The following is a 72,089-nucleotide window of genomic DNA, read 5'->3' as shown; positions in this document are numbered from 1 at the left end:
TGCTATGTTAAAGAATGCACAAACCCTGCTTAAAGTCTTTACAGCAGAAATGTAGAAACAATCTACCAGTGTGGTTTAATAATTCCCACTTCACTGTACCTTCACCCCTACTGGTATTATCTCTGAAAAAAATGAGTTTGATAACTTGATAGATTTAAAAAACTCATTATATTAATTTGAATTTCTTTCCTTTTTTTCTTTTTTAGTGAGATTCATTTGTGCATGTATTCACTAAAATTTCTACAAAACATCATGTTGGCAGGACTGGCTTCAGTGGAGTGTGACCTGTACAGTTGCGTGAGACTCCAAAGCTCAGAAAGGTTTGTGCTTGGTTTAATGCTCTGCTGTCACCATCTTGGAATTTTATCTTTGAACTTATGTTTTGTAAGTGAAGTTTGATGGGACAATGGAATGAATATATGTATGAGCAGAGCAGAAGAAATACATACAATAGGTGTGTCCACTCTTCCTCATCACTCCATTTGCCCATAGTTTGTGATGTTCCATGAGTACAGCATTCTGGAGGACCCAGGATGCATACAAGTTCAGGGAGACTCAAAGTGAGTACAAGGTAAGCATGATCCATCTATAATTGAGTAAGTGGGGGGAGGTGACAGCTCCAAGCGGCCATGCTTTATGTTTGTGCCAGAACTTGCTTCCAATGCAGAAAGAAGGTAATATTTTTCTAAGAAACATGAACAACCAAGAAACCCTATCATATCCTTTTTCACTCATGTTACTTTCTTGTATTAGCCAACCACTTACACTGAAAATAATGACATAGAAGGAAAGAAAAAGATAAGACAACCTAAAGTTCCTCTTCCCTTTAGTCCTTTCTTGCTCATGATAAGGAAGAGAATATTGTGACCAAAAGCAGGAGAGTAAACAGAACCCTGGAATGAAACTGTGAATGCATAGTGTTGTTCGTCCGGTGTCCATAAGAACTGTTTCTGATTCTCCTGCCTGATGGGAATGAAAAAGAACATATCTGTGAGCTCAGTTGGGGCATACCAACTGATATCACATCTGGTGCATTATCTGCAGTTGAGGCTTCTACTTAATTGTCACACAGTATGATCCAGACTGGTATTTGCAGGGGACAGACTAGTGAATTAAATGGGAACAAAATGGGACCATCACCCCTGCATCCCTTAAGTCTTTGAGGGTGATGCTAATATCTACTATTCTATTGAGGGTGCAATATATTTTTTATTTACTGTCTTAGTTGAGAACAGGGAGTGGCAATTTCAGGGGTTTCTGCTTCACCTTCACTAGTATAGTGGTTTTATTCATTAGGCTCAAAAGAGCCTACATTAGGGTAATGTCAGTGTCTGAGATGGCTAGTCCAATAATACATTTGGAAACTGGGAAAATACCACTGGATGTGTCTGTGGACTCAGTGGACTCACCGTAGATGACGTTAGTCCAGAAATCCATTTATTGCTCGATTTCCATATACCCCTACTCTAATAGGGAGGCCGTAATGGAGCTTTGAGCCCTCACATATTAGTGTCTGGGTTTGGTATTTATGGATGTGGGAATATGGGAAGTATTCTCTCCTCCTCAATTTTCTAGAAGTTTGTGTAAAATTGATATCATTTCTTCCTTAATTGTTTGATAGAATTTGCCAGTGAAACAACTGGTGAATGAATGAATTTAATTTCTTTAATTGATATGGGGTTATTCAGATAATGTGAAAGAGCTGAATGTCCCCTTTCTCCAGTGTACAGCCAACCAAGTAAATGGCCATAGGTTTGTTTGGCAGAAAGTCTGGGGGAATCACTGCTTTTTATATTGGCTATGATGTTGCAGGGCCTTCCTCAAGGGGAACCAGCTTTCTTTCAGGTGGATTTGTTCTGGGTCAAAGAGCTGGCTTAGGTCTGGAAATGGGGCAAGGGATTGTGAATTTTCTTGGAGGCCTGATCTCAGCCTTCTCCTCATCCTTTCTTGATCTCTGTTGATTATATTATGCAATACGCTTGTTGGATATTTAACTATCTTGCCTTTAGGGTTACATAAGAAGTGAGTATGAGCGATATCCATAGGTCCCTTTGAGTCAGGCTTTCTTGGCTACCATTCCAACTTGTTCCGCATTTTGAATAATTACTTCTTCCTTGTCAATGATGGTTAAATGCTACCTTTTGGCTTTTCCTACTTTGGATTCCCTACTGTTGCTGAGGAGCCCAGTTCTGCAACAGTTTCTCTCACGATTAGTACTGGTCTCCAGAGAAACACCACACTTGAACTTCTGACTTTTCAGTGATGCTGGTGACCCCTCACCTGAGCATTCCTTATTGCCTTGGCAAGGGGAATGTTCCCTGGCTGTTTCTAGAAATATAGTCAGCTGGTGGATTTTATGATCTTATATGATAGTTTTATTCTATCCACTACTCTGAGCCTGTTAATTTCTTCCTCCACAGCCTGTCACAGAAATTCTGGCATACGTTTAAAGTGGGCCATCACCTTTTTCAAGATTTTAAGAGCCATCCCACAAGTGTATATAAGCCAACTCAAGAATCCCTTCCCATGGTATTAAACTGAGAAACAGGAAGAGAGTTGCACTATTTAAAAAAATTCTCCCTCAACCAACTTTATATTCTTCATCCCCAGTAGATCTGCTCCTGGTACCAATTGTCTTGGGTAAGGTTTATAGAAGCATGAGATTTTTGTGAAAGTTATTTATAGAGGGAGTGTTCTCTAGAGGAACCTGTAAGGGGATGAAGGAAGCGTAATAGAGCAGAAGTCAAGCAAATATATGTTGCAAGAGAAAGCTAGCCTTGGCCTCTTACCACGAGGAGCTCTGGAGTGTGAATGTTGCTACAGAAGTTGTCCTTCCCAAAGGCAAGGGGGGCTTTTTTACACCCTTACATCAGGTAGCCATCCTGACTCACGGGGTAAGGTGTAACCTCTTAGTTGCAGCAGGTGGGCTCCTTAGTTGTGGCATGTGAACTCTTAGTTGCAGCATGCATGTGGGATCTAGTTCCCTGACAAGGGATTGAACCCGGGCCCCCTGCATTGGGAGCCCAGAGTCTTAACCACCGCGCCACCAGGGAAGTCCGCTTCATAGGCTTCTGATACCCACCTACTATAGTTGGCACATATGATGAACCAACTCTCCATTCCATCTTAAGGTGTTTATAGGCTGCACATGCATGGAGCTACAAAGGGGTTAAACCTTTGGTGCAGAGCTATTCAATTCTTCATGCACCAAGTTGGAGTAAGGCAGACATAATATATGGTTGATGCCTCTTTAACAAAGAGGTGAACTTTGTGTCAGTCAAAATCTATGAGGAGGGAATAATGGCACATGTGCCATAAAGTTGCAATTCTGGAGTTAGAGTATAAGCTCTTAGAGGGTGACACTGTGATTTATTCATCTTTGTACCCTCTGTAGCTAGCACAGGACCCTGAATAAAGCAGATGCATAATAAATATTTGTTGATTGATTGTTTTGGCTATCTAACAATTTATGCAAATGAAGGAGCTAGTGTCAGTGAAAATTGTTGAACACTTAATAAGAATTTTTATTCCTTTGGCTTTCTTCTTTGAGAACATTCTTTGACATTACAGGGTGAAATCAGAGCTGGAGAATGTGCAGCTAAAGGTTGACTCTGCTCTCAAAATATCATCTTTGTAGTAGTAAAATAAAGCACTGATACTGAGGTCAGAAGAGCAAAGCAGAATAAAATGATGGCTGAGTACTACTAAGGGAGAGGGCTGTGAGTGGCTCATTATCATAGGCTGCTTCTAAAAGCTGGCTCATTGATTTAATGATCATACCATACATTGAGCTGCTAAATGTTCACTGCAGTTAAAAAGAGATTTGTCCTCATCAAAGAATGGAGAAATGCAATTCCAGCATAGAATTTGTAGGCCAAACTTGGAGTTGTAAAATTCAAAATGATTCGTTATTTATGTCCTTATGCTTTTGTCCTGGTCTTTCTATAAAATATAAGGCCCATGTATTTTTTTTAGAAATCCCTTTTTGTCGTTATTCAATCTTATCTCCTTGCATGAATTACTCATTAGAATTTAGCTTCTTCCAGAGCCCCAGTAACATATTTTGGTTACTGGAATGTTATTAAGAGTGATATTTTATGGTAGCAATAATCACTATCTATTACTATCTATTAATAGGTCCTGCTTGAGTCAAGGGAATTTTTTTGTTGTTGTTGTTATTGGTATTGGTATTGGAGTGGGAAGTTGAATACCTCCAGGATTTGCGTGTTTAGTCCTTGACCAAATAAATGATATAAAATTGGATTTTAGTGGGTTCAAAGGAGAATGTAATCTCAGTTTATTTCTTGGAGAGCAGGTGTCCAGGGCCAAAGGACATTGCTATAGGATTAAGAATGTTGTTTATGTTACGATGACATTTGCTATGTTTTTAATGCTTTCCCAAAATGATTTCTTCTCAAGTGAAAAATGCTGAGAAGAATTCAAAAGGCTTGAATACTAGAGTGCCTGAGGGAAAACCCAAAACACCACCACAATCTCTCTTTCTCTCTCTCTCTCTCTCTCACACACACACACACACACACAGACACACACAGCATGTGTGTCTGCGTGTGTGTGTGTGTGTATGGACAGGTACATTCCAGGTTAGCTTATGCTATTAATGACTAGCATGGGGCTGGGCTATTTGCCACAATCAAAATTTAAAACTTAGAACTCTTGACACCTCTCATCAATTTGATCTTTCCAGTTTCCTCAAGCTAATGAGGGTGATGGTTTTATTTGACACTAAAATATTTAGGAAATGCCTTAATCTAACAATGTGACAAGATAAATTGGGTTTAAATAGAAAAAGAACATGGTCCTTTAACGGAAGCAAATGTATTTCTAAGACAAACACAGTTCGTCTTGTTCCCCTGTGTATTTCTATATGAGTGCCCTGTAATAATTAATGTTTAAGAGCATAAAATAAGGAAGAAAATTTGAGCTCTAAAGCCTTAAGAAATGTTATGTTTCTGTGAAGTATTTCCTTATGTTACTCATCACTTGATTTGAATGTGAAACTAATTTTAGTCCTCTAAATCAAGGTATTTGCTAGCCTCAGTAGGGTGGATTGAGCATATAAAAATTATTAAGAAAAGCCATAAGCAGTACAATTTGCAACTGTGAAGATCTGTGCAATGCATCTATAATATACCCACATATTGCTATCATCTAATTATCTTTTGGTGGCTAAGACCCAATGTTTGTCCTTGGGAACAAACTTGTAGTATAACCTTTGTCTAGGTCTGTAGACCTAGACCTTGAGTGTTCAGACTTAGCTGAGGGTTCATACTGAGTATGTCAGTTCATACTGAGCTGACAACAATTCAAGATACTTAGGTTTGGGAGATAAGAATGTAAATTCATTTCTTTAGTAGTCTTGAAACAAGAATATCTTCCCAAAGAGTGAGTTACTAATACTAAATAATGATGATTCCTGGCCTATTCCTTCGTTTAGTCAGAAATCTGATACTTTAAACCACATTTAGCCTTTCGAGCATGTATAGTTAGAATGTTTGATAGCAGTTGAATGACTTCGGGAATAAAATAAATTGCTTGTATCAGCATTTTTAATCTTATTTTTTCCTATTTGGAAATCATAATTTCCATTTAAATTTTGAAATAACATTATCATTGCTTTATAAACATTCATTCATTCATTTTTCAAATGGTTATTCAGAGCCTACTTCGTGCTGATTATTATGAGGCATTAAAGAAAGAAGAATAAGTTGTATTACTTCCTTTACAAATCTTATTAACTGACAGAGAAATAAAGATACACATGTATACATATACAAACATATTCATACACAGAAAGCCAAAAGTAATAAGGTACAGTGTGCTATGGTTATGAAAAGGAAGAATTGATTATTTATAGCTGTGACAGATAATTTATTAAAACGTTACCATGTGTTAATATTTGTCCTTCAGTTCCCTAAGATAAGCAGATCTTTTAGTGACCCTTTGCCTTGGTGAAGGCCTTTGTGTAAGGCTGGCTATTTGGCACTGCCTTTCTGACTTTTTTTGTCCTTGAGCATGAGCTCATCAAAGAGACGATGCTAAGTGTCTGTGTCAATAAGAAAAAAAGTAAGTAATTCCTTTGCAATGAAAACAAGCAGTTGGAAGGTAGAGTAGAATAGAATCTGGGGAGCTGGGCTGTACTTAGTGTGAGTCCCTCCGTGGGATGATAGGCTCTCAGAAGGGATGTCTCTGTGTGTGATTTACTTAAAAGGCAGGAACCCAGGGACTGGGGTTCTGACTTTGGTAATTAGATTTCTGGATTGTGCATAGGCACAGAAGCAGAACCGTCTGGTTCAAGGGAACTATGTGGGGTGGCCAATGGGCAATGAAGTGTAAGCCACTGTGAACCTATGACATAAATGGAGGGCTCTCCCTAGTCCCATATCCTTGAAACAGTCTAGCAGGGGAACTCCAGTAATATCTGAGAGGGATGGGGGCTCAGGACCTGATTTGATTTGATTTAAAGGAAATGAAATGTATTATTTCTTTTTCATGTGAGCTTGTGGACTGAATTTTGTATCTTTTACATAAAGATTTACTAGGCTTTACTGTCATTCTCTGCACAGACAAAATCTGCTCCGTGGACTGACTGTAGTCCTTTAGAATGAGGGCGAACATATTTCAAGACAACTTCTGAACACTTGATTGTTATTCAGGGAAGAATGTGGGCTCTTAGGAGTCACTGATTTGGGGTTAACCGGTGTATTGTGATAAGAATGACCTTGAAAATCTTTGGAAAGTTATAAGCCCTTGACAAAAGGAAGGAAAAGAGGGAAAAATACCTTCTAAGACCTTGTTTATAGGATTTGTGTCCCTATTTTTGGCAAAATAATAATTTGAAAGGGAGCATCATAAAAGATAGACTTATAGTCTCTATGTTGACTTTGATTTTTTTAAGGAGGGAAGGCTTACCTGGCAGCCACAGTTGCAGAATCCCATGATAGAAGAACACTTACACAGCAACACACCTACATGTGGTTACCTGAGCCATAAACTAATGCAATGGGACAGGTGGTGGGGAAGGCTGTTTTACTGAAGAAGGCAACATGACCTTTCAGAAGTAGAATTTATAGACATGAAGATGTCACTTAGAAGAAGAAAACTTTGGATCCTGGAGCTCAGCTTAGAGGTATTGCAGCACTGGCAAGTGGTGCTGAGGTCCAGATGGGCAAAACTGGAGGGATGTCTGAGCCCATGATCCAGATAAAGAGACTGGGACTTCCCTGGTGGTCCAGTGGTTGAGAATCCGCCTTCCAATGCAGGGGGCATAGGTTGGATCCCTGGTTGGGGAACTAAGATCCCACGCGCTGCACACGCCACAACTAGAGAGAAGCCCGTGCGCCACAATGAAGAGCCTGCACACCGCAGCTAAGACCCGATGCAGCCAAATAAATAAATAAATATAAAATTAAAAAAAAAAGACTATCATACCTTCAAAGAAAACAATACTTCAGAGATTGTCTTTGAATATTTGTGTACTTTGAAACAGGCTTTGAGTTTGCGAATGTGCCAGGTAGATATTCCGAATACCCATTAGGGTAAGATTAAAACCTTGGCACCTCATTGAACTCTGTGGGGTCCATAGACACAGCTTCTCTCAGGTATAAATCTCAGTCTTGGGTTGGGGGCCCTTCCTCCAAGTGTGTTCCTTCCTTGGGTACTCTCTCTTAGCCCTAGACGTAGTAGCTGCTCCCTATGTTTGTTCCTTTAGATGTCTCTTTTACTCTGCTTAGTTGTTAACCACCTTTCACTAGTTAATAACTTTTTACATGAAATTTTTTCTGTGTTGTTTCTGTCTCCTGATTGGACCCTGACTGATACATTTAGTAAAGTTAGTATTTTGTCATTTAAGAAAAGATTAAAGACTTGGTTAGAGAGAGTTCCAGATCCAGAATCTTCAGACTTGGATGTGTGTATCAAACTGTTTAAAGCAGGATTGGGCAGGTGCAAATTGAAGGGCATATTCTTCTCCAAACTTAACATTACTGGATATTAACTTCTCTTTGAATTTCTTCTGTAAAAGCTGCTAAAGGGGAGCGTGGAGGTATTAGCTCATCTTGGTAGTGTGGAGGAGCGAGACACAAACTGGTTGATTCCAGCAGCCTTACACATGCCCTTCCAGTTGAGACTGATTAAAAACTTACTGAAATATTAAATGTTTTAACAGCCACTTCATAGTGTTTTTTGGAGATATCAGGTCAGAATCCTAGTCATAGTCTTCAGAGAGCCAGATGGCCGGGAGAAAGGAGCAGGGAATATCATCAAAGTTATTTGCCTTTATATCAGCTACTAATATGGTGCCTTTAGACTGAGAGTATGGGTCTTAAAATTGGAGATAAGACTTCAAAAAGAAACTTAGAAGATGGCTACTTAGTCTTGAAGGGTGAATGTTTCTAAGATAGCCTACAAGAGTTTAGGAAAGTGAAAAAACCCCTCTTTTTGTTTTGCTTATAGGGAATATGGGTATTTCGTGGTAGACCATGTCTGAGAATCTATTGCTAGTAACATGGGAGTTAAGGCATGTTTTGGGTTTGAGAGACCAGAGAAGGACCATGACTGAAATCAAGCATCACGAACTAGAAGAGAAGAGAGGGGAAGAAAGAGGATGGAACACTTATCAGGCTGCCCATGGATCCCTGGGTAGGGGAAGGCCTGAGTGCTTACATAGCAGATACCCTCCTGCTCTGTCCTGTAATGTAGGTGCCTGAAAGCTGGGGCCTAGAGCCTGGGGAATGACTAATATGATGACCTAAGTCCTAGTTTACTTAGAACAGTCTGTTTATGCCTGTTGCCCAGCATAATTATATATAGCCCTTTCACTGTCCAAAGTGAGTTTGAATGATAAGTTAATATGGACATTCTTCCAAGTGATAACACAGAGAAAGTTAAAGATGTGGCTGGAGTCTGGGTAGAAGGGCAGCCCTCATGATTTGCCAGAACTGAATCTTCATGCAGTTGCTTTTGTCTAATCCCATGGTAAAATAAGACCATTGAGCCTTATCTGGACTGGGGGATATTCTGTGGTCAGTGTTGGGAAAGCAAGAGGTACCCAAGGAGGGGCAAGAAAATTGACCATTTCACAGACTCATCACCTGGTCCCCTGGAAAACCTGGGGAAGGTATCATCATTTTTCTGTGTGTTGGAACTACTGCTGTGAAAATCCTACTCACATCATAGATAGGGTTCCCGTCTAATTGATAAGTGAAAATATAGCAGGATATTTATATTTTCCTTTTACTTATTACTCAGACCTTCCAGTGCCTAAATTAGGGGGCCAAAAGCAAAAGGTGATTGTAAAACATGTGTTTTCCCAGCTTTGCTTTCTCAAAGCCTGGATTTACTGAGATCATGCCAAGGACCTTTGAGGATCATGCAAACAGAGGGGAGCAATTTACCTGACACTAATAAAAAATCTGGGGGATAAAGAGGGTTCAGAGAAAAGGGGACTCCCAAACTGTTTGGTGGAAGCACCCTAAGGATATTTATCTGATAAACATTATAGAAAACTAATGCATTGTGTGCCTAGAGAGGCTGGGTTTCTATGAATTTCTAGATTTCTGAGGCACAGAAGTTGAGCTATGTAGGAACGATGTAGTCAAGGCATTTAAACAGAAGCCACTGAGGACTGAGGACCACAGGAGCCCCTTTCTACCTTGGTGTGCCCAGTTTCAATGAACAGGGATCCCTGGATGGAGGGCACAGCACGTGAAGTCGGCTTTTTAGGATAAATCATATTTAGATACATAGGGAGGAGAGAACGCAATGCACAAAAACCCAAAGCAGGAAGTCTCATGATGTGAAAGAAAAATGGTCAAATATTTAAATTATTTCACAAGTCCCTCATGATTGACTTATTCTTCAGACTTAACTGCTGATACTCTGCTCAACTACACCCATCCCTCAGCTTGGAATATTCCTTTTGTCCATTCTAATTTCACCTGACTAACATCTATTGAATCTTACAGTCCAGATTATACATAATTTTCACAAAGTTTAATGTCCAGAGGCTTGGTAAAGTACTCTGTTGTTATATACTGTCATTGCACACTTGTGCAATATATTTGTGTTGTGCTTATCACAATTGTATTTAAATTTTTGAGTAATTAATTTTCTTAATATCTGTCTCTTTTGCTAGATTCTAATTTCCACTGGCTCAGAAACTGTGTCATCAGTGAATCCTGAGTACCTAGTACAGGGTCTGGCTCACAGTAGGTGTTCAATAACTATGTCTTGGATGAATGAATGAATTAGGCTGAAACATGAGGTATGCTATAGGAGGTTCTGGGAGATTAGACTCGAGAGATAGGCTGGAATAAAATTTTGGAGTGTTCTGAATACAAGCCAGTGGAGTTTGGCCTTTTTCTAGGCCCTGAAGAACCTTTGAAAGTTTTCAGAGTACAGAGTGTCCTACCCACATTCAAACAATTGGTCGGAAAGTTGCTCTTGGTAAACAGCTTCGAATTGTGCCCAGAATACCCGTGAGCTGTTGATAGCCATATGTTGATAAGGCAGGAAGGTGGAGTGGAGGAAGAAAGGAAGGCATTGACTTTTATGGAATCATGTTTCTTTACCTCAAGCAACAGGTCCAGACCACCAACAAAATAAAAGGAAAAAAATGTCCATAGGGAGTCTCTGTGAAAGAACTATTTTCTCTGAAGTTAGCTCAGTCTAAAACTGACAAATTTTGGCAAAATAGAAGTGACTTAGCAGTTGATTTCCTATAGCAGTGGTTCGGCTTTTAGTAGAGCGTATGGAATAGAAGGTCACTCTGATCTTTCCGAGCAGGTAGCAGTGCTGCATCCTCAGTGCTACACAGCCTAGTCTCAGTTCTTTTGACCTTATCTGCTGGTGGCCGTCAGCATGCTAATATCTTTGTTAACAAGGTCCTAACAGTACTCACCACGCGTGAACTACTAGGATCTAATTATTGCAAGTATCCCATCCAGTGACTTTTTTGACGGTACTTAGTTGGTTCTGTAGCCCCAGATTAAAGCAGGGTAAGGGCCTGATTTTTCTAGTTCCAATAAAAGTCCAACTCTGAGTGTCATATCCTTTTACTCTCATGGTATAAATGACCTCACTTCTTAGGGCTAAAAGAAATTGACAGAGAAATGTGGAGAGCAAAGGAAGGTGAGTTAGGCCCATTTGTCCACAGCTACACATGCCTCAGCCACCCTCACGTCTTCTTGGAAACTGTCTCCAGGCCTTTAAAAGTTGCATAGAATGAAAAACAAAAACAAGAAGGAGTGGTAATAATTTAAATATGAAAAATAATAATAGCTATTACTAAGTGCTTATGCTGCAGCAGATGCTTTAAATACCTTTTATAGATTTCTTATTTGATACTTACAATAATCCTATGAGGTGGGTGCTGTCTCCATTTCACACATGAGGAAACTACAGCTCAGAGAAATGATTAGGCCTTGCTTGGAGCCAGACCTGGGCCTCTTTAGTTCATAACTCTGTGGATGGGCAGGAAGAAGAAAGGGTGGAGTGTGTGGCCCTTGATCCTCAATCATCTTTACGGAAGATTGAGGATACGATTAAGATAATAACTTTCTTTTGAGGTCACCAAATATAAATTAAACACTGAAAAGGAAAACTCAGCAAGAGTTACGAATCTAATGTCAAGTGATACTGAGTATGAGATATGCTGTGGGCTGTAGTGTTTGGATGGATGGACAAGAGGGCACAAGGTGTCTGCTTCCCATGGGGGTGAGTTGAGATCAGAGACAAGAGGAGGAACACATGAGAGAATAAATGTGTCCAGCTGAGATGGAAGGGACAGGCGTTGGGGGCGGGGGGCCGCAGTTGCTAAACAGGGGAGTTGGGTGTTAGGTCATGGGACTTGGAATGTGAAGCTAAAGAATTTGGGATATATAAAGTAGATAACCAGAGTTACTAAGATAATTTAAGCAAGGAAGTAACTGGTGAAAAAAATGTGTTTGGAAAAACAATTGGCAGCACAGGTTCAAGTGGGCAGAGGGACTTAAGGAAACAAACGAGGTAGCTATTACAACCATCCATGAGCAAAAGGGAGAAGATTGGAAAAAGATGCAGGCAGAGGAAATGAAAAGGAAGGGATAGGTAGAAGAGATGTTATGAATCTTTATTTAGCTTGAGAATTCTACCAGTACTATATAATTACTACCTTAAATTAAGAATACTAGGGAACTAAGTAATTTATGGCACAAATAGCACCTTTGAATTACTAGTAAACTTTTCAAATTGTTACTTTCTTTAACATAAATCATTATTTAATTTTTATAAGCTACAGTGTACTAAAAAGTTTCTAGGTACTCTGCAAATCGTACAATTCCACATGATTGCTACTTGGATGGATTGCAAATTGGCCAAGCTTTTTGTTCTGTGTTTTGGGTTCTCTACTCTCAATCAATAAACCTTTGAGAGAGGGAAATTTATCTGGAGGACTCATGTCTTCCACAATATAGAGGCTTATTATGATGTTAAAAAGAATCAAGGTCTAAGTGATCATCTAAAAATAAAACAATTTCATTTTCTGCTTAAATGATGATTTGTTGAGAATTATGCTGCTGTTACTTGAAGCTGGCACAAGCAGCTGTTATCACCATTTGCATCGTTTCTTGTGCAAAACGCTAGGGATCAAATTCTGGTTTAAATCCCAGCCTAGAGAAACACGTTTCGTTTATTAAATGTAAACAGAGGCCAAGTTATAGGGAAGCTGAAAGGAAAACAATAAGCTCAACTGGAACATATGCTGACCCCAGGAAGGATGAAAGGCTGCCTATGTTTCAGCAAATCTGGTCAGGGATGGCTTGGGAAGGGACAGTGGCTGGGTCACTTCAGAGTTCGCTTTTTCTGATTTTTTTTTTAAGCAGTGTGAGTGCCCCTTTCTGTTTCATACACTTCCTTGAAGTCCCTTTGAACTTTCACGTGGCTTATATTCACTTACAAGGGTTCATTTACTCAACAAGAATTTTTGAGGCCCCTGTCTGTAGAGCCCTCTTAGGTGTAGGCATTGGAAGGGTTATGTGAGGAGTAAAAGAAACAGTTCCTGTGTATGGAAAACTCCAAGAAAGCAGGTTTACAAAAAAAAAACTTTAAAAGAGAGAATCAAAAATAACATGGACCATGACATGATGGCAAATAAGGATAAAAGAAACCAAAGGGATACAGAGTGCTTGATGAGGAGTCTGGGAACCTAGATCCTAGTTTCAGCTGTGAACTGGGATGAGCTGCCTACACTAGCTGGGCCTTAAAATTATCACCTAAACACTAGAGAATCTTGAAAGTCCCATGGTTATGTAAAATTAGCAATTTGGGTTAATGGTCAGTGTAGAAATTATTTTATTAACAAAATTTTTTTTCTGAAGTCAGTGAAAATTCATGAGTTAGCATTATTTCAAGAAACTTTGAAGATTTTGTACGGTGCATCTAAACAACCAAGTTTAGTTGTTTTTTTTTCCTGTTGCAACTGAAGTTCAGTAAATGAATGATATTGTTATATGTATTATCTATATATGCTATAAACCCCACAGGACAGTATTATAACTTTGTTTTAAATAGTCCTGTGTATTTTAAATAAGTTTAAAAAATACTCTATTATATTTACCCAAGTATTTATAATTTACAGTGTTCTTCATTCATTCCTAAAGATCCAGTCTTCCTTTTGGTATCATTTCCCTTCAGCTTGATGAATTTCCATTAGCATTTTCTTTAGTGTAGTTCTGGTGGCAATGAATTCCTGTTTTTCATTCACTGAAAAGGTTATTTCACTTCATTCACTTCATTTTCACTTGATAATTTTTTTGGATATAGAATTTCAGGTTGACAGTTCTCCTTCTTCTGTCAGTCATCTTGAATATTTAATATCTATAGAACTCTAATCCCAATCAAAATCCCAGCAAGTCATTTTGTGTATATCAACAACCTGATACTAAAGTTTATATGGAAAGGCAAAAGAACCAGAATACCCAACACATTGAAGGGGAAGAGCAAAGTCAGAGAACTGACCATGCCTGTCTTCACGACATACTGTAAAGCTACAGTAATCAAGATAGGGTGGTACTGGTGAAAGAATAGACAAGTATATCAATGGAACAGAACAGAAAACACAGAAATAGACCCTGACATATAGAATCAACTGATCTCTGACAAAGAGGCAAAGACAGTTCAATGGAGAAAGGGTAGTCTTCTCAACAAATGATGCTAGAACAACTGGACATACACATGCAAAAAAATGAATCTAGACACAGACCTTACCTTTTCCACAGGAATTGACTCAAAATGGATAGTAGACTTAAATGTAAAATGCAAGATTATAAAACTCCTAGAAGATAACATAGGAGAAAATCTAGGTGTCCTTAGGTCTGGCAATGACCTATTTGATAATAGCAAAAGCATGATCCCTGAAGGAAAGAGTTGATAAGCTGGACATCATTAAAATAGGAAAATATTTTGTCTGCAAAGACACTGTTGAGAGAATGGAAAGACAAACCAGAAACTGGAAGAAAATCTTTGCATCTTTGCAAAACATGTATCTGATAAAGGACTGGTATCCAAAATACCGAAAGAGCTCTTAAAACTCAACAAGGAGAACACAAACAACCCACTTTAAAATGGGCAAAAGATCTGAACAGACATCTTACAAAAGAAGATGTACATTTGACAAATATGCATATGAAGAGATGTTCAACATCATATGTTATTCATTTCTGGTGGGAATGCAAATGCCACTTTGGAAGACAGTTTGGTAGATTCTTATAATACTAAACATACTGATAAGATGATCCAGCAATTGTACTCCTTAGCATTTACCCAAATGAGTCGAAAACTTATTTTCACAGAAAAACCTGGATGTTTATAGCAACTTTACTCATAATTATCAAAACTTGGAAGCAACCAAGATGTCTTTCAATAGGTGAATAGGTAAACTGGTACATCAATCAAATGGAATATTAGTAAGCAATAAAAAAAATGAGCTATTAAGCCATAAAAACACATGGAAGAAACGTTAATGCATATTGCTAAGTAAAGGAAGCCAGTCTGAAAAGGTTACATACTGTATGATGTTCTGGAAAAGGCAAAAACTATAGAGACAGTAAAAAAGATCAGTGGTTGCAAGCAGTTTAGACTGAGAGAGGGAGGGATGAATAGGTAGAGCACAGGAGAATGTTAGGGTATTGAAACTATTCTGTATGATACAGTAATGGTAGATACATGTCACTATACATTTATCAAAACCCATAGACTATAAAACACAAAGAATGAACCATAATGTAAGCTATGGACTTAAGTTAATAATGATGTCTCTATATTAGCTCATCAATTGCAACAAAAATCCTACATCAATGCAAGATGTTAATAATAGGGAAAACTCGAGGTGGGGGGTATGTAGAAACTCTGTACTTCCCACTTAGCTTTCTCTAAACCTAAAACTGCTCTAAAAAAAAAAACCCTAAAACTGCTCTGAAAGATAAAGTCTAATGATAATAATAATAAAAAAAAGAAATTGAAATATACCTAACAGGAATTACCAAGACAGAAAGAGAAAGAATATAAATTGCAATATCAGGGGACCTTCTAGACGGCGGAGGAGTAAGACGTGGAGTTCAACTTCCTCCCCACAAATACATAAAAAATACATCTACATGTGGAACAACTCCTACAGACCACCTACTGAATGCTGGCAGAAGACCTCAGACTTCCCAAAAGGCAGGAAAATCCCCACGTACCTGGGTAGGGCAAAAGAAAAAAGAAAAAACAGAGACAAAAGAATAGGGACGGGACCTGCACCTCTGGGAGGGAGCTGTGAAGGAGGAAAGGTTTCCACACACTAGGCAGCCCCTTCGTGGGCGGAGACTGTGGGTGGCAGAGGGGGGAAGCTTCGGAGCCACGGAGGAGAGCGCAGCCACAGGGGTGCGGAGGGCAAAGCGGAGAGATTCCCGCACGGAGGACCGGCGCCGAGCAGCACTCACCAGCCCGAGAGGCTTGTCTGCTCACCCGCCAGGGTGGGTGGGGGCTGGGAGCTGAGGCTCGGCCTTCGGAGGTCAGAACCCAGGGAGAGGACTGGGGTTGGCTGTGTGAACACAGCCTGAAGGAGGCTAGTGTGCCACAGCTAGCCAGGATGGAGTCCAGGAAAAAGTCTGGAGCTGCCTATGAGGCAAGAGACCATTGTTTCGGGGTGCGTGAGGAGAGGGGATTCCTTCCCTGACTGCCTACGGAAGGCAGAGCACCACCTAAACGAACTCCAGAGATGGGCACGAGCTGCAGCTATCAGCTCGGACACCAGAGACAGGCATGAAACCCTACCACTGCTGCTGCAGCCACCAAGAATCCTGTGTGCAAGCACAGGTCACTATCCACATGCGCCCCTCCACCCCCCGCCATGAGCCTGTGCAGCCCACCACTGCCAGGGTCCCGTGATCCAGGGACAACTTCCCTGGGAGAACACACGGTGCACCTCAGGCTGGTGCAAAGTCATGTTGGTCACTGCTGCTGCAGGCTTGCCCAGCATTCCAATTACAACTACTGTACCCCTCCCTCCCCCTGGCATGAATGAGCCAGAGCCCCCTAAACAGCCGCTGCTTTAACCCCATCCTGTCTGGGCAGAAACAGATGCCTGAGGGCAACCTACATGCAGAGGTGGGGCCAAAGGCAAAGCTGAACCCCAAGAGCTGTGTGAACAAAGAAGAGAAAGGGAATTTTCTCTGTGCAGCCTCAGGAGCAGTGGATTAAATCCCCACAGTCAACTTGAGGTACCCTGCATCTGTGAAATACCTGAGTAAACAACAAATCAACCCAAAACTGAGGCGATGGACTTTGGGAGCAACTGTAGACTTGGGATTTGCTGTCTGCGACTGACTTGTTTCTGATTTTTATATTTATCTTAGTATAGTTTTTAGCGCTTGTTATCATTGGTGGATTTGTTTATTGGTTTGGTTGATCTCTCCTTTTTTTATTATTACTTTTTTATTTTAATTATTTTATTTTATTTTTTTCTTCCTTATTATTTTTTTCTTTCTCTTTTTCTCCCTTTTCTTCTGAGCCATGTGGCTGACAGGGTCTTGCTGCTCCAGCCTGATGTCAGGCATGAGCCTCTGAGGGGGGAGAGCCGAGTTCAGGACACTGGACCACCAGAGACCTCTCAGCCCCACGTAATATCAATCAGCGAGACTTCTCCTAGATATCTGCATCTCAATGCTAAGACCCAGCTCCACCCAAAGCCAGCAAGCTCCAGTGCTGGACGCCCCATGCCAAACAACTAGCAAGACAGGAACACAACACCGCCCATTAGCAGAGAGGCTGCCTAAAATCATAAGTTCACAGACACCCCAAACACACCACAGGACGAGGTCTTGCACACCAGAAAGACATGATCCAGCTCCACCCACAGAAACACAGGCACCAGTGCCCTCCACCAAGAAGCCTAAAAACCCACTAAACCAACCTTACCCACTGAGGGCAGACACCAAAAGCAACGGGAATTACGAACCTGCAGGCTGCGAAAAGGAGACCCCAAACACAGTAAGTTAAGCAAAATGAGAAGATGGAGAAATAAGCAGCAGATGAAGGAGCAAGGTAAAAACCCACCAGAGAAAACAAATGAAGAGGAAATAGGCAGTCTACCTGAAAAAGAATTCAGAGTATTGATAGTAAAGATGATCAAAAATCTTGGAAATAGAATGGAGAAAATACAAGAAATAAAAAGGACCTAGAAGAACTAAAGAGCAAACAAACAATGATGAACAACACAATAAATGAAATTAAAAATACTCTAGAAGGAATCAATAGCAGAATAACTGAAGAAGAACGGATATGTGACCTGGAAGATAAGATAGTGGAAATAACTACCACAGAGGAGAATAAAGATAAAAGAATGAAAAGAATTGAGGACAGTCTCAGAGACCTCTGGGACAATATTAGATGTACCAATATTTGAATTATAGGGGTCCCAGAAGAAGAGAAAAAGAAATGGTCTGAGAAAATATTTGAAGAGATTATAGTAGAAAACTTCCCTAACATGGGAAAGGAAATAAGTCCAGGAAGTGCAGAGAGTCCCATAAAGGATTAATATCTCAATGGCTAAAGCAAATTACATGGTTAAGCCCAAAGGCAGTAGAGATGTACACATTCTTCTGTAGCAGGAGCTATAAAGTTACATGGCAAAGTGTTTGGACATAGGGAAGAGTGAAAAATTGGAGTCCAAAATGCAATGTATCATATAAATCAGGAAGGAGATTTATAGGATACCATAAAAATATATAAATGGTTTAATCAAGTTGCGGGTAGGGTTTTCATTACCAAGGCTTTCTTTAAGGAAGCCGTATTTGGTTACCAGGTAAAGAGGTAAAGAAGCTTCCCTGCAGAGGTAACAGCTTGCATAAATGTTCTCTGTTGGAACAGAGAGAAGGTCAGAGTGTCAGAAGCATTGAAGGCATAGGGTAAAATAGCGAGAGATGAGATTGGATAAGTGGGTAGGGCCAGACCATTCGGGTAGTCCTGGTAGTTCTATCATCCTATGAAAAGTGGAATGTCATTGATTGGTATTAAGTAGAGAAGTGACATATGTAATTTGCATTTGGAAAAGATCACTGACTACAGTGCAGAGAATCAATTGTAGGGAGCAAAAGGGAAATATTAAGAGCAGATAGTAGACAGATCCATTATTGTAGGAGAGACCTGTATTTGATTCTACTTTCAAGTAGGGTGGTAGGAGTGAGGACAGAGGGAGATGAACACAACAGTTTAAGGGTAGAATCAACAGGACTTAGCTTCTTATACTGACATCCCTCTTGCTCTCTCTGCTTCAGCTTCACTTACTTTCTTTCAATCCCTGTACTCACCAGGCACCCGTCTACCACAGGGTCTTTGTTATACCATTTGTTATACCTAGTATGCTCATTTCTCCACTCTTTGACTAGTTTAACTCTTAATCATCCTTCAGATTTAAGTTCCAACATCAATTCCTCAGGGAAGAATGATCTAATCTTTCAAAAAATATTATGATGGGTTCTCACAGAATGATATGCCTCTTTTACAGAATACTTGATGTAGTAGAAATTTCACATTTGTTTTATGATTATTTGATTAGGGCTTATATCTCTCCACTAAGCCTTGAACTACATAAAGACAAATGTTGTATTTGGTTTTATTTATCATGATGTTCCCAGTTCTGAGCTCATTGTCTATGTATACAGTAATTACTTAATATATGTGATTTGAATGAATGCTTCTGAATGGAATATTTGGTTACATACTGGTTACATAAATATTTACGTTCATCAGTTATTATAGGTGACAATATTTTTGAAGTTAATTTCAGGCTAGTAACAATCAAGATGAAACCAAAAAAAGCTGAAAATTAAAATCAGGAAGTAATTTTCAGAGAGAGAAGAATGAAATAACTAAGAATTTAAGCAGAAACTGAATATGCTACTCTATAAAAGCCTTGATGCCTGCAGCAAGGGCACCTCTATGACCTGATGAATATGATCAATACCCTCAAAAGACTGAAGATTAAAAGTAAGCCACTGAGTTTCAATAAGAATCATATTAAAATTCATAGTGCTGCTAAGTGACAAGAAGTCTATTAGAGCAGAACCCAGGTAAAATTTATGTTTGCTCTGGGGCATCATCTTGGTGTCATGTTTCCTCTACACAGTCAGTGAACAGAGGCCCCAAAGCCCTTGAAAATGGGTCACTCCTGAGCCTTGAGAGTGCAAGAGAGAGATTAGGCTCTGAAGTAATCATGGAGCAAAAAACAAATTGCAATACTTTGCCATCAACAAAAAGAAATCACAGTAAACTAGTCCGTCCTAGAGGCCATTTAAATTTCCATAGACTTTTGCTTCATCCTAATCACTATACCCTAAACACTTGTGAGTTTTTCTTTATGGTTTATAGTTTCCTATTCCATAAAACTCCAAAAGAAAACATGAAATGGCAGGAAAGAAGAAACAGGCTTGGAAAGTAAATGTTGTTTTTTTGGGGGGGTTTTCTTTTTGTTTTTCCACCCCTCCCCCACCCCCCACTTTCCCCCCTTGGTGTCCATACATTTGTTCTCTACATCTGTGTCTCTATTTCTGCCTTGAAAACTGGTTCAGATTCCACATATATGCATTAATATATGGTATTTGTTATTTGTAATTTAGGATTTTTTAATGACATTTTTTTGTTTATATGTGTGAATTTTGCTGCAAGAAACAAAGAGTAGAAAGATCTCTCATCTAGATGCTGAGTGCTCTGTGCCCACTCTCTTGGATCATCAGTTACTGCTACTACTATTATTGCTATTATTATGATTATTACTATTATTCGGACTTATAGTTGGTACTATTACTGGACTGCAGCCAATATCTTTAGGTCACAGTGAATCTTTCAGAATATTTTCTTGGATAGCACAATTGTAGGCAAATAGCCTAGACTGATGCGTCCTTGTGGTCTGCTCTTCCTTCTGCCTTGACTACATTATTCTTAGACTGGCATGGGGAGTTTGCTTTCTCTCTGAAGGGTAACCATGCAATTCGGAGTCCTGAGAACTTCAAACTAAGCATTTAGACTCACTGCAAGTAAGATCATTTCTTGCAGTTGAGATGGAGAAACTTGTAAAGTTATTCACAGTGACCTTTTCAAACAAGACAATGTTTATGGCAGTTTTCATCCTTGGATATTTTTAAGTTTCCAGACTCTTAACTCTTACCTGTTCTTTTTTCTTTTTTTGATGAATATTTCCAAACGTGTGTAATATGTATTGCCTTAAGATTTTATATTTCATTTGAATTCAAGTTCTAAATTACTTTTGTGGTTGTTTGCAATAAAGTCTTTGTTTTTAGATTTGGAGACCAGAAAAAAAATGATTAAAAAAAACTCAATGTGATTTTTGAGACATATTGAATAAGTATTAAGAAAATGAACATTCTGTCAATGATGAAAACTTACCGAATGTGAAATATGCCATTTCTAAGTTACTGTACCTAGAATGACAAATTAGAGGTGATTTAAGGTATGAAAGTGAAGCCTTTTTGAACTACAACCTTCTGTAGAATATTCTTCTTCATCAGTTGGGCTCAGTCACCTGAATTTCTAGATTCTAGTCCATGCTAAGGCCTTGGGGGTATAAACAAAAATGTAGTTTCGTGAGTCTGCCATGGTAACAGAGACTATATCATTGTTTTATGAACAAGGATTCTGGTTGCTGATAGTAATTTACTTATGAAGCCTAGAAATCAAAGCTACCTGTATTTGTTAAGTTTTTGCTGTGTGCCCAGTGTGTTCTAGAAAGCAGAAGTAATGTGCTCTGCTATGGGGGAGCTTCAAGTCAATGATGAAATAGTTTAAGACAATAGAGAATCAAGAGGCAGCTTCTGTGTTAAAACCTACAAGTGTAATGGGATACAGAAAAGGGGAAGATTACGGCTTTGGAGTTGGAGGAGGTGGAGGTAGAACTTGAGGCAGCTGTGAAAGATGTATAATCCATGAAGGCATTTATGAGATGGAAAAGGGAAATGCTTATACAGAATGAGGAGAGGAGCATCTCAGTTACAGCAAAATATAGCTACGAGTGAGGCACGTGTGAAGGGGATTAAAGTATAGGGGATTAGAAAGTATAGGCATTGAGGAAGGACATTGTGGTGTGTGGCTTAAAGGTTGTACACAACTGCTCCCTTCTTTAATGTCTGTACTTCTTACTTTTTGTTGTAACAGAGACTTTGACTTCCAGGGAAAGGAGTTTGATTTTATACTGAGCAAAGGAATTCATGAGGAAAATGAAATGTGTTTGAGGAGGCATAGCAAGGCCATTACCCAAAGGTGCAGGAGAGAGGAACTAGAATTACTGTGACCAAGTAGGAAGTTACTGCAGCAATTTAGTGTAAAATAGTGAAGACCTAAACCAGGGATTGGTCAATTTTTTCTGTAAAGGATAAGACAGTAAATATTTTACACTTTTTAGACCATATGGTCTCTGTGGCAGCTATTTGACACAGTATGTAAATGAATGAGCATGGCTGCATTCCAACAAAACTTTATTTGGAAAAAAACCAACCGGCAGAGGGCTGTATTCGGCCTGCAGGCTGTAGTTTACTGATTTCTGGTCTAAACCACAGTGGTGACATGAAAATGAAAAGAAAGAAACAATTTGAGATGTTGAAAAAATACTATCACATTTTCATATCTGCTTGAATAAGAGGGGTTAGGAGAGGAAGGAGCAAAATATTTCGAACAATACATCAGTCCTTGAAATAGCAATGTGGGATTTATCAATATGGACATAGTAAATGAATTTGCAAAAGTTACTTGTTGAAGGAGAAGAATGGAAGTTAAGGACTGACTATCAGGATAGCTGGGGATGGAGTAGTGACTGGCCTCTGAGATGGTGTCAATATCCTGTTTCTTGATCTAGATGCTAGTTTCACTGGAGTGTATAATTTGTGAAAATATATGAAGCTGCACAGTTATGCTTTTTGTCTTTTGTTTATTTTTGTTATACTTTAATAAACGTTAAGGGGATTGAAAGAGGAAGTAAAACCAGTGAGAAGACAAAGAAATCATGATCAGAGAAGTAGGAGAAGAACCAGAAGAATAAAATATCATGGAAACCAAGAGAGGGTAGAAGAGAAGGGACCGATTGGTCGGGGCGAAGAAAGAAGCAAGGTTAAGATGAGGATGGAGAAATGGGTTTAAATTTAACTAGGAGGTAAGAGATGACCTCCAAATGGTAGCTTCAGTGGAACATTAGATTGAAAATTAAATTTCAGGTTTTTAAGCAGAAAAGAGGAGGTAAGGAAACAGAGCAGTTTATTTAAAAACTCAAGGACAGTGGTTGTAAAGGAAAAGACAAAAGTAACATGTAGTGAAGGGAATAGTAGAATAAAGTGAGGGTTTTATTTCTGATTTTTTTAATGGGAAGTGTTATGTATGTTTGAGAAAAAGGGTGGTTAAAAGGGTAGTAAAAGATTGAAGATGTGAATAAAAGATGGAGAATATATGGGACTAAATAAGCTAGATCAGAAGGATGTATACGTCTAAAAAACAAAAGGGTAACAATCAGAAAGAAAGGCAAGATAAATTCAGATAAGAAGTTACTCCGAAGAAGGGCATATCTATCCATGGTGGTGAAGCCATCTGCCCAGTTTTCTTTGCGTGCATGTAGGAGAGTTGATTTGTGGGTTGAAGGAAAGAGGAAAATCTGTATAACTTTAGGAGCAAGTTAGTAAAAACTGGTTAGGTATGGTTGTTAAAGAATAAGATGCAATCCCAGGATATTCCCCAAAGCATCTCCTTGAATAATTGGCTGGTGTCTGACAACTGTGACTATGAATGTGGTTAACTAGCACATCAAGTTACAAATTCCTATAAGCAATATCATTATTGTATTATAGGGGAAATCCCACATATTTGAAGATCCATCTTGATACCACAATTTTTCCTTTTAGTACATACTTTATTTTATGTAATTGTTATAATGAAGTTGAAAAAGGAATCTGGCATAGCTAATTTATAAAACAAAAATTCTGATATTAAGATCAAAACTCTAAATGGTTAAAATTTAGAGTTTAAATTTACAAAAGTATGTAATAAATGAACAAATATAGTATGCACACACACAACCTTAAAAATTCAGCGATATTTCTCTATATAATCTTAAAGAGTGTTGTGTTGCACATATATACACAATACCAATAAAATCAGACTCCTAATTTTAAGGACTCTGGATGTTTATTTAAGTGTTTTTATAACTTGTAATTCACTTTGTGAATATGCCAAACTCCATCAAATCCAGTAAAATTAAGGCTGTGAAGTAATAAATAAAAATCAAATCACTTTGTGAAACTGCATTATATGGGTATAATTGGATACACCTAGCTGCCTCATACTGATAATTAATAAACATTTTTTCACATTGAAATATAATTATCAGTCCCCTCTGAACTATGAATGCAAGTTTGATGAAATAGTTGAGCCTTAATGAACAGAGACATTTGCATTTCATTAGCAAGTTGTATAATTCTGCTCATAAACTTTATGAAATATTTTTAATGCTTAATTCATTGCAGATAAAAGTGAAAATATTTTAAAAATCTGTGCTTAGGTCTTTTATTCCTCAGCAATGTGCTTTTACTTATATTCTTTCATTTCAATAAAGTGGATTGAACCAAAGTGAGATTACAAATTTAAAGTTCCATAACTTCATCAATTACTCTCTAAGGTCCCTGAAATGTTTATCAGTCAGTTGAATCAAGGCAGCATTTTAAAACATGCACATATTTAAGTAACTTCTAAGGGTAGTGGACCTTAACTTATTTTGATTGGTATTAACTCTTCTAATAAAGACTGACATTATTTACAACTTCTGGGACTTACAGTTCCATACCAATACTGCTGAATATTGAAAGATAAATGACTACTATTATAGTAATTTAATTTTTTTTTCTGTTGAATTTTTTTCTGTTGTTACTCTAGTTTTTTACTCCAGGGAGATCTCAAACTTCCTCTTTGTTCTCGTGATACTCTCAAAGGAAGAGAAGTATCAAGATACTCTGATTAGATCTTATTTTCTGGGGATAGAAATGCTTTTCCCAAATGTCAGCACGTTTGTAATTAAGTCCCTTTTCTTCCTCTACTCCCAAAGAGAAGTGGGTAATTCCTATTTTTGGATAATCCCTACCCCAAAATAGACTTGGATGGTCAGCGTAGTCAAGCAGAGTTCTAGAAACTGGGACAAGATTTTATTTCTCAGTCCTTTGTCTTTAGAGTGGAAGACATGCTTTCAATGGGTTTTTTCTTGGTTTGGAGTCATAACTACCAACTAGGGGTAGTAATGAAAGGAGCAGATATACAATTTCATCGTGCTTTAAGTGTAATTATGATTGGAAAAAGTGAGTCTTCCTCTAGGTCTGAACTCAATCAGAGCATCTTTCATTGGAATATGAGGCCCAACTTTCTCTCTATATACTCCCATCCTTTCTTGTCTTACTATACTTCTTTCATAGCAATTATTACATCTTAATATAGATATTATATAAACATATAAATATTATGTAAACACATATAACGTAAATATATAAATATTACATAAATATGTATATATATATTTATTTATCCTTTATTTGTCTCCCATAACTAAACATAATCTATGTAAGATCGAGGACTTTGTTCTGTCTTGATCACCCGGAACAGAATGGGCACTCAATAAATATTCATTGAACAAGGACATGTGTGGTGGGTATACCCTAAAGTGACCTCCAGTGAGTTATATTCTTGCATAATTTCCTCTCCTTGAGTGTACACAGAACTTGTGATTTGCTTCTAGCCAATAGAATATGGCAAAGATGAAAATATTTTTCAGATTTGGTTAAGGTCCTAAATCAGTTGACTTTAAGTTAATCAAAAGGAAGATTATCCTGGATGGATCTGACTTAATCAGGTGAAATTCTTAAGAATCTCAGTGCCTTATTTTTTTTTTTATAAATTTATTTTATTTATTATATTTTTGGCTGTGTTGGGTCTTCGTTGCAGTGCGTGGGCTTCTCATCGCAGTGGCTTCTCTTGTTGTGGAGCGTGGGCTCTAGGTGAGCGGGCTTCAGTAGTTGTGGTACATGGGCTCTAGAGTGCAGGCTCAGTAGTTGTGGCGCACAGGCTTAGTTGCTCCATGGCCTGTGGGATCTTCTTAGACCAGGGCTCGAGCCCATGTCCCCTGCATTGGCAGGCAGATTCTTAACCACTGCACCACCAGGGAAGCCCCTCAGTGCCTTATTAATATCACTATTTAATAGCATACTATTTCATTACTTCCAACCAGATATTTATGGATGTAAAACAAAGAAATATGGTTATCAGAGCCACTTTATATATGCGTTTACACTTTTAAGATTTAATTTATGGTTATTGTAAAGTTCTTCAAGAGATGACCGTCTAATTAGTGTAGTAAAACTTTTGAATAAGACTTAAAGACACTTTCAAAGCTGCATGTGAACAAATACAAGAGTATAGTGCAAATTGAGTCGGTGAGGATAGATTGGGCAGTTTAAGGTACAAATAAAAGTTAAAATATGAAAATTTTACCTTCTTTTTGGCATCTTCTTGCCTCTACAGAATTATTTCTACTACCTTTTATCTTTGGTATATACTATGTATAAATATTACATTTTATATAATGTACAATTTCATTCAAACCCTTGACTACAACTGCTGTGTATACAACTTCTAAATTTCTTTTTTTAATCCCAGATCTTTTTCCTGAGCTCTAGTCTTATGTATATAACTATTTACAGGACTCATATCCTTGGGTACCTGGTGATATCAGAGAGCTCTTCCTGTAGCATAAGTCAGCTCACATTCAAATTCTTTAGCACCTACAAGGCTATCCTTCCATTAGCTGTTGTTTCCTAATGTGCCAATCTCATCTCTCATTTCTACCCTGTGCTCCAGCTGCATCTAATTTCTTGCAGTCCTGAATGCAGCAGGCAATTTCATTCTCTATCTTTTGCCCATCTTTGTGCATGGAAATTACCTCCATGTCTTTCACTGCCTAGCTCAAGTTTGGCCTTCTCCTTGATGACTTACAGAAAAGATAACATCCTTTTTGATGTCCAAACTTACATATTTTCTACAAATGTATAAGCTAATAGCTGTCACAGTAGGTTTTATGTCTGTACCCTCCACTTGACTCTAAGTACCTTTAGAGTAGAAACTGTCTGGACATCTCTGTAACCTCAGCACGTACCGTCTTACACATGACACTTACTGATAAGTGCTCATTAAATACGTGATGAATGAATGATTGAATAAGGAAGATGTGCCCTTCTCATTAGTATTTTACTTCCATTACTTTGAAGAATTTATCAATGTTTATTAATTTTTAATCAAAAAATTTTTTTCAACTAAAAAGGAATATATTCCCTCTTTAGTGATCGTTGACTGGTACAGCCATTCTAGAAAAACATCTGGGTATACTTAGTCAAATGAGTAGATGTTTACCGTGGGTTCCAGCAGCCTATTTCCTGGTTACACATCACAGGGACATTCTCACACAGGCCCATGAGAGGACATGTAGTAGAATCTTTATTACAGTCTTATTTGTGGTAATGAGAAGCTGGAGACCAGGTAGTTGTCCATCACTGGGGGAATGGATAAGTAGCATAGTGTAGATGCACATTACAGACTATTATGCAGCACTCAGAAGCAATGGATAGATGTCCAGAAATATGGACATATCTTTAAAAATACAGGGCTGAGTTTAAAAGTAATACTCAGAATGGTATCTACAGAATGATGCTATTATTTAAATCAAAATGCATGCACATAACAATAGAAGACTCAAAATAATTCATACATATAATGTATATACATCAAACATATTATTTTCCTATGAGAGAGAGAGAGAAAATGGGAAGGAAGTGAATGAATGCAGTGGATTAAATAAATCAATAAATTAAAGGAATGGACCAATAACTGTAATACACCATGAAATTAGGTTATGATTAACTCAATATTCTGAACCTGAGGTACTTTCACCCACAAGCACAAAAAGAAACTTAGAAAACAGGAAAGTCCTATAAAGCAGTGGACCCCAGCATTTTTGGCACCAGGGATTGGTTCCTTGGAAGACAATTTTACCATGGAGTGGGGGGTGCAGTGGGGGGGTGCAGGGATGATTCAGGCGGTAATGGGAGCAATGGGGGGGATGGTTCATGAAGTAATGCGAGTGATGGGGAGCGGCAGATGAAGCTTCTCTCGCTCGCTGCTCACCTCCTGCTGTGCGGCCCGGTTCCTCACAGGCTGTGGACCAGTACCGGTCCCTGGTACGGGGGTTGGGGCCCCCTGGTATAAAGGAAATTTTAAATTGTTTTAAAAATATAAGTGACCTTAATAGAATAATCTGGAATATATAACATAATAAAAATTGACCGAAGAGGAAATAGAAGTCAAGAATATCAATAACCTTAGAAAAACTTAAATTGTCGGAGAACTAGCTCTAAAAGGTCTTTTAGAGCTCTATAAGGTCTTTTGTGTAGATAATTCACATACTCGTTAACTTATGCTATAGGACAGAAAAATATAGAAATCTTCCAAAATTGTCTTTACTCATTTTATACAACAATGATACCAAAATCTAACAATGATGGAACAAAAAGAAAAATAAGCACCGTGGTAAAGACTGTGACTCCACTTTTGATGTTTTGCTGCTGACAGCTTTCAGCCCTGCCCCTTTCTTTCCCCTCTTGCCTCACATCTGGGCAAGCTGATAAGAAACCCTAAGCATTCCTTCCCCTGGTGCCAAAGTTCAAGCCCTGTGAACCCTAACCTGTGAGCAGGAACCCTGACCCAGGCCCCACCCCCTAAACACAGTAAAAACCAAAGCACCTGTGCCTTTCTTCTCTCAAGTCATCTTGGACTGGCGCTGGGGCCAGCCTTGCTCTCCCCAAGAGCCTAATAAATCTTTTCATGCTGTCTTGTTGCACGTGTGACATCATCAGTCTCTTGTTATCTGAACCAATTTTAGGCGGGGGATTGATCCTACCCTTTGCAGGGCAACTACAAAACAACTGGCATTGTGAGACCTGGGGGTCTTCTCTTGCTTAAGGCTTGCTAATTGCCTCAACTGCCTACTGGTGAGCATGTGTTTTGAGTTGTGTTGCTGTGTGCCAGGAAGCTGACATTTTGTTGGATTTTGAGTTGTGCTGTGCTTTGATGCATTTGCTGAGTCCTACCAAACGTCTCATAGATTAAACTAATCAAGTTAGAAGTTTCAATAATAAGCATTTAGGGACAGGAGTATAGGGTTTGAGCCCGTCCGTAAAGTGGCCCTGGGTTGTGGGCTTTGACCTGGACTTATCCATGTGTCTCATTTGCAGCATAAGCCATGACTGCCTCTAGGCTCAGGGGAGCAACTCTTACACTGTGATCCCTGGTTGCATGTCTGAACCAGGAGTTAACCTCCTGTGCAATATATGGGCCCAGGTTGGTTGCTGTGTGAGGAAGAGTGGTCACCATGTTGCATGCCCAGGTCCACATTCCTAAATTCAGAGAGCTCACTAGGATGCATAAATGCCTTAAAATGCCTCTGCTGCTGCTGCCCATGCCTCTATTGCTACAAAGATCTTGATCTTTAAGGTTATAGGGTAAAAATTCCCATTGTACCCCACAGTGTGGACCAGAGGATACCATCGCTCTATTGGTTAACTGTAATACAAACTGACAAAAACTGTGGGTTAAATTGAGTACGGAACTTACCAACTTCATGTGGTTAATTCAAACCCAACTTAATCTTAAGGTCCCTAAACCGAAAAAACCAGCATTCACCCTGGGATAGGCCCCTAGCCTCAATGTTACTGATTTGGAACTCTCTGGAGATGGGAGACTTATGAATACTATTAGGATAGAGAGGACTCCCCTCTCCCTTATAGTGTATCCAGTAACCAAAAACCAAAGCAAAACAAGATAAAAGAAAATGATCTCTACATACAGTGGAAGGAAATAGGAACTGTAGCAGGCATCTGTGATTTGACCTACTTGGAAGTTCAAAATTTACTGAAAATTTATGCGTAAAAAGATAGAACACTGGCTATTGTGTTTAGAACCTACAATATAGGTTCTAAGTTAACTTTAACATCTGCTGAGATGTACCAATTGGCAAACATTCATGGTCTAAATTGATACTGTGGTTTGAATTACATTTAGACCTTGGGATTCTACTAAATTTAAACAAGGTACCCCCTATATTTTTAGGGGAGTTACTGAACATAAAATAGGGGCAAACAGGTATGCCTCATCCTAACCATCAGAAATATTCCCTTGTCTAAATTCCTCATGATCGTGGTACCCAGTGTCCGAAAATATCCCACAGTAGGCAAGGATGTTCTGACCCAAAAAGTCATAAAATAAAATTAATTAGATTCTCTCTTGTGACCAACCCCCTCCCAGGTTAAATAGTTAATACAGTTCAATATAGATTTAAACAAGGCCTACAGAAATTAAGACCCACCATATAAGACGTACTGAAGGAAGGGGTCATTGTTCTATTGCCTGATTCTGATAATGCTATTCCTGATAAAAATGAATGGCATTGAACACTGGATCACCTCAAGCATCTCATTTTAGTGGAATGAAAATAGATTATGTAATAAGGAGAAAAAAGTTAGATCTCACGTTCTACACCAAAATAAATTCCAAATGAAGTGAAGAGTTTATTATAAAAGGAAATAATAAAAGTTTTAGAAGGCCATATAGGTAAATATTTAGACAGTCTTGCTTTGAGGAAGAACTTTTTTAGAAAGACACTAAACCAGAAACTAAAATGGGGAAAAATGCTGACTTAGCATACCTAAGTAAAGTTTCTTATAAAATAATAAAATATAAACAGAATTACAGGAAAAAAAAAAAACCCTGAGAACATTTGTGGTATATTTAGTGTATGTGACAAAAAAATAATATCTGTGACTTATAAAGCTTCTTTTCTTTTTTAACATCTTTATTAGAGTGTAATTGCTTTACAATGGTGTGTTAGTTTCTGCTTTATAACAAAGTGAATCAGCTATACATACATGTACATCCCCATATCTCCTCCCTCTTGTGTCTCCCTCTCACCCTCCCTATCCTACCCCTAAAGGTGGACACAAAGCACCGAGCTGATCTACCTGTGCTATGAGGCTGCTTCCCACTAGCTATCTATTTTACATTTGGTAGTGTATATATGTCCATGCCACTCTCTCACTTTGTCCCAGCTTACCCTTCCCCCTCCTGTATCCTCAACTCCATTCTCTATGTCTGTGTCTTTTTTTTTTTTTAAACATCTTTATTGAGTATAATTGCTTTACAATGGTGTGTTAGTTTCTGCTTTATAACAAAGTGAATCAGTTATACATATACATATGTTCCCATATCTCTTCCCTCTTGCATCTCCCTCCCTCCCACCCTCCCCATCCCACCCCTCTAGGTGGTGACAAAGCACCGAGCTGATCTCCCTGTGCTATGCGGCTGCTTCCCACTAGCTATCTATTTTACATTTGGTAGTGTATATATGTCCATGACACTCTCTCACCCTGTCACATCTCACCCCTCCCCCTCCCCATATCCTCAAGTCCATTCTCTAGTAGGTCTGTGTCTTTATTCCCGTCTTGCCACTAGGTTCTTCATGGCCTTTTTTTTTTTTTCCTTAGATTCCATATATATGTGTTAGCATACTGTATTTGTTTTTCTCTTTCTGACTTACTTCACTCTGTATGACAGACTCTAACTGCATCCACCTCATTACAAATACCTCCATTTCATTTCTTTTTATGGCTGAGTAATATTCCATTGTATATATGTGCCACATCTTCTTTATCCATTCATCCGATGATGGACACTTAGGTTGCTTCCATGTCCTGGCTATTGTAAATAGAGCTGCAGTGAACATTTTGGTACATGACTCTTTTTGAACTATGGTTTTCTCAGGGTATATGCCCAGTAGTGGGATTGCTGGGTCATATGGTAGTTCTATTTTTAGTTTTTTAAGGAACCTCCATACTGTTCTCCATAGTGGCTGTATCAATTTACATTCCCACCAACAGTGCAAGAGTGTTCCCTTTCCTCCACACCCTCTCCAGCATTTATTGTTTCTAGATTTTTTGATGATGGCCATTCTGACTGGTGTGAGATGATATCTCATTGTAGTTTTGATTTGCATTTCTCTAATGATTAATGATGTTGAGCATTCTTTCATGTGTCTGCTGGCAATCTGTATATCTTCTTTGGAGAAATGTCTATTTAGGTCTTCTGCCCATTTTTGGATTGGGTTGTTCGTTTTTTTGTTATTGAGCTGCATGAGCTGCTTGTAAATCTTGGAGATTAATCCTTTGTCAGTTGCTTCCTTTGCAAATATTTTCTCCCATTCTGATGGTTGTCTTTTGGTATTGTTTATGGTTCCCTTTGCTGTGCAAAAGCTTTTAAGTTTCATTAGGTCCCATTTGTTTATTTGTGTTTTTATTTCCATTTCTCTAGGAGCTGGGTCAAAAAGAATCTTGCTGTGATTTATGTCATAGAGTGTTCTGCCTATGTTTTCCTCTAAGAGTTTTATAGTGTCTACATTTAGGTCTTTAATCCATTTTGAGTTTTTTTTGTGTGTATGGTGTTAGGAAGTGTTTTAATTTCATTCTTTTACATGTAACTGTCCAGTTTTCCCAGCACCACTTATTGAAGAAAACTGTCTTTTCTCCATTGTATATTCTTACCTCTTTTATCAAAGATAAGGTGACCATATGTACGTGGGTTTATCTCTGGGCTTTCTATCCTGTTCCATTGATCTATATTTCTGTTTTTGTGCCAGTACCAAACTGTCTTGATTACTGTAGCTTTGTAATATAGTCTGAAGTCAGGGAGCCTGATTCCCCCAGCTCCATTTTTCGTTCTCAAGATTGCTTTGGCTATTCGGGGTCTTTTGTGTTTCCATACAAACTGTGAAATTTTTTGTTCTAGTTCTGTGAAAAATGCCATTGTTAGTTTGATAGGGATTGCATTGAATCTGTAGATTGCTTTGGGTAGAAGAGTAATTTTCACAATGTTGATTCTTCCAATCCAAGAACATGGTATATCTCTCCCTGTGATATTGGCCTGTAGTTTTCTTTCTTTGTGACATCTTTGTCTGGTTTTGGTATCAGGGTGATGGTGGCCTCGTAGAATGAGTTTGGGAGTGTTCCTCCCTCTGCAATATTTTGGAAGAGTTTGAGAAGGATAGGTGTTAGCTCTTCTCTAAATGTTTGATAGAATTCACCTGTGAAACCATCTGGTACTGGGCTTTTGTTTGTTGGAAGGTTTTTAATCACAGTTTCAATTTCAGTGCTTGTGATTGGTCTGTTCATATTTTCTATTTCTTCCTGGTTCAGTCTCAGCAGGTTGTGCATTTCTAAGAATCTGTCCATTTCTTCCAGGTTGTCCATTTTATTGGCATAGAGTTGCTTGTAGTAATCTCTCATGATCTTTTGTATTTCTGCAGTGTCATTTGTTACTTCTCCTTTTTCATTTCTAATTCTATTGATTTGAGTCTTCTCCCTTTTTCTCTTGATGAGTCTGGCTAATGGTTTGTCAATTTTGTTTATCTTCTCAAAGAACCAGCTTTTAGTTTCATTGATTTTTGCTATTGTTTCCTTCATTTCTTTTATTTCTGACCTGATCTTTATGATTTCTTTCCTTCTGCTAGCTTTGGGATTTTTTTGTTGTTTCTCTAATTGCTTCGGGTGCAAGGTTAGGTTGTTTATTCGAGATGTTTCCTGTTTCTTGAGGTAGGCTTGTATTGCTATAAACTTCCCTCTTAACACTGCTTTTGCTGCGTCCCATAGGTTTTGGGTCGTCGTGTCTCCATTGTCATTTGTTTCTAGGTATTTTTTGATTTCCCCTTTGATTTCTTCAGTGATCACTTCATTGTTAAGTAGTGTATTGTGTAGCCTCCATGTGTTTGTATTTTTTACAGATCTTTTCCTGTAATTGATATCTAGTCTCACAGCGTTGTGGTCGGAAAAGATACTTGATACAATTTCAATTTTCTTAAATTTACCAAGGCTTGATTTGTGACCCACGATATGATCTATCCTGGAGAATGTTCCATGAGCACTTGAGAAAAATGTGTATTCTGTTGTTTTTGGGTGGAATGTCCTATAAATATCAATTAAGTCCATCTTGTTTAATGTATCATTTAAAGCTTGTGTTTCCTTATTTATTTTCATTTTGGATGATCTGTCCATTGGTGAAAGTGGGGTGTTAAAGTCCCCTACTATGATTGTGTTGCTGTCGATTTCCCCTTTTATGGCTGTTAGTATTTGCCTTATGTATTGAGGTGCTCCTATGTTGGGTGCATAAATATTTACAATTGTTATACCTTCCTCTTGGATCGATCCCTTGATCATTATATAGTGTCCTTCTTTGTCTCTTGTAATAGTCTTTATTTTAAAGTCTATTTTGTCTGATATGAGAATTGCTACTCCAGCTTTCTTTTGATTTCCATTTGCATGGAATATCTTTTTGCATCCCCTCACTTTCAGTCTGTATGTGTCTCTAGGTCTGAAGTGGGTCTCTTGTAGACAGCATATATATGGGTCTTGTTTTTGTATCCATTCAGCCAGTCTGTGTCTTTTGGTGGGAGCATTTAATCCATTTACATTTAAGGTAATTATCGATATATATGTTCCTATTCCCATTTTCTTAAATGTTTTGGGTTTGTTATTGTAGGTGTTTTCCTTCTCTTGTGTTTCTTGCCTAGAGAAGTTCCTTTAGCATTTGTTGTAAAGCTGGTTTGGTGGTGCTGAACCCTCTCAGCTTTTGCTTGTTTGTAAAGGTTTTAATTTCTCCATCACATCTGAATGAGATCCTTGCTGGGTAGAGTAATCTTGGTTGTAGGTTTTTGTCCTTCATCACTTTAAGTATATCCTGCCACTCCCTTCTGGCTTTGTTTGTTTGCTCTTTAGTTCTTCTAGGTCCTTGTTAAATGTTTCTTGTATTTTCTTCATTCTATTTCCAAGATTTTGGATCATCTTTACTATCATTACTCTGAATTCTTTTTCAGGCAGACTGCCTATTTCCTCATGATTTGTTTGGTCTGGTGCGTTTTTACCTTGCTCCTTCGTCTGTTGTGTATTTCTATGTCTTCTCATTTTGCTTAATGTACTGTGTTTGGGGTCTCTGTTTTGCAGGCTGCATGTTTGTAGTTCCCGTTGCTTTTGGTGTCTGCTCCCAGTGGGTCAAGTTGGTTCAGTGGGTTGTGTATGCTTCCTCATGGAGGGGACTGGTGCCTGTGTTCTGGCAGATGAGGCTGGATATTGTGTTTCTGGTGGGCAGGACCACGTCCGGTGGTGTGTTTTGGGGGTGTCTGTGAACTTTGTATCATTTCGGCATCCTCTGTGCTAATGGGTTTGTTTGTGTTCCTGTCTTGCTAGTTGTTTGGCATAGGGTGTCTAGCACTGTAGCTTGCTGGTCGTTGAGTGGAGCTGGGTCTTAACATTGAGATGGACATCTCTGAGAGAGCTTTTGCCATTTGACATTATGTGGGGCCAGGAGGTCTGTGGTGGACCAATGTCCTGTACTCGGCTCTCCCACCTTAGAGACTCAGTACTCCGCTCCCCAGTCAGAGGCTGAGGCCTGACACCTGGCCAGAGCACCAAGACTGGCTCAGAAGAAAAGAGAGAGAGAGAGAGAAAAAGAAAGAGAGAAAGAGAGGGAGGGAGGGAGGGAGGCAGGGAGAGAGGGAGGGAGGAAGGAAGGAAAATAAAGTTACTAAAATAGAAAAAAATTATTAAAAATAAAAAGTAATTTAAAAAACAGAGAGAAAGAAAGAAGAGAGCAATGAAACCAAAAAACAAATCCACCAATGATAAGAGGCACTAAAAACTATACTAAAAAACAACAACGAAAATAACCTAAACGGACAGTCAGAACCCTAGGACAAATGACAAAAGCAAAGCTATACAGACAAAATAGCACAAAGAAGCATACACATACACACTCACAAAAAGAGAAAAATAAAAAAAATAGTATATACATAAAATTAAAAATTAAAAAAGGAAGAGAGCAACCAAATCATTAAACAAATCTACCATTGATAATAAGCTCTAAGTGCTAAACTAAGATAAATATAAAACCAGAAACAAATTAGATGCAGAAAGCAAACCCCAAGTCTATAGTTGCTCCCAAAGTCCACCACCTCAATTTTGGGATGATTCATTATCTCTTCAGGTATTCCACAGATACAGGGTACATCAAGTTGATTGTGGAGATTTAATCCACTGCTCCTGAGGCTGCTGGGAGAAATTTCCCTTTCACTCCTTTGTTCACATAGCTCCTGGGGTTCAGTTTTGGATTTGGCCCTGCCTCTGCATGTAGGTCGCCTGAGGGCATCTGTTACCCACCCAGACAGGACAGGGTTAAAGAAGCAGCTGATTCGATGCCTCTGGTTCACTCAGGCTGGGGGGAAGGAGGGGTATGGAATGCGGGGTGAGCCTGCATCGGCAGAGGCCGGTGTGACGTTGCAACAGCCTGAGGTGTGCTGTGTGTTCTCCCGGGGAAGTTCTCCCTGGATCATTGGACCCTGGCAGTGGTGGGCTGCACAAGCTCCTGGGAGGGAAGGTGTGTATAGTGACCTGTGCTTGCACACAGGCTTCTTGGTGGCTACAGCAGTAGCCTTAGCGTTTCATGCCTGTCTCTGGGGTCCACACTGAGAGCCGCGGCTCACACCCATCTCTGGAGCTTGTTTAGGTGGTGCTCTGAATCCCCTCTCTTTGCACACCCGAAAACAATGGTCTCTTGCCTCATAGGCAGGTCCAGAGTTTTTCCCAGACTCCCTCCCGGCTAGCTGTGGTGCACTAGCCCCCTTCAGGCTGTGTTCCCGCAGCCAACCCCAGTCCTCTCCCTGGGGTCTGAACTCTGAAGCCTGAGCCTTAGCTCCCAGCCACCCCTGCCCTGGCGGATGAGCAGACAAACCTCTCAGGCTAGTGAGTGCTGTCGGCATTGATCCTCTGTGTGGGGTTCTCTCCGCTTTGCCCTCTGCACCCCTGTTGCTGCGCTCTCCTCCACGGCTCTGAAGCTTCCTCCCTGCCCACCCCCTGTCCCCGCCAGTGAAGGGGCTTCCTAGTGTGTGGAAACCTTTCCTCCTTCACAGCTCCCTCCCACTGGTGCAGGTCTCATCCCTATTCTTTTGTCTCTGTTTTTCCTTTTTTCTTTTGCCCTACCCAGGTACTTGGTGAGTTTCTTGCTTTTTGGGAAGTCTGAGGTCTTCTGCCAGAGTTCAGTAGGTGTTCTGTAGGAGTTGTTCCACATATAGATGTAGTTTTGATGTATTTGTGGGGAGGAAGGTGATCTCCACGTCTTACTCCTCTGCCATCTTCAAGGCGCCCCTCACAAAGCTTCTTTACAAAGTATACATAAATAGAAAAATAGACAAATGAAGAACATTTATTAAAGATAGAAATTGAAATAACACTAATAATATGACAGTATCCATTTTTACTAGTATAACTGTAAATTAAAACAACAATGTGATAGTATTTTTATTGTACCAACTTGGTAAATACAGAGAATTAAGAACACACAGCATTGGCTTTGGTGCAGGCAGTTGGGAACTTTGATATGCTGCTGGTAGCAGTATAAATTTATGTACCATTCTTAAAGTGTATGTACTAGTGTAAGTTCTCTAGAGAAACAGAATTAATAGGGTTAATATCTATCTATATATAGAAGGAGGTTTATTATAAAGAATTGGCTCACGAGATTATAGAGGCCCATAAGGCCCAAGATCTGCAGTTGGCAAGCTGGAGACCCAGGAGAACTGATGGTGTAGTTCTAGTCCAAAGTCTGGCAATTTTGAGACTCAGGAAGAGCTGACGTTTCAGTTCAAGTCTGAAGGCAGGAAAATACCAGTTCTAGCTTGATGTTTCATTTCCAGCTTGAAGGCAGTTAGGCAGGAGGAGTTCCCTCTTATTTGGGGCAAGGTCAACTTTTTTGTTCTAGGCAAGCCTTCAACTGTTGGGGCAAGGTCAACTTTTTTCTATGCAAGCCTTCAACTGTTTAGATGCGGCCCACCCACATTAGGAAGGGCAATCTGCTTTATTCAGTCTATAAATTTAACTGTGAAGCTTATTCAAAAACACCAGAATTATGTTTGACCAAATAACAGGGTTCCCTGTGGCCCACTGAAGTTGACACGTAAATTAACACTCCCCCTTATATATATGTACATATATATATCTTTTCTTTGTTTTCTTATTATTAAACAAATATGAACTACCTGTATAATAAAACACAGATAAACTCACATTTTGATGCATTGTTTTTCTGTTCTATACCTATATTCAACAAATTGGTTAAGTATTGTGTTTGTGTACTGCTTTGTTTCTCTTAGTATTTTAATTATATATTGCCATGTCATTTCAACTATTTGAGAGCACAGTTTTAAATGTCTGCATGAAAATTCATTATTTGTATGAATCACACTTCATTTAATCATACTCTATTGTTAAACAATAGAAGTATTTATAATAGTGAAATATTGGAAACACTGTGTTGTATATATATTTTGATTCATAGTTCTGAATATCTCCTTAGGACAGATATCTAAAAGTGGAATTACTTTATCAAATTAAGGTTTAATTTTGATATGTATTATGAAATTGTCTCCTAACCCAGCTGAAAGAACTTTTCACCTGCCTTCTACCAAAAATGCTGCATTCATCACATCATAAGTAAATATGACTTAAATAAACAAAAAACCTTTGTCAATTTGGGTGGCTAAATATAGTATTGTATTAAGTTTTTATAATTTGCATGCCTTTGTTCTAGTTATCTAGTAAATGAGGCTGGGTATTTTTCAAATTTATTAGCCAGTTATTGGCCATTTATTAGCCATGCATATATCCTCTATACATTTATTCTCTTGATTTTTCTGCATGTATAAGGCAGGGGAGGGGAATCTCATTCAGTATAATTTTTTACATTGTAAAAACTTCACATGTTTGTAGCTAATGTTTATTCCCAGTCTGTGGTTTGTGAGTATTTCTTCAGTAATAACTAAAATTTATTTAGAATTTACTGTGTGCCAAGCATTAAATGCCTTAAATACATGATTTCATTAGGTTTCATAATAGCTTTAGTGCCTATATGTTACTATCTCCATTTTATAGATAAGGAATGTAAGGCATAGAAATTGTTTTGTTTGATGCCACAGACCCTGGCATCATTCTGCCTAGACCTAATCCTGGCCCCACAAATTGAGAAGCTGAGGGCTTTCCATTGTCCTGGGATCTCAGAATGGCTGGACAACATGAACCAGCCACATACAGGAGCACCTGGAAACATGATAATAATAATAATAATAATGGCATTTTCCTCCATAGGTTGAAATGCATCACCTTGTGGAATTGACTGTGCCTCAAAGACCTGCATTTCCCATCATTTGGCTATATTTTCTAATGTTTTTACTGAATACACATTTGAAGAAAGCTATGAATAACCACACACCTCAGAGTTAGTCCTATACTAAATGAATCCCCAGGCCCTCCTTGCTCTCACTTGTTCAAGTTTTGAAATTTTAAAGTGGTATTTATAGTTCATGTTGTGACTTTAATGCATGATTTACATTGATGATTTATCCCCATTAGAGAAGGGGATAAATTTGCCTGTGTACTCACCACATAGAATAGCAAATTAACAGATGTTAGCATTTGATCATATTTGCCACGTGTATATATATTTTTGGTAAAGAGTTGAAATCCACTTTATTCTTGCTTCCTAGGTTTATTCTTCTGTCTCTACAAGCAGCCAGTATAAAGAATTCTGTGAGTATCTTTCTGGCTTACTTTTCATATTTATATTATGAAAATAAATGTATATTTTATGCAAATAGCATATATATATAGACATATATCTTTGAAACATAAAACGTTTATATATGATTTTAAAAATTAAGCAATGCCAAAGTAACTACAATGTAGTTTTTTTTTGAGGTTAGTTTCTTTTTCTTTTTTTTTTTAAATTTATTTATTTTTGGCTGCGTTGGGTCTTCGTTGCTGCGCGCAGGCTTCCTCTAGTTGCGGGGAGCACGGGCTACTCTTCATTTTGGTGCATGGGCTTCTCATTGCAGTGGCTTCTCTTGTTGCGGAGCACAGGCTCTAGGGGCGCAGGCTTCAGTAGTTGTGACGTGCAGGCTCAGTAGTTGTAGCTCATGTGCTCTAGAACACAGGCTTAGTAGTTGTGGCATGCGGGCTCAGTAGTTGTGGCTCATGGGCTCTAGAGCGCAGGCTCAGTAGTTGAGGCACACAGGCTTAGTTGCCCCGTGGAATGTGGGATCTTCCCAGACCAGGGCTTGAACCCGTGTCCCCTGCATTGATAGGCGGATTCTTAAGCACTGCACCACCAGGGAAGCCCCACACTGTGTTTTATTAAATGCCAGCCAAATGTGTATTGAGATGTATCTGTGTTTCTAATATGTCTTGTTTATTCATTTCAACAACCGTCTATTACTTATCAAATAAATCTACTCTAACATTTATTTATTACCATAATGAACATCTAGGATTTTTCCACTTTTTTCCATTATTACAAAAAACACTTTATATGTAGTAGTTCTCAAACTTATTGGTCTCAAGATCCCTTTACACTCAGGTAGTACTCAGAGCCCCAAAGAGTTTTGTTTATGTCGGTTTTATCTGCCAGTATTTATTGTATTAAACTCACAAATTGAAAAAATATATCTAGCTATTTAATTCATTTAAAAGTAACAGTAATAAACTGGTTCTATGCTAACAGAAATTATATGTTTTTTATGAAAAGTAGATTATTGCATTTGGAATTTGTAAGCATTTATGTGTGGTCTGGTACAGGGCTTGGCAAACTGCAGCCTGTGGGCCAGATTCTGTTCACTGCTGTTTTTATACATCCTATAAGCTAAGAATATTATTTACATTTTTAAATGGTTTAAAAAATCAAAAGAAAAATAGTGTTTTAAAACATGTTAATGACATGAAATTCAAATTTCAGTGTTCATAAAGAAAGTTTTATTGGAATGCAGACATGCTCATTTATTATGTAATGTCTGTGGCTGCTTTAGTGCTACAAGGGCAGAGTTGAGTGGTTTTTTAAATGAGGGCTAAATATTGAGATTATCCAAATCTTCTATATCCTTGTTTTGTTTGTTTGTTTAGCCTGCTTCATCTCTTAGTTTTGGAGAGAGGTATACTAAAGTATCCCATTGTAATTGTGGATTTAGTTTTTCCAATTCTGTTAGTTTTACTTTCTATATATTGAGGCCAGGTTGTTTTGTGTAAACAAGTACATGCTTGTTGTATTCTAACACTTTGATGTTTCTTTTATCATTGTGAAATTTCATGGTGTCACTTCTTACCTTTGCAACGAATTTTAAAATTCAATTTTATCCAGTATTAATATTAATACAACTTTTGTTTGGTTAGTACTCTCCATTGTATTTATTAATTATTTTATTTTCAATATTTGTATATCTTTTTTTTTGTTTGAATTTATCGTATCCCTTTTAAGGATATGCCTAAATTGTAAAATCCATGCTAATATTCTCTGTCTTTTAATAGATACATTTAAAGCATTTACCTTATTGCAATTACTAAAATATTTGGACTTATTTATTCTAACTTATTTTGTGTTTTCTATCGTATTACTTATTTGCCTATTCTTACCCTTTTCATTTCCCATTGTGGATGAATAGATTTCTCTATTGTATTTTTCCTCCTCTGAGTTTGAAAATTATATATTCTATTCCTATTTTGTTGACAGCTTCTCTTAAAATTTAAATATATGTATATAATAATTAACCACGATGTAAAACTAATCTGTATCTTTATCTGTTTCTTGAACAACATGACAGCTTTGGATTGCTTTAACACTGATCTTCTGTATTCTGGGTTATTGTTGTCTAGTACTTAGTTCTACCTTATTTTTAATTTCCTAATTAGAAGTTATTTATATAATTATTATTATTTTTATCTACTAAATATAATTGAGATTCAAAATATATTTATCACTTTCTTTGCATGCCATTCCTCCTTTTATCTTATGTTTTCCTTCTTGGTTCAATTTTCTTTTTGTGGTACCTACTTTAATATTTCTTTCTGGTAGTGTTGTGAGTAATAAACTCAGTATTTGGCCAAGAAAGTCTATTTTCACCACAACTTTTGAACTGTAGTTTATATAGGCCGAAACCTACATTGATTTTCACTCCTTTTTTCATAAATTTCTTTCTGGAGGTTTATATAATCTTTCTCCTAAATTTTAGTGATTTCTGTTATCCCCATAATTTGTTTTTTAAATGTCTCTAAATTTGTCTTTTGTTGTCTTGCTCAGGACTTGTACCTTTTCAAACTACCTTTCTTCAAGTCTGAAAAATTGTCAGTCATTACCTCCTGTGAATGTTGCCTTTCTCCCATTTTATATTCATTCTTGAATTTCTATTAGACATATATTTGACCTTCTTATTCTAGCATCTATTTCTCACAATTGCTCATTTTATAACTTTCTATTTATTTAGCTCATCCTTAATGATTTATTTATATCTAGATTCCATTTGACTGTTTTTCTCTTCACATATCTGATTTAATGTCAAAACTACCCATCCGTTTTTTGTTTTGTTTTGTTTTAGTTTAGGTAAATAATTTTTTTAAACAGTTTCACAGAGATATAATTCACATACCATAAATTTTATCCTTTTAAATTGTATAATTTGGTGATTTTTAGTATATTCATAGAATTGTGCAGCCATCATCACTGTCTAGTTTTAGAACCTCTCATTACACTAAAAATAAACCTGGTATCCATTTACAGTCACTCTCTGTATCCTCCTCCCTCCCCCAGGGAACCCCCAGATACTTTTATCTCTATGGATTTGCCTATTCTGGGCATTTTGTATAAATGGAATCATGCAATATATAGTCTTTTGTGACTGGCTTCTTTCAGTTAAGATAATGTTTTCAAGGTTCATCCACATTGTAGCCTCTATCAATACTTCATTTCTTTTTATTGTCAAAATACACTCCATTGTGTGAATATGCCACATTTTGTTTATCCAGTTTACCAGGTGATGGACATGGGTTGTTTGCATTTTTTGGCTATCTTAAACACTGCTGCTATAAACATTATTAGACAAGTTTTTATGTGGGATGTATGTTTTCATTTCTCTTGGGTATATACCAAGTGGTAGAACTGCTTAGTTATGGGGTAAATCTATGTTCAGTATTTTGTGGAATTGCCAAACTGTTTCCCATAGTGGCTGCACAATTTTAAATTCATATTAGTAAAGTGTGAGGTTCCCAATTTCTCAACACTCAGTACTTATTGTTGTCTTTTTGCTTATAGCCATCCTAGCGTGTGTGTGTGAAGTGGTATCGCATTTTTTGCATTTCTCCAGTGATTAAAGATATTGAGCATCATTTCTTGTGCTAATTGCCCATCTGTGTATGCTCCTTGGAGCAATGTCTAATCAAATCATTTGACCATTGTTGATTGTATAATTTTTCTTTTTATTGTTAAGTTGTGAGTTCTTTATATAGTCTAGATAAAAAACATCTTAATTAGATACATGATTTGAAAATATTTCTCCAGTTGTGTCGATTATCTTTTCACTTTCTTGATGGTATTCTTTGAAGCACGAAAGTTTTTAATATTAATTAAGTCCAATTTATCTATTTTTTCATTTGTTGCTTATGCTTTTGGTGTCATATCTAAGAAATCATTGCCTAACCCAGAGTTATGAAAATTTTGATGCTGTGTTTTCTTCTAAGATTTTAAGAGTTTTAGCTCTTATACTCAGGTATATGGACCACTTTAAGTTAATTTTCGTATATGATCTGAGGTAGAGGTCCAACTGCATTCTTTTGCATGTGGATACTTTTATTAGTTTACATCTTATTTAAATGTATACAAATGGGGGTATGCTTATATTGATCTAGCATTTATATATACATGAGATGGGAGAGGTAGTTTTCCATGTCAGACTAATTGCTAAGGTAATGCAAAGAAAATTCTGAAAATATTGTCTAATCTTATGAGAGGTTATGTTAAAATCACAGATCTGAGCCACATCCCAGCATTGGTTAGAGCAGTCTCAATTGTCACAAACTCATTGACTAGAATGCTGTTTATTAAGTGAATAAGTGGTTTTATATTTAAAATAAATAATAAAAGACTAATTTCAATGGTCTTTACAAATATTAGTTTTTATAACTTTAACACTTGAATCTTTAACTTTAGAACTCTTTCTTTTAAATCAACTCTTAGCCTGTACAGAATGAGAACTGATATTTGTAAGGATAATCCCTTTATTGTACATGTATTTATTATTTTCTGAGTCTTTTTTCATAGCTTTATTGAGATATAATGGGCATATAGCACTGTATAAGTATAAGGTATACAGTATAGTGATTTGACTTACATATATTATAAAATGATTACCACAATATGTTTAGTTAACATCCATTATTTCATATAAATACAAATATTTTCTGAATCTCAAAGGAAGATTTTTTATTAATTTAATTTAATTTTACATTGGGCAGGATCTTAGAACTTATCAGGCCTGATACCGTCATTTCACAGATCAAGAAGCCAAGGTCAGGAGTGCTTAAATGACTTGTTCAAGGGTATATAACTAGTTAATGAGAGACCCAAGAATTGAACTCAAATGTTCTGACTTCTTTTGAGATCAGTGCTTTTCTCCACTCACAACATGTTGCTCTTCAGAAAATGATTCTTAATAATACAAGCCTGGAGGATACCTGTTGGTTTACAGTTACCCTAGGGAATTCTCACACATCTGTACTTGAAATGGATTACCAAAGGGTACAAAAACTATCATAAAAATGATCAATACTGTATTCCGTAAGTGATTAGAATAAAAAATGAGTACCTAAGAAATTTGATTTTAATTAAATATTCCTATTTAATTAAATTATTTATACTTGAGTATGTTCTTAACATTTTTTCAAAGACCTAGAAGTAAAAAGTTGTGTAGGTGGATATTGGATTCCATGTATCCTAATGTTCCCACATTCCTGGGGACTATGGTGTGAAAAGTTTAGGTTGAGCATCTGTACCTTTCTTCCAGTTAAATAGCACTTTCTTACCACAAAATATAGAATGAAAAGGGTCACTTTCTATTGAGGATTTATGTAGCTTGCAATTAACAAAATCTAAAAGGAGCCATTAGTTAAATTCTGTAGGTGGGAGATAGATGGATAGTGTAGGGAAAGAAGATTTCAGAAAACTAGCCATCTAAAATAGCAATGTGTTTTTATAGCTTTGTTATTCAAAAGTGTTTTTATTTTTGTGTTTTTCCTTTCACTGGCACATAGTGAGAAACTGCTTAGTAATGTTTTGGCAAAAAAGTTTTAATTTTGTAACAGAACTTTTAAAAAGGGATGTCTTCTTACATTACTAGAAAAATTTCCTTCTGCTTAGTTACATTACATGGTGATGGTTTGAAATTCCAAAAAAGAAAGGAAAATATGTTTGTTTGGTCCTGAGAATAATTGTTTTAGTTATTGTTGAACTAAAATAAGAACCATAATAACTTACTTTTGTTTCAGATTTTTTTCCAACGTACTTATTGCACCAGTCTTCATTAAATCCTTAGACAAAGGGAATCAGTGATCTACAGGAAAGGAGTAGGAATAGCAGGCAAAATTTGGTGTCTTTTAAAAGGCTAAATAGTAAGTGAAGTAGATTTTCTGCATTTTATCCTGTTTATTTAGGCAGAGACTGATCTGCCTAAATAAAGGTAAATGCTTTCTGACTTTCTATTCATTCATTCATTCATTCATTCATTTCAGTTATTAAGTACCAACCAAGCACTGCACTACGTGTTGATAGGCTTGGGCTAATAAGCATTGGTGTTATAAAGGTAAATGACAAAATATTTCTGCCTTCAAATTATTCACAGTCTAATGGATAACAAAGAAAAAGTAGATGGACAATTATAGCATAACATATTAAAAATAAATTCAGAGAATATGGGGAACACATAGAGGGTATCATGTCCAGACTGGAGGATTAAAGAACATGGAAGCCCCTGCTGCAGAGTCTAACTTACTGCAGTATCTATCAGTTCCAAGTCATTTTTTAAGACCCTCCAGAGACATTACATAGAAGTAATCGTAAGATCCAAGTGTCACAATGTTCTCATTTCATGATCTTTTTTGCATTCGTGGGTAAGACGCAAAGTGGAATGGCAGTGTCTTGGAGTGATCACCCCTGGGTCTAAATCATGGCTTACCCACTCAATGGCCTTGTGACCTTGAAAAATGGCTTCATTTCCCTGGACCTCCGTTTCCTAATTTGTGAAATGTCAGTAATAATGAGGCAATTTGTAGGTTTAAATGAGACAGCATTTAATGTGTTGATACAATTCCTGGCATTTGACATGGTTTTAAATCCATGAACATTCACTAACATTCATTAGCTTTTAAAACCATTGCCATAACCAAAATTATTAATAGTAAAACTCAAAAACTTTAAACAAATGCCAAATACTTTAGTTCTGTGGAGAAATATTTTAAAGTAGATACAACACCCAGGATGGTAAGGAAATTTCTCAAGTTACAAATAGGCTTTGGTGCAAAAATGTATGTGTAAATCCATTATTTGAATCCATAAGCACATTTTCACACATAAACAATGTTACTAATCAACAGAACCATCATAAAACATTCATTGAATGCATATTTTTGTGTTGATGATTCAGGTTAGAGCACAAAATCCTATTTAACCCACAACGTAAGTGAAAGGCAAGAAATTCCTTCCATTTGCTCCTTCACACATTGCAACTTAATCACTTGATGCAGCTGGGTTAATGGCCAGTTTCACAACTGGTATCCCCTTTTGCAAAGTTTTAACAGACAACAAAATTTATGCAAACATGTCTATACTGTGCATTTTAACTATACATAATATTTTATTAATTTTTACATTGGTTCTTTGTAATGACTTGGTAATTGGCGTGTTGGATTTTCACATTTATGAAATGATCTGAGAGGTCTCATCAAAGCTTTAATAGTTTTATTCATTTCATTCAACAAGAACGCCTATTATGGTCTAGCTCTGTGCTAGGTGTTAGATATAACTAATAAATAAAGGCATTTTCCAGCTCTGCAATTTCTGTATAATAACAAAAGAAAATACACTGCCACAGCATGCATGTGATGGGCAAAACACCAGCCTCTGCTTGGCTGATGTTCACAGTGTGCAAGCTCGCAAGTGGTGTGGTAATAATACCTTATTGCATATAGGAATATATGTGTGTAGTATTATTTACAATGTGTAGATTAATATATAAGTGGCTATTATAGCTTAAATTTGATTTATTATCTATTTTTAATTACTTTTTAACAAAAAGATTATTAGTCCTTCAAACTTTTGGATAACTTCAATTTAAAAAATCCTGAAATTACAATCTATCACTTTAACTATTGGCATTTACATCCCTACATATTATATTTTCATAATGCTATGCAACCGGAAATATATCACAGAGACACAGGGACAAATTAGATGCTGAAGTTGATATAAAGTGAAGCTGTTATTAACTTCTCCTACTTTCATATTTTTGCATTCAACTGAATACACCTAGCATTCCCCCTGAACCAGTCTGTAATAAGTAACATTTTAAAAACTTGAGCTTATAAAAATACGTTTCTACTAAATAGCTTTGTGTGTTTTTTTAAATGTCGGGATTACCTGTAGATTTTTAAAGATTTTTTTTTTCTGAAAGTCTTCTGAAAACCCAAACCAAGGACATAGAACAAAAACAAGTTATTTGCATCGTTGTCATTATCACCATCATCATCATCATTATCAATAACAAGAAATACAACAATAAGGAAAGTATATAGGAGCTCCATACCCATGCCATCCTTTAGGAAAGCAATGAGGTGAAAAAGAATGGAAAACATTTCTGCTAACTAAACGGAAAATTTTTAAAGGAAAAGCAATGTATAAATTCATACCTTTGTGACAGATATTACTTGAGATGATTTATAAGTTATCCAAGGTAAATCTCTCCCAAATCTCTTCTAAATGCTAAGAAGTTAAACAAAATTATTGAATTATTTATTAGTATTTACTGTATGTAATATATTAATTTTAGGTCAAATTTATGATATGGTTTATTTGTTTAGTTAAATATATAGAGAGATATATAGATATATTGAGGCTCTTTGTATGATTTTCATATATATATGTGTACATATATACACATATATATAAAACCATTGTATATTTTATGCCCATTTTATGTGACTGGAAGTACAATTTTACCATAAAAATAAGCCCATAGTAGTATTTTTTTAAAAAATAAATTTATTTATTTATTTATTTTTGGCTGCACTGGATCTTTGTTGCTGCACATGGGCTTTCTCTAGTTGCGGCGAGCGGGGGCTACTCTTCGTTGCGGTGAGCGGGCTTCTCATTGTGGTGGCTTCTCTTGTTGCGGAGCACGGGCTCTAGGCATGCAGGCTTCAGTAGTTGTGGCACGTGGGCTCAGTAGTTGTGGCTCACAGGCTCTAGAGCACAGGCTCAGTAGTTGTGGCGTACAGGCTTAGTTGCTCCGCGGCATGTAGGATCTTCTCGGACCAGGGCTCGAACCTGTGTCTCCTGCGTTGGCAGGCAGATTCTTAACCATTGTGCCACCAGGGAAGCCCCATATTTTTGTTATTTTTATCATTATAAATGTTTGTTATTACTATTATTCATTAGATGGCATATCCTCCTCCTCATTATAACATTATTCTTATGGAAACATATGACCTCCTTCAGGGCAACCTGCCCTATGTTGTAATTTCCAGACAAACACTATATTGAAAATACGGAACCTTTACAAAAAGTATTTGCAATGAAAGTAGGAATTGTTTCTTTTTGAAAGAGTAGTAATTAAAATCAGATTAAAATTAAATAAGAATAATTTTTGAAAACATTGGATACTGACATTTGAGCCAAAATAATTAACCAACCTGTTCCATGGGAGTTGTTGTTGGAAGTAATAGAGAAAACATACGCTGAAGAGATCATTTTGAATCAAAGTCCTGCCTATCCAGCTCTATTTCTTTTTTTTTAAAAATTATTTATTTATTTATTTATTTATTTATGGCTGTGTTGGGTCTTCGTTTCTGTGCGAGGGCTTTCTCCAGTTGCGGCAAGCGGGGGCCACTCTTCATTGCGGTGCGCGGGCCTCTCACTATCGCGGCCTCTCTTGTTGTGGAGCACAGGCTCCAGACATGCAGGCTCAGTAGTTGTGGCCCATGGGCCCAGTTGCTCCACGGCATGTGGGATCCCCCCAGACCAGGGCTCGAACCCATGTTCCCTGCATCGGCAGGCAGACTCTCAACCACTGCGCCACCAGGGAAGCCCCAGCTCTATTTCTTATAATGCAGTGAACATCAGGTTAGATGGTTAAAGTGATAAAACTTTCTCATCAGAAATCAGGTGAGCCTAGAGACCTGTTACAGTTACTTTAAACTACAACTGAGCTCATAGTCCTGCCTAGCAATGAGGCTACCGCTGACTGGCGATGCCCCTGTGAACAAGGCTTGGGGTTACACACCTCAGGTTCCACCATCCACACAGTGCTTGCTGAAGCATTGATTTCCAGCTTGCCCCACTCCTCCACATTTCCTGTGGCACTGTGCTTGTGACTGCTGAAGGTGATGCACGGAGGGGCATATCATTCCTGGATTTGTTGCAGTGACGCTACTGCTAAGGGTAGGGCGTGACCCTGAAGAAGGTGGCTCTGAAATCTTGAGGCAAGTCTCAGAAGTTTCTCTCCAGAGACGTCTCATGCTTACCCTCTATGGAAGTAATAATAAACTTTGCCTTCCTCCTATCAAGTTGCCTTATCTAAACAAACTTATCATATTTACCTTTCCAATCATACACATGCCATTGAAGGCTGAGTACATTTTGCTGGATTTCCCCTTTGCCACTCTTTCTGTAGCTATGGGAAATGCCCCAGCAAAAAGCTGTAATCCATGGGTTGTATGTACGTGTTCAGCCCTGGAGCGTGGTTCATGGGCCATGCACCGCATTTCTTTAGTTAAGAACTGTGAACTACAAACTCAAAACATAGCAATGATAAAACTTTGTTAGGCTCTATCCAAAGGGTAAGTCTAGACCAGTTAGGTGAGTTTCTATGGAGGGTAAATGGATATATGAGAGGTTTACTTTTTTTTCCTGACTGACTATAGGAACTTCCAGGCAAAATAAAGCATCTGGGATATGTTAGTTGGAAAGTTAATCTTAACTCATTTTCCCTCAGCAGCGCTGTGGGAGGCCAGAGGGTGAGGAGGAGAGGGAGAGAAGAAAAGGAGGTGTGGCATCACAAAGAAGTTGCAAAGTTTGTCAGAGCCATATTTCTATGATTTTCATTGCACATGTTCTTCCAAAATTAAGGGCCACTCCTCTTATGCAAAACTGAAAAAAAAAATCAAAAGGGGCATCTAGAAGACTTGCCTTAAACGAAACCCAGCTATGAAGGTATTTTCACAGATGCTACAAGGTCCAGAGAGATAATATAAATGCATGAAGCCGGCCAGGGTGGGAACTATGGTGAACAGAAGAGCAAAGCACAGATCTCCTCTAAAAGTGGCAGCTGCTACCCAGTTCCAGTTGACTGTTGGCAGGTCGACCTGTGGGCCAAGTGTTGACAGATCTGCTGATTTTTTCAAAACAAGTGAGAATATTTTCTCCCTGTGAAATCAACTGATTTTAAAGAGAGAGTAACTACAGTTTTAACACTGTGTAAACAATACAAAACATGTCTATGGGTTGCCAATGCATCTCCTCTGAGTTATCATGAGAAATGTCAATATTGCTGCGTGTCTCAGCAAGGATGCTTTGAGCTGCAAACCCGACAAACAGTGAGGACCTTACTAGTTCCTCTAGCAGTCCCAGGGTTGATTCAGTGGCTCAGTGATGCCTTCTAGAAGTCAGACTGTTTTTGTCTTCTGTTCTTCCATTCTCAGCATTTGGCTTTTTGTCCTTAGACTTGTTGCCTCACAGCTGAAACATGCCCTAGCATTTCCTCTCCACCCATCCACGTCAGAACAGGTGAGAAAGCTTTCCTGCCACATCTGTCTCCCTCTGTCAAAGAGGAAGTGTCCCCCTTCACAGCCCTGCCGAACACCCCAGGAGACTAGCCAGCGCTCATCTCGTAGACCAGCACTGGATCAAATATGAGGGAGGCTGGGAAAGTGAGCAGCTGGCCTTTTCGACCTTAAAGTAGGAGGTGGGCAAGGTGAAAGAGGGCTGGCGATGGCTGCTAGGAGGCCAACCAGGGTAGTGTCTGTTGTATCCTCCAGTATTACAAACTTGTGTTTCTTTGCTTTGTACTCCCATAGCTGAGTTATGACTTATACACTGAATGGTATCAATATATCTGCCCTTCAGAAAGAGAGAATATCACTGCGAAGGAAAAGTCACAACTGCAAAGTTCTAGTTCTCGACGGAAAAGGTCATGGCAGCCTCGCTGATTTCATTTTATTATTATTTAGACTTTCAGTTAATTAGGAGGTGGAGTCATAGGAAAAATGTTTCAAAAGCCTTAGGGCAATCTATTAATTTTATCTTTTAAAACATGAGTGTTCTGAGAATGCTACTTCACTTCTGTGGGTTTTGTTCACCAAAAACTCTGACCCCGGTCTAACCATTAGAAGAACATCAGACAAACCCAAATTAGGGACATTCAGAAAAAAAGAAAAACCTGACCAGTGCTCCTCAAAACTGTCAAGGTCAGCAAGGGCAAGGAAATTATGAGAAACTGTCACAGCCAAGAGAAGTCTTAGGAGGCATAATGACCAAATGCAATGTGGTATCCCTGATGGGATCCCAGAAAAGAAAAGGATCTTGGAGGAAAACTAGTAAAATCTGAATAAATTATCAAGTTTAGTTACTCAATGTTGGTTTCTTAGATTTGAAAAATATACTCTGAGAATATAAGATGTTAACAATAGGACAAACTGAGTAAGGGACTTGGGGAAATTCTCTGTACTTTCTTTGAGGATTTTCTGTAAATTTTGCAGAAAAACAAATCGTGTGGTTTCCCCCCAATTTCCCAACAGAGCTCAGCTGTCAGCCTCCCTGTAATGCAAGCATTTGGCATCAGCTTCATTCTGCAGGAAATCTCCTGATCAATGAGTGCTTGGTTTTATGTCATATTTATTGGTAACTGGTATTTTAGGGCAGCAACTTCTGTTATCTGTCTAGATTATTTCATTTTAAGGAGTTTTACTGATATTTTTCTTTCCTACAACTCACTCTGTTGTGAATTCCCATAAATCCCTTTAGCTGCTCTGTGACTTTCAAGCCCAGATAACACATGCTGAACTTTAACTAGTTCAGATCTTCTTCCTTGGGCCTTAGTCCCATCCCTCTTGCTCTCCTGATTTGCTTATACCCTTGATAGATTTCAATAATAGTTTAGAAAGGCAAATCCTTTCCCATGGTCAGTGTATTTGGAGGTTTATTTGAACAACATGACTTTGGATTCTTGCCTGGAATTCTTAGCTTCCTCTCTCTAGCATCCAAAAAAACAACAGATACTGAAGGAATTAGACCTTGTGAATTTGTAGGGTAAACTAGAGCTCTAATAAACAAGGCAGCATCAACATAGGATGACACGATATTTGGGGGAAAACAAAATCAAGTACCAAATCAGGGAAGAGGATGTAGGAATAGAATTAAATATAGAATCAAAGTATTCTGAAGGACTTCAAGTTTTTAAAATCTCAATTTCTCCTCTGCCTGTTTACATCAGCATTTTCTCTCTTTCAGAAGGAAGACTTCTCATTTTCATTTTGAAGGCATAAGTGAATGTTACTGAAATGTGTAGATAGTCAGAGATCTCAAAGTGTAATGAATAGAAATTACTCCTACAGGTTCCTGAGACCTACATTTTTTTTCAAAGGATAGTTTCCAATCCTCTCCAAATGGAATAGGCATCACTTAAAGAAATCAAATAGAGGCAAAGCTTTCTGATTTTTTAATAACTGTAATCAGATCCAACAAATCCATTTCTTTTCCTGCCATGCACAGAAAACAGTGAATGTGTGTGTAGAAGGCACATTTTCTAAGTTGCCCAAACTGATAAAAATTCCAATTCTTTTACTCTCTTCTTTCTGGATGAATTGGAGTAATGCTACCACATTCACAGAGATCACATTTTCACTGTTCTCATTCCCTTCTATGTAGATACTGCTCCTGTCGAAGTAACAAGATCCTCTGCAAGGGAAAGTAGTCTTTCTCACATGATTGTGCACATTGGGAAACCAGGATATTTCTTACTGTATTGATTCCTTTTTCAGAGCACCTTGGGTTGTAATTCTTTGAGGCTACGGAGAAGCAAAGAACTTTGAAGAAGGTGAATATCTCTTAGGAAAGTGTATGAGTGGTTGATGATAGGAAACACTGCACACAGTTCTCGATAGCTGTCATAGATCTGTCTGCTGACCTGAGACACATGCACAAAACACTTAAATATGTTTTGATTGTCTGTGTACTTCACATGCCATATAGCTGTAGCTTGGAAATTTCTAATCTATTTGACTATGAATACCCTTTTTTTTTTTTTTTTCACTTTTGCCAAACTATATCCATTTTGTTTGTTTTAAAGGCTCCATACTAGGGAAGAGGAGGTCATCTGTTCATTGCCCACTTCCTTTTTTTTTTTTTAACTGGACTATAGTTGATGTACAATGTTGTGTTAGTTTCAGATGTACAGCAAAGTGAATCAGTTATACATATACATATATACACTCTTTTTTGTTTTTTAGATTCTTTTCCCATATAGACCATTGAGTAGAGTTCCCTGTGCTATACAGCAGGCTCTTATAAGTTATCTATTTTATATATAGTAGTGTGTGTATGTCAATCCCAATCTCCCAATTTATCCCTCCCCCCACTTATCCCCTGGTAACCATAAGTTTGTTTTCTATATCTGTGACTCTACTTCTGTTTTGTATATAATATTATTTCATATTAGCAGGGAAGTTTGTGGTCTTATAACCTGCTGGAAGGAACACATAATGATAGAATCTTTGAGAAGGCAATTTAGCAATATATATTGAAATCCTAAAAAGTGTATACTTTTTGACTTAGCGACTTCATATGTAGGGATTTATCCCCCAAAATTTAAGGATGTATATAATACTTAGCTATAGCAAGAATGTTTATAAACAGCATCATTTTTAATACAGAACAACTTAAATCTTCCAAAGTAGGGGAATGTTTAAATTAATTATAGAATAGAACAAAATACCAGTCAATATTTTGAAATGATTTATAAGCTGTATATTCATTCACATAAAAATATAGTCATAATATATTAACTAAAAATGTCAACAAAAATGGTGATGTAGTATGATGCATATGTATATCTATAGTTTCTTTAATCTGAATAAAACAATGAAGTGATATGAAATTTCAATAGTTATTCCTTTAGTGCACTAGTGCTATTAACTGGGTATATTCTTTATCACCCGCAACAGCTTTTGAAAGACAGTGGTTAGTATTTGCTGGTGATGTTATTTATTCAATCCATTGCCTGGACTCGGATTACCTTCATAAGTTGCTTGCAGTAATTCAGTGATCCCTCTAGGGGTCTGAAATTCTCAGACTGTGAACTGCTAATTTATTTTAGAACTTTCTGCATGTTCTTAAACCAAGTATCTTGGTTTAATTAATTCATACATATCTCTTAGCTATAAATTCATTTTCAGCACTAAGTTTCCTCTTATGTAGTTGGGCAGGAACCATTGTTTTGCTCAGCCTGAAGTAGCTGATTCTTATTACTTAGGCACTTTATTTTCCCCCCAGTCATGGCTCTTAAAATGTGAAGAATCCTTCAAAGCCCAGTTCAAACTCTACCTTTTCCATAGTCTTCCCTGATCATACATTTCCTGACTATCTCTTACTTAGATGTTAAGCTTCTTAAAAATAAGGGCTGGACTTCCCTGGCGGTCCAGTGGTTAAGACTCTGCGCTTCCACTGCAGGGGGCAGGGTTCCATCCCTGGTCTGGGAACTAAGATCCCACATGCCCTGCGGCTAAAAAAAAAAAAAAGTTGCTAGAAATAAGGGCTAAGTTATAAACTTCTTTTCATTTCCTACCCCCACATCTATCATATTATCTTATATACATCAATTGTTCAATAATCATTCTTTGAATTAATTATTCAATAGTAACGGGGATATAGGAAACCTGAGTGATCAATTTAAAGCAACCCCTTGAAGAGGAATCTAATGAATAACAACATTAATAGTATCCAAATGTAGTTACTACTATAAAAATAACAATGTTATTTTTACAGGTGCTTTAATTAAAAAAATATTATAAGGATCCCCTATAGATTGAAATCTTATTCTGTGTTTTTGGCATTAATTAAATGGCTATTTAGAATAATTTAGTCTGCAAAGTCCCTGTCTCTATGAGAGTTACATCTGATGTTTTTAAAAAAACTCTGGGAGGGGAATCTATCATGCTTAATAAAACTACATGCTGTTATTACTTGGAGAAGGCCCAATGGCTGACTTTGCAACCTTCATTCCAAAATTCTCTTTATTTCTTGTAGCTTCCAGGCTAAAATTACTCATGTCTGAGACTTACTTTAGAATTCACACACCAAAACTGAAAGTTTAAAAAAGATGAAGGGTGGTGGTGGAATCTTGCTGCTTAGTCAGAAAAATCAGAAAAATGTGTCCTGATACTACTTTGATTTCCTTTTTAAAAAAAAATAACGGATGCCTAATCACATTTAATTAAGAGAATCCTTTTTGTCTCTCTAAAATCCTTTCATCACCTGCTTTACTATCTCACACTTATTCTGTCATTTTTTTTTTTTTAAAGGGAACACTATTTACTTATTTATTTTTGGCTGTGTTGGGTCTTCGCTTCTGTGCAAGGGCTTTCTCCAGTTGCGGCGAGCGGGGGCCACTCTTCATTGCGGTGCACGGGCCTCTCACTGTCGCAGCCTCTCTTGTTGCAGAGCACAAGCTCCAGATGCGCAGGCTCAGTAGTTGCGGCTCACGGGCCCAGTTGCTCCGCGGCATGTGGGATCTTCCCAGACCAGGGCTTGAACCCGTGTCCCCTGCATTGGCAGGCAGATTCTCAACCACTGCGCCACCAGGGAAGCCCCTATTCTGTCATTTTTAATTTTGTGTCCTTGCCATTAATGTGCATTTTCCTTATCCACCAATGTCATCTACCCACTTCCTTCAGGAGAGCACAGCCCAATTCATCTCTCGCTTATAACACCATCTGAACAACTTATTATGAGATTCTTAATTTGGCAGACAGGCTGTATTATTTATTCAGAGCTGATAAGGCAGAAAACACATGGTTGAGTTTCCCGAGGAATTTCACTATTTAACACCTCTACAGGGCTGAATCTTTTAAAGCATAGTTTGTTCCACTTGTTTTCACACTTTTCATTCATTTATGTTTTGGAAAATGATTCAAATAAATGGAAAACAGATAATTTATTTGTAACTTTCAAGCATTCAGTGTATTCTGTAGGTTCAAGTAATATAATCAGTTGCTTATGGGCTCATATCAAAGTTTCTGGCATCTCTTACTCAGAACTAAGAATTGAAATGATAATCCATCCTATTTCTTCCCTTCTATTTTTTTTGTTCCCTGTAGATTATCCAGGAAAGTTTGAACCCTAAACATCACAGAGTCTTCCTCCATAACTCATGACTCTCACTTCTACTCCATTTGTTTGGAAACAAAGATTTTTCTCTTATAATTGCCATGATAAACAAAACACCATTTAATATTATTCCCAGAGTAATTTCCTCTGCAGGGTTTGCCAAATCTTGTGAAACAATGGCAAATAAAGTTTATGTTACCATTTTAAATGTGTGAATTTTAACAGTGTACCCTTAAGTATCACATGGATGTGATCTTGTCACAAAATATGCTTTTTACTTTTTAATATTATTATTATTATTTATTTATTTTTGGCTGTGTTGGGTCTTCGTTTCTGTGCGAGGGCTTTTCTCTAGTTGCAGCAAGTGGGGGCCACTCTTCATCACGGTGTGCGGGCCTCTCACTATCGCGGCCTCTCTTGTTGCGGAGCATGGGCTCCAGACGCGCAGGCTCAGTAGTTGTGGCTCACGGGCCTAGTTGCTCTGCGGCATGTGGGATCTTCCCAGACCAGGGCTCGAACCCGTGTCCCCTGCATTGGCAGGCAGATTCTCAACCACTGCGCCACCAGGGAAGCCCCACAAAATATGCTTTTATCTTAGTACACTAATGACCATTTTGCCACTTCTATGCACTAATCTAATTTTCAGTTACTGTTACAGTTGATCATTCTGTTGGGTAAGCTATAACCTCATCAATATAAATGTTTACATTGGTATATGGCTAATTCATTTAAAACTCTTTTGCTTAAGACAGATTTAATTATGAATTTTCCTATATTAAGTTGCTATAATTATATATATATATCATTTATCATTTTCACAATGTTTAAGTCTCTTCCTCTTTGATGTTAAGCATCTTTGAAAATTTATTTTAGACCATGTGGGAATAACTCATGACATTTGTGCTCTCAGTTAGTAAGTTGAACTCTGGTAAAAATTTAGACACTGGGGGGCTTCTGTGGTGGCGCAGTGGTTAAGCATCTGCCTGCCAATGCAGGGGACATGGGTTCGAGCCCTGGTCCAGGAAGATCCCACATGCCACAGAGCAGCTAAGCCTGTGTACCACAACTACTGAGCCTGTGCTCTAGAGCCCACGAGCCACAACTACTGAAGTCCGTGCACCTAGAGCCCATGCTCCACAACAAGAGAAACCACCACAATGAGAAGCCCGCACACCACAACGAAGACCCAATGCAGCCAAAAATAAATAAATAAATTAAAAAAAATTTAGACACTGGGAAAATCTGACATTCACTAAGAATTTGCTCCTTACTTTTTTTTACATGGGGTTGAGAATGTCACAAATGGCCTTACCCAAGGTAACAATGTTTAATAACAGTCTTTTGGGGGACAATGATAAGGGAAAGCTGAAAACTGCATTCTCCCTTGGTTAGAAAGGAAGAAATGAGAGAAAATGGGTGCTTTGCAATGTTATAACTAAGTGGTTAATGTGCTAACAACAAGCACGTTATTCTGGACGGACTCTGGGGGAGCTCCTGCCAGGGAGTACTTCTGAGAGCTTCTGCTGCCAGTGTCCTTGTCCTCACGTTGAGCCACAGCCGCCCCCTGCCTCTGTGGGAGACCCTCCAACACTAGCAGGTGAACAACAGATATTGAAGGACAGTGCCTGATACTTAGAAGTTTCTCACGGATTGGTTCAAGATGGCGGAGTAGAAGGACGTGCTCTCACTCCCTCTTGCGAGAGCACTGGAATCACAACTAACTGCTAAACAATTATCGACAGGAAGACACTAGAACTCACCAAAAAAGATACCCCACATCCAAAGACAAAGGAGAAGCCACAATGAGATGGTAGGAGGGGCACAATCACAATAAAATCAAATCCAATAACTGCTGGGTGGGTGACCCACAAACTGGAGAACACTTCTACCATAGACGTCCACCCACTGGAGTGAAGGTTCTGAGCCCCACGTCAGGCTTCCGAACCTGGGGGTCTGGCAACAGGAGGAGGAATTCCTAGAGAATCAGACTTTGAAGGCTAGTGGAATTTGATTGCAGGACTTTGACAGGACTGGGGGAAACAGAGACTCCACTCTTGGAGGGCACACACAAAGTAGTGTGTGCATCGGGATCCAGGGGAAGGAGCAGTGACCCCATAGAGAATGAACCAGACATACCTGCTGGTGTTGGGGGGTCTCCTGTAGAGGCGGGGGGTGGCTCTGTCTCACCGTGGGGACAGGGACACAGGCAGCAGAGGTTCTGGGAAGTAATCCTTGGCGTGAGCCCTCCCAGAGTCTGCCATTAGCCCCACCAAAGAGCCGGGGTAGGCTCCAGTGTTGGGTCGCCTCAGGCCAAACAACCAACAGGGAGGGGACCCAGCCCCACCCATCAGCAGACAAGCGGATTAAACTTTTACTTAGCTCTGTCCACCAGAGCAACAGCCAGCTCTACCCACCACCAGTCCTTCCCATCAGGAAACTTGCACAAGCCTCTTAGATAGCCTCATCCACCAGAGGGCAGACAGCAGAAGCAAGAAGAACTACAATCCTGCAGCCTGTGGAACAAAAAATGCATTCATAGAAAGATAGACAAGATGAAAAGGCAGAGGGCTATGTACCAGATGAAGGAACAAGATAAAACCCCAGAAAAACAACTAGATGAAGTGGAGATAGGCAACCTTCCAGAAAAAGATTTCAGAATAATGATAGTGAAGATGATCCGGGACCTCGGAAAAATAATGGAGGCAAAGATTGAGAAGATGCAATAAATGTTTAACAAAGGCCTAGAAGAATTAAAGAACAAACAAACAGAGATGAACAGTACAATAACTGAAATGAAAACTACACTAGAAGGAATCAATAGCAGAATAACTGAGGCAGAAGAACGGATAAGTGACCTGGAAGACAGAAAGCTGGAATTCACTGCTGCGGAACAGAATAAAGAAAAAAGAATGAAAAGAAATGAAGACAGCCTAAGAGATCTCTGGGACAACATTAAACACAACAACATTCGCATTATAGGGGTCCCAGAAGGAGAAGAGAGAGAGAAAGGGCCTGAGAAAATATTTGAAGAGATTATAGTAGAAAACTTCCCTACCATGGGAAAGGAAATAGCCACCCAAGTCCAGGAAGCGCAGCAAGTCCCATACAGGATAAACCCAAGGAGAAACATGCCAAGACACATAGTAATCATATTGGCAAAAATTAAAGACAAAGAAAAATTATTAAAAGCAGCAAGGGAAAAATGACAAATAACATACAAGGGAACTCTCATAAGGTTAACAGCTGAATTCTCAGCAGAAACTCTAAAAGGCAGAAGGGAGTGGCATGATATAATTAAAGTGATGAAAGGGAAAAACCTACAAGCGAGATTACTCTACTGAGCAAGGATCTCATTCAGATTCGATGGAGAAATCAAAAGCCTTACAGACAAACAAAAGCTAAGAGAAATCAGCACCACCAAACCAACTCTACAACAAATGCTAAAGGAATTTCTCTAAGTGGGAAACACAAGAGAAGAAAAGGACCTACAAAAACAAACAACAAACAATTCAGAAAATGGTAATAGGAACATACATGTCAATAATTACCTTAAACGTGAATGGAATAAATGCTCCAACCAAAAGACACAGGCTTGCTGAATGGACACAAAACAAGACCAATATATATGCTGTCTATAAGAGACCCATTTCAGACCTAGGGACACATACAGACTGAAAGTGAGGGGATGGAAAAAGATATTCCATGCAAATCAAAATGAAAGCTGGAGTAGCAATACTCATATCAAATAAAATAGACTTTAAAATACAGAATGTTGCAACAGACAAGGAAGGACACTACATAATGATCAAGGGATCAATGCAAGAAGATATAACAATTATAAATATATATGCACCCAACATAGGAACACCTCACTACATAAGGCAACTGCTAACAGCTATAAAAGAGGAAATAGACAGTGACACAATAATAGTGGGGGACTTTAACACCTCACTTACACCAATTGACAGATCATACAAAATGAAAATAAATAAGGAAACAAGATTTAAATGACACAATAGACCAGGTAGATTTCATTGATATTTATAGGACATTCCATTCAAAAACAGCAGATTACACTTTCTTCTCAAGTGCGCACAGAATATTCTCCAGGATAGATCACATCTTGGGTCACAAATCAAGCCTCAGGAAATTTAAGAAAATTGAAATCATATCAAGCATCTTTTCTGACCACAACGCTATGATATTAGAAACCAATTACAGGGGAAAAAATGTAAAAATCACAAACACATGGAGGCTAAACAGTACGTTACTAAATAACCAAGAGATCAGTGAGGAAATCAAAGAGGAAATCAGAAAATACCTAGAGACAAGTGACAATGAAAACACGATGATCCAAAACATATGGGATGTAGCAAAAGCAGTTCTAAGAGGGAAGTTTATAGCTATACAAGCCTACCTCAAGAAAAAAGAAAAATCTCAAATAAACAATCTAACCTTACACCTAAACGAACTGGAGAAAGAAGAACAAACTAAACCCAAAGTCAGTAGAAGGAAAGAAATCATAAAGATGAGAGCAGAAATAAATGAAATAGAAACAAAGAAAACAATAGCAAACATCAATAAAACTAAAAGCTGGTTCTTTGTGAAGAAAAACAAAATTGATAAACCATTAGCCAGACTCATCAAGAAAAAGAGGGAGAGGACTCAAATCAAGAAAATTAGAAATGAAAAATGAGAAGTTACAAGAGACTCTGCAGAAATACACAGCATCCTGAGAGACTACTTACTATGAGCAACTCTATGCCAATAAAATGGACAACCTGGAAGAAATGGACAAATTCTTAGAAAGGTATAACCTTCCAAGACTGAACCAGGAAGAAATAGAAAATGTGAACAGACCAATCACAAGTAATGAAATTGAAACTGTGATTAAAAATCTTCCAAGAAACAGAAGTCCAGGACCAGATGGCTTCACAGGTGAATTCTGTCAAACATTTAGAGAAGAGCTAACACCCATCCTTCTCAAACTCTTCCAAAAAATTGCAGAGGAAGGAACACTCCCAAACTCATTCTGTGAGGCCACCATCACCCTGATACCAAAACCAGACAAGGATACTACAAAAAAAGAAAATTACAGACCAATATCACTGATGAATATAGATGCAAAAATCCTCAACAAAATACTAGCAAACAGAATCCAACAACACATTAAAAGGATCGTACACTCTGATCAAGTTGGATTTATCCCAAGGATGCAAGGATTCTTCAATATAGGCAAATCAATCAATGTGATACACCATATTAACAAATTGAAGAATAAAAACCATATGATCATCTCAATAGATGCAGAAAAAGCTTTTGACAAAATTCAACACCCATTTATGATAAAACTCTCCAGAAAGTGGGCATAGAGGGAACCTACCTCAACATAATAAAGGCCATATACGACAAACCCACAGCAAACATCATTCTCAATGGTGAAAAACTGAAAGCATTTCCTCTGAGATCAGGAACAAGACAAGGATGTCCACTCTCACCACTGTTATTCAACATAGTTGTGGAAGTCCTAGCCACGGCAGTCAGAGAAAAAAAGAAATAAAAGGAATACATATTGGAAAAGAAGAAGTAAAACTATCACTGTTTGCAGATTACATGATACTATACATAGAGAATCCTAAAGATGCCACCAGAAAACTACTAAAGCTAATCAATAAATTTGGTAAAGTTGCAGGATGCAAAATTAATGCACAGAAATCTCTTGCATTCCTATACACTAATGATAAAAAATCTGAAAGAGAAATTAAGGAAACACTCCCATTTACTATTGCAACAAAAAGAATAAAATACCTAGGAATAAACCTACCTAGGGAGACAAAAGACCTGTATGCAGAAAACTATAAGACACTGATGAAAGAAATTAAATATGGTACCAACAGATGGAGAGATATACCATGTTCTTGGATTGGAAGAATCAATATTACGAAAATGACTATACTACCCAAAGCAATCTACAGATTCAACGCAATCCCTATCAAATTACCAGTGGCATTTTTTATGGAACTAGAACAAAAAATCTTCAGATTTGTATGGAGACACAAAAGACCCCGAATAGCCAAAGCTGTCTTGAGGGAAAAAAACAGAGCTGGAAGAATGAGACTCCCTGACTTCAGGCTATACTACAAAGCTACAGTAATCAAGACAATATGGTACTGGCACAGAAACAGAAACATAGATCAATGGAACAACATAGAAAGCCCAGAGATAAACCCACACACCTATGGTCAACTAATCTATGACAAAGTAGGCAAGAATATACAATGGAGAAAAGACAGTTTCTTCAATAAGTGGTGCTGGGAAAACTGGAGAGCTACATCTAAAAGAATGAAATTAGAACATTCTCTAACACCATACACAAAAATAAACTCAAAATGGATAAGAGACCTAAATGTAAGACTGGACACTATAAAACTCTTAGAGGAAAACATGGGAAGAACACCCTTTGACATAAATCACAGCAAGATCTTTTTTGATCCACCTCCTAGAGTAATGGAAATAAAAACGAAAATAAACAAATGGGACCTAATGAAACTTAAAAACTTTTGCACAGTAAAGGAAAGCATAAACAAGACGAAAAGAAAGCCCTCAAAATGGGAGAAAATATTTGCAAACGAATAAATGGACAAAGTATTAATCTCCAAAATATATAAACAGCTCATGCAGCTCAGTATTAAAGAAACAACCCAATCCAAAAATGGGCAGAAGACCTAAATAGACATTTCTCCAAAGAAGACATACAGATGGCCAAGAAGTACATGAAAAGCTGCTCAACATCACTAATTTTAGAGAAATGCAAATCAAAACTACAATGAGGTATCACCTCACACCAGTTAGAATGGGCATCATCTGAAAATCTACAAACAACAAATGCTGGAGAGGGTGTGGAGAAAAGGGAACCCTCTTGCACTGTTGATGGGAATGTAAATTGATACAGCCACTATGGGGAACAGTATGGAGGTTCCTTAAAAAACTAAAAATAGAATTACCATATGACCCAGCAATCCCACTACTGGGCATATACCCAGAGAAAACCATAATTCAAAAAGAGACATGCACCCCAATGTTCAGTGCAGCCCTATTTACAATAGCCAGGTCACGGATAAATGCCCATTGACAGACGAATGGATAAAGAAGATGTGGTGCCTATATACAATGGAATATTACTCAGCCATAGAAAGGACCAAAATTGGGTCATTTGTAGAGACGTGGATGAATCTAGAGACTGTCATACAGAGTGAAGTAAGTCAGAAAGTGAAAAACAAATATCGTATATTAACGCATATATGTGGAACCTAGAAAAATGGTACAGATTAACCGGTTTGCAGGGCAGAAATAGAGAAATAGGTGTAGAGAACAAATGTATGGACACCAAGGGGGGAAAGCGGCGGGGGGTGGTGGTGGTGGTGTGATGAATTGGGAGATTGGGATTGAAATGTATACACAGATGTGTATAAAATGGATGACTAATAAGAACCTGCTGCATAAAAAAATAAATAAAATAAAATACAAAAAAAAACAAGCACATTATTCTAATCATAATAAGATTCTAATCATAATAAGGCAATATACTCAGATGATAATGATAAAATATGTATGAAGGCATTTGATTTCTTTTTCTATTTTTAATAAAATATTTCAAACAAGCAAAAAATAAAACCCACCCACGTATCTGTTTCTCAAATTTAACAGATTTTAACGTTTTTTTCTATTTGCATCTGGTCTCTCTCTCAAATAAAATTTTATGGATGAAGCTAAATTCTAATGCATTTATCTATTTTTTTTCCTCCCCAAAGAATCACTATCCGGAAGTTGGAGAGTGCCATTCCACACGTTTTAGTGCTTTTTCTATTTGTGACTGTATCCATAAACAGTATATATTATTGCTGTATTATATATATGTATATATTTATATATGTGTGTATATATACATATACACATATATAGGGTTGGCCAAAAAGTTTGTTCACGTTTTTCTGTAAGATGTTATGAAAAGCCCTAATGAACTTTTTGGCCAACCCAATATATACTCACACATATATAATTCTATATATTTGCAATTTTCTTGATTTTTTTCACTTGACATTATGTTTTTGAAATTTCAAAATACATATTCTAGCTACCATAGTATCATTCCAAGGTGTTAATAAACTCTAATGTATCCCTTACAGGTGGGTTATTTCCTTTTCATATTTTTCACTATTGTAGTGGATAGCTGTGCTCAAGTGTGATTTAGAGACATTCAGAGCATCAGGGGTAGATAGGGAATTTTATTTCAAGAGACTGCTATCTGCTGAAAATCAAAACACAATTCTCCGAACACCTCTTTCTGTTTGAGTCTTCTACTTTAATTTCATCCCGTGTATACCTTGGTTAGTTATGTCCATGTTAAGTTTTGTCTGCTTAAGATGAAGACCATACATTTTTCAATTAAGTGCTATACTGCTGCTCTAAGCATCTAGAATGATAACCATGAAAAATAACCTTTGTGAAAGGTAGTGCTTTATAGCACTGTAGAAAGATAGCTACTAAGTTTAATTCACTGCTTTAGGTAACTTGTATTTTATATATTTATACTCTACTTGGTTTACTTTATGACTTATAGTATTGCAAAGAGAGAAGGAAACATTTTTTCTCTCCTGTTTCAGTTGTGATTTTCTAATATGTTGCACCAGTAAAATTTATTCCCATTTCTTGCCATCTGTGTTAAAGCAAAGACATTACATGATTTACTTGAAAGGGAGAAAGCTATTTGTTCCTGAAGGTCATTTAAAGGACTTAGAAAATAAATTAACTTGAGGTGATTTTATACCATTTAATTACTGTTGATCTTAACAAGAATAAAAATTAAACTGAATCAATTTTAATTGAATAAATTTAAAATATCTTCAATCCAATTACATTCTCATTTAGTAGAGCAATTTAAAAAATGCGTTGCATCTGACTGGCTCGTGCTGGTGTGAGAATGGCTGTTAGAAACCCCAGAAGGATAGACACTGCCTGCCCCTTTGCTCAGAGAGAACAGCTCTACACCCAGCTCTCTAGCCCTCATAAGAGCATGGTCTTGGGAGGATGGTCTTGCTCTTTTACCACTAGCTTCTCAGTGGCCACTGTGAAAGTTGTAAATGTAGTGCAGCTGGAGAGCAGGCTGTAAATGAGTATTTCTCTCTATAAATCTGGCCTCTGAGTGGATGATATAGGAGATTTTTTGAAGGAAGTAATTGACACACCATTCAACTTAAAGTTAATTCTAACCACGTTTTATTATCCTGGGGATCTGCCGGATACACTCTATTCTTTCCTCTGCACTTCAGAAGTGGGGACAGGAGACATTTGGCAGTGTATTCTTTGTTATGTAAACAGTAAAAAAGTAACTGATAACCTCAAACCAATCTGGAAGGATAATTCTTTTAAGACAAACTTTTAATTAAGGTAATCACTTTTGCCGTATGGGAAGATATTCTTTAAGATGTGGTGCATGTCACCTATATGGGGCTAAGAAGTTATATGGAATAAAATAAATACCACGAGGAAGGAAGGAGTGGGGCTCATCATTCCCCTGATACTGAGGCACCAATGGGCAAGTTTCCTCTGTCCTTGGATAACTGTACTGAATTAACTGTGGTTTTTAGATTTTAGTTATTGTAGGAAAGAAGATTTTCTTGGTGATTACATTCTGTTTCCTAGAACATACCTAAGGCATAGGGGATCTTAAAAAATGTTCTGGATGTCATCTACTCCCTCCAAAAGGCAAACTAGTTACAATCCATTGATTTATTAGAACCCCAGTGTGATAGGAATTAATTCTTTTATTGCAATAGTCAGTGTATCCATGCAAAGAATACCTAGTAGAGTGTGACCAAGGACTGCCTTCACAAATGACTGGCTCTGGGCAGAACTTATTTAGAAAAGCCTTCTTAGGCACATTTTATAGAAGATTTTTAAGGATTATTATGTTGGAGTAGAACATGGATACATATTTACTTACTAAAGTACCTGTTTCAATTATTTATTCATAGATTATATTGTATAAAATCCCTGCATTGAGACCAATATTACAGCCTTTAGAATAAATATCACTCTTCCCAAGAAGACCAAGCTCAATAGGAGTCATTTGTCAGCTTCAAGCATCTTAATTACTCAGTTATTGGTTCAGGATTAAGGCTGGATGTGTTCTGACCTCCTGACTGGACAGATAAGTCTAGTTTCTCATTGTTGCCTCATTTCGGGTGATCATAGGAGGAAGCTATGACTCTCAGAATTCCAATTAGTTGTCAGAGTTAAAGAACTCACCTTAATGGTGCCAGGTAGAAACACCGTATTGTGGATTAAATGAGTACACTTATGTAAAGTGCTTAAAACTGCCTGACACTAAGTAAATGTTAACTGTTATTAGAATTATTTGCTGTTCTGAACGATTCCCAAACAATGAGTCAAATCAATAAAGTACATTTTATATAGGAATGTAGGAAAAATATTTCCCAAACTGATCCTGCTGCCTGAGAGTGGGTAGAGTAGCTTCATAATCCTGGACAAGTGACTGGGAAATGGTTTTCTTTCTAGAGCTAGAACTGTGTGTCTGGACTGCTTTGACTATCAAGGCAAAACAAATGCATGTGTTCATCCTCACAACAACTGGCAATCTGTGAGGAGTGAGTGAAGATGTTTTTTGGTTTTGGAAGTTGTAGGATAATGGAATTTCTAACCCAGCAGTTTTATTTCAGCGAGCCTGTTCAACTTGCACGTGTAAAAATAATCCTTCTTCTGTTGAATCCCAGAGTGGCTTGATTTCAGCAGCTCCATTGCAGTGCACAGAAGAGAGATTGTTCTAAGAGATGAGCTGTCTGAAAATGCCACAACATGCTACTGCAGCATGGTCATTTGCTAACTATTTTTCATGTTATATCCAACCTTTTTAATACCAAGGGTCTTTTTAAAATGCCAAAGATACTCCTCCAAAAATACACATGAATCAGTCATTTGCATTTGCTCATAAAACTCTTTTGCCTTTTCAAAGAGCACTGGGTTGGAGACAAGGACATCTTTCTATCTTTTCCCTGAGAACCACTAACTCAGAACACCATATAGTCTCCCTAATTTATTTACATGAGAGCATCATGGGGCATGGGAAATGGTTTTCTTTCTAGAGCTAGAACTATATGCTCCCTTCATACTTTGAAAGACTGAAAATCTGTTGAGCCTTTAAATATCAGCCATCCTGCTCCCTGATATTTTATATACTATGTTGAAGAATATTGTGATTATCTACTAATGCTTTTTTATGCTCAGCCCTATCCAGTCATAAACGTGTGTCCATTTTCTCTTTAGATGATCATTGCCTTTCCATGCTTCTACTAATTGACTTTTACTAGAGGAAGACTCTTTTTTTCCCATCTCAGTTTTAATCATCACCACCACAGCTCCTTGTGTCACCCATCTGGTTCTCTGATCTCTACTTGTTACTTTCTTCCTTCTTTCTCTAACTGACTTTTTTCTTGCTTTTTTTCTCCCTTGTGCCTTAGTTCTCAATTCTCCATTGATCGATCACAAAAGGCTGCCATTCTGTGGACATGAAGAAGAGTAGCTTTTCTTCTGTTTGTGATGTAGGCACTGATCATCAGGTGCAAATCTTCATGGCTGTTCTCTCTTCCCGAGCATTTAAGGCCCTTTGGGGGTATTGCTTCTGGAACAGAGCAGTCCTGGAAGCTTGTGTGTTGCATAGGGTTGGTGTCTGGATCTCTGCTACTGAGAGTGGAGATGGTGCCAAGGCTGGAACTTGCTGAGTTTGGTGAGGTAACAGGCTAGAGTAATACTGAAATCAGGAGCTGAGGTTCCCATGGCTCAGACTGAAATGCACAGATTGACAGCACACTGAAACTAAGAGTGGGACCAGGAGAAGAGATGACCATAAGGCCAGAGAAGTAGAGAAGTTGAGGTTACACCAGATCCATGGGCTTCCTGGGACCCTAAACAGGCGGCAGAATGCTGAGTCAAGGCAAGTGTCCCGCAGTTTAGGGGCCTGCTCTGGACACTTTCAGAGAAGGGCACTGATCCACTCTTCATTTAAGACCGGAAATGAATCTTGCTGTGGTGTGGGCCTCAGGGGCACAAGACTGGCCTCATGTAGGGATTGGCAGCCAGCAGGCAGGCTGCCTGTGAGACTGACACTCTTCCCTGAGATGTCTTCTGAAATACAAGATCCTGGGCTATGAGTCATCCTCGCCAAACTATTGCATTGTCAACTGAGTGAGGTTCAACATTTGCTTGAGTTCTGGTCCTGAAAAGGAGTCAGAGCTCCTTTAAAAGGATTGGGAGAGATGGACGAATTTTCATTTAATTTTTCTCCATGTTATTCCACACACGTTAACTATTAAAAGTGTACTGTGTTGATTGAACAGGGGAGTAAATAAAGGTGACATTCGCAAAAGTTAATTGTAAGGACTCTACAGAAATTTATCTAATCATTGCCATTCACACAGGTAAATGCTAATTCTTAAGGTTTTTAAGTTAAGTGATCACTTATTTCAGGGATATGTCTGTGATAGGAGATGAAACAGACAAGGCATCTGAAAAGAATAATTCTAATTTGTGTGTGATTGTGCTGTGTCTTTGTGTAATAACTTATAATGTGCAGACACCAGGCCCTAAAGAGTTCTGTCTCTATACTGAAGGAGGAAGAAACTGAGACCATTTTTATTTTAACATTCATTCTTCATCATTTCCACAGGGTATTTTAATTTCAGATGGTTCACTCTTTTCAGAGCCCGTAAGTCTCCTTAGAAAAAATGTTCACCTGGGGGAGGTAGAAATCCCGCAATGAATCTTCCATGATTCTTTTCCTGGTCAAGGAATATTTAAATGACCTCAGAGGAAAGATGAGTGTTTTGCATTTTACTGCCTTATGCTCTGCATTTCAAAGATAATCCAAATATCTAAAATGTGTTTTCACTAAAGCACCCCTTGCTACTTGCAATGTCCTTGAATACCACTGAATGTATCATCAGTTTTCTAATACCTGTAGCTGAGAAAAAAAGTCTAACGACCATGAGGCTGTAAAACATAAGTACTCCCCATAGGAAGAGTAAGATAAATGCAGACTCACTAATTAGTAACACTGGCCTGGAGATATAGCTCTCTGTTGGAGCTTATCGTGTGTTTAATGAAAGATACAATCAGACAAATTAAACTCCATATTTTTATTCATATCAATGCAATTCTTCTTTAGTCCTATCCTTCTACAAGAGGCCCAGTTGCATCACTGCTGCCCCCTGGCCCACCCTGCCCATCCTTGTTCATAAGAACAAGAAGAGCACAGGTAGCCCACCCACAAAGGGCTCAAGATAAATGGAGCGTTGGCTGCTGCCCTGGAGAGGGGTAATCGGCTGTCATCGTGTCAGATCACCATTAGTCTTCTATTTTTCTCAGCTAACCACAAGTGTGGTGTGTCTTTTGGGTCTAGAGGCATCTCAGAACCTTGGTGAGCAGGAAGGTACACAGATAGGGTCCCCTCGCTGGTCCTCACTGCTGGCCCATTGTCAGGGAAAAGCAGATCTAAATTTCCAAAAAGACCTTTAGCGGAGAATGTGGAGAGAACAAATAGAACATGAGCTTTGATGGATGTATTTACAGAGCACAGCTTATTAATTAAAGGTTCATCCAGCCCAGTTCATGGGTGTGTTGTGTAGCCGGGCCCTTTCCCTCACTTCAGTCTCATTTGGAGGGTATGGACTGAACTTTCACTGTGTGTCCCATTATTTAGTGTGGTTCTCTCGGGACATTGGTGTTTTGTTCTAAGTGTGTCTCTCTTGTAGACAGTGTGTGGTTATGTTTGTCTTTGTGGTTCAGTAGGAGTCTTTTTTTTTTCATTGGAAAAGGCAGACCTTGTTGACGTGACAGAAATGTTCGGTCTTAGTTCTATCACCATATTTTATGTAATGCTTTCTGTTTTTATTATGTATAAAATCTTTTACTTTGCTTTGTACCTAATGATTAACTCTGTGCAGTGTACTGAATCCTCTACATTTTTAGGCTCATGTATTGATTCCTTATTATGAGCAAGAATAAATTTAAGCTATGTATACTTTTATTAGTGTTTATTCTTATATTTTAAATATGTTTGTATTTTTATTTCTTGCTTAATCCATTTAATATCTTTCAACTGCTTGGCTATGAAAGATAAATTTACTTGCACTAACTGTCCTTAACTCTCCCTTCTCTTACTAACAGTTGTGATTTTTATCATTTCTGTATTGTTAGGGATGAAGACATTAACATTTTAGTTTGCAATAAAAAAATTTACTATTTGTTTTTCAAGTCCTGAGATTAAATGAATTTAATGATCACAGCCATGCCTTTTTACCACAAAAAGCTTGTTCTCTTTCACTTTTTCAAGAAGCTCAGGGAATGTATATTCATCACACTTTTTAAAGAAGTTTATCTTCTGCCTTTATACCTGACCTACATTTTGTCTGGGCACAGAAATCTCAGTTAATCTCATTTAACTCTCTTTTTTTGAGAACTTTTATAAGCACTGCTCTGCTGCCTTTAGGGGACTGTTAGCAGATTCTTATAAGTTTCAGGATACAGTTATCAGGCAATTAACCCAGAAATTCCACTTCTAGGTATTAACCCAAGTGAAATGAAAACATATGCCCACAAAAAGACTTAGGATATGAGTGTTCATAGAAACTATATTCACAATAGCCCAAGACTAATGAAACCCCAATGCATGTCAGCGGTAGAATGGATGAACAAGTCATGGTGTATTCACACAATGGAATATTACTCATCAATTAAAAGGAATAAACCACTGATACACACATCAACATGGATGAATTTCACAGACATCATTTGGAGCAAAATAAAGCAAATCATCGTGGTCAAATGTACGTTTTGATATCTTTCCACAGGAGCAACATTGCCCCGAGATCCAGAGACCTAGTTTCTAAGCTTTAGTGTACAAACCAGCTTGTGAAACTCCAGACTTTGGTGGAGGTGGGTTTACTTTCACCATCTATAAAAGGTGATAATATAATAGATGATACTATTTTCACTTTTTTGAGGTTCTGAAATCCAGAAGATTTAGTTATTTGTAGTCAACATGAGAAAACATTGGTCTTCCATTCCTTATCATGTGTGAGTTATAATCTCTAATGACATTCCAATTTTAACACAATGATTTCTAAACCATTTTGTGGAATTGCTACATACCCTAAAAATGAAGAATCCAGGGCTATTAGTGAGTAAGATCAAGTTATATCAGATTCACCAATCTATTTAATTACTCATTTCCTATTAATTATTTGCTTTTTCATTCTAATAATAACCAAGCTTTTCTTATATTTAGTTATTAATTCTGTAAGTACATATTGAATGTCTACCTTGGAACTGTATACAGGCCCATAAATCTGCTTTATTACTGGTTAGGGAATTGACTTTATTATATCTGTTTTCTTCTTAATGAGGCAAGACATATGTAAAAGGTGTCTATTCTTTATAAAGGAACTTAAAGTACCCTTCAATTATTATAATCTCTCTACATGCTGAATTTTTCTGTCCTCCAGTGAGGTGTCTATTCATAAAGAAAATTGGGACTCATGGAGGATGTAGCTCTTGGAGAAAAGAAAACAGAAAAGAACATAATACTAAACATCGCTAAGGATTTTAATGATTTATGAACCACACACAAAGTCCTATTTAAAGCCATATTTCATGTATAGGTTATGGTTACTTAGAAGAATTCTATTTACTTTGTAAAGGAAATATGCTTGATTCCAACAGTCTTCCATTCAATTAACTGATATTTCTTGCTAAACATTGTGTTTCTTCTAAATACAAAAAACAAACAGACAAACAAAAAGCTTATCATCTGTCTTAAGGATTTCTCAAAATAAGGAAAAGAT

The sequence above is a fragment of the Balaenoptera ricei genome, chromosome 2 (assembly GCF_028023285.1).
Source record: "Balaenoptera ricei isolate mBalRic1 chromosome 2, mBalRic1.hap2, whole genome shotgun sequence".
Lineage (NCBI taxonomy): Eukaryota > Metazoa > Chordata > Mammalia > Artiodactyla > Balaenopteridae > Balaenoptera > Balaenoptera ricei.
This window is presented reverse-complemented; position numbering follows the sequence as displayed.